The sequence below is a fragment of the Labrus bergylta genome, chromosome 11, assembly GCF_963930695.1.
Source record: "Labrus bergylta chromosome 11, fLabBer1.1, whole genome shotgun sequence".
In the NCBI taxonomy this organism is placed as follows: domain Eukaryota; kingdom Metazoa; phylum Chordata; class Actinopteri; order Labriformes; family Labridae; genus Labrus; species Labrus bergylta.
In genome coordinates, this window is record NC_089205.1 from 11,519,273 (window position 1) to 11,591,361 (window position 72,089).

Sequence of the window (72,089 nt, forward strand, 5' to 3'; positions counted from 1 at the left end):
TGCATAAAAAGCACTCTGTTGCATGAATACATATTAGATGTGTATGCAGTGTAGAAATGATAAATACTTTATTTTAAGACATTTAACCTATTCACTCCACTTATTAAAGAAAAAAAAACATTTTTGTGTACAATATTTAACACTAGTTCCACCCGTGAACTCTAAAGGTAGCTTGTTTCCTTGAAAACTTGAATGAATAAGGTGTGGAATTACTTAAAATTATTTTTTAATTCTAAGTTCAGAGTAAATTCATATTGAAAAAATAAATAAAAGACAATATAAAGAGACAAACCCAAAGATCTGTTTTTTTTTATTCTGATCTTTTTATTACTAAAATACAGAGGCATAAAGCCTGGAAGATATGTTATCAAACTGTTTTAAATCCAGATCAATGAAGCTAAATTACTTCCTACTATTGAATAATGTAATGGAAATTCAAACAAGGCTATGTTTTCAGATTAGATTTTTATGGGCTGGTCAGGAAAGTTTCCTTTGAGTATTTTATTTTTTGATAAAGGCAATTGGTACATCTGAGAGGAAACTTTTTCTGTGTTTTGTTTTATTTATATTATAAGCAACATGGACTCTGGCGGTATAAATAGTTAACTATCTTCCAGAGTCTTTATTTCTTCTTTATGCCCTTTTGACTGCTGGAGAATTGAGATTTGTTTTTGTTTTTGTACACTGCAGACTTCTTATGTAACAAACCAATGGTTGTTCAGTTCTTCTCCAGTCGAACAATTATTATCACTCTTGTGGACACACATAGGCTACATGCACACACAAAGCCTACTGTATTCCTCACTTTGGTCTTAATTTGGTCAAATTTATGGTAGGCCTAGCACATTAAAATTGGCCTAGGTAAAATTATAAATTATTTTGCATTTAGTCTCTAATGAGTCAACATGAAATATTTAATAGCATCATCTTGGTTGACTAAAGACAACTCTAATGTCTGTAAAACAAACAAAAAAACGGGTTCAAAGCCTTTAACCAGACCCATAACATTTATCTTGATGCAGTGAGGATTTTAATTAGATGGGAATTCCCGCTGCCCATAATTACTGAGGCAATGGCGGACTTGACAGTCTTTGAATCTGATGTTTAATCCCATGCTGTTATATATATGTATTAAGTTCAACACTAGTTAACAAACCAAGGAAGGAAAGAGTCGACAGAACATTAACATAGTAAATGACCTCCTTCGCTTTTACACTCCCCAGCTGCTGCACAGCTATCGCGAGAGTGGCAGTGGTTGCCATAACGACGACGGTTCAACACAAGCGCCCCTGGCAGGACGGAGTCGAAAACCAGAATTGAAAAATTTACTGTGATTGCTTTGTTTAATGTTGAACACTTAAAAGCGTGTTGACTCGTTAAGTGAAACATCGACCGTGCAGTGAGAAGCTTTTTATCCAGGGAGTGTCAAGGGAAGCCTTAGGTAAGTCAACATTTTCAGCAGTGTTTATGAGCTGAAACGTAAAGTGAGACTTGAATAACGCACGCCGTTTACTCACCTTTTTTGTCTGTCACTTTAACTAAATCAAATTAAATAGGTTACTCTTTACATTATTATTTTTAATAAATGCGGTAGAAACACGGAAGTTTGCATTAATGTAAGTGTTGGCTAACGTTAGCTTTGCAGTTCTTCTGTCATGAAGGAGTAGCTTAATGTAACTAAGTAGTAAACAAACAAGTCAACATTATTTATTATACAAAGGTTCAACTTCAGTTATTCTTGGTTTGGACCACAACAACTGAACAGGGGAGCGAATTACATACATAGTAATGTAGGCCAAGTGTCAGCCAATGTTGTTATATAAAAAAACAAAAACAAAAAACAAAAAAAACAACAACTATGAAACAAAGATGCTCACTTAAGGTTGGGGTGGTTTGTCCCCTATCTTGTTGTCACCCCATTAAAGCTCTGCCTGCTAATTTCACTTCATGTTGCAAAATTTCACGACATGACAGAAAAGGGAGTTTTGAATGCATCAAGGTTGCATCTTTTAGTTTGGCACTAATTTTGTGTAAAGTTGCTCACATTTATAGCCTCAATGGGTATTGAATGATAACTGAACCATCATGTTATAACTTACTGTACACCTGACCTTTTTTTTTGTTGCTATTATACTATTATAGGTAATATCAGCCTTCTCTGATGCCATGCTATCATGAACAATAATTTGTCATCAAGGTTTATTAAGTTGGAGGTCACCTTCACCGAATGTCATTTCACTATCAGCTCATTTGCTGGCGGATATGGCAGCCTACACTCCTATTTTAAACAACTGATTATTCATTTCTACCAGACCAACTAATTTCAGTAATTGGCATTAACTGCCTAAAAAAATGTACCAGCCTTTTGTCAAGTGGCTGCCAGATACAACACACAGGGTTACATGTGCCACATTTGAGCAAGTATGTTTTCACTTTGCACTGTCTTCATTTTAGTGCAGCAATATTATGACAGTGGGAGATTTATCCTTGTTCCAGCCAGTTTTATACAATAACTGTTGTTGTTTTTTTATTGCAGGAGGGTCTCCACTCCAATCCTAACAAAAAAAAAAAAAAGAACATGAATTTAAATGACTTTGTGGTGCTTCCAAACAAAAATGCCGTATCTGTCAAGCTCAATTCCAGGTAAGTCAAGATAAGATTGCAGCATTTAGGGCCAATTGGCTGACATACTATCGTATTTGTTCCCATTCAAATTCAGCCCAGGGAATGAGTACTTCTCAAGACTGAGTTTCAGCCAAGATAGATCATGTGATTTGGATCCAGTGTATTTGTTTCGTATTGCCAGTGCAAAATCGAGTCAAGTCTCCTATGTAGTTTCTCATTTGCCAACAGGTAATTGACTTAATTGATGTCTGCCATGGTGGTACCCTGATCCAGTAACTGATTGATTAAAGTATTGATCAGTTGCAGCAACAGGGATCTGCTGGTGCAGCAGATGAATTGAACTTATTGATGAAGGTTTTGCTGTCCAATCTGACAGAGTAGGTCATTTGTATGATTGATTGTTGCTGATTGATTGCATATATGCAAGTGTGTGTGTGTGTGTGTGTGTGTGTGTGTGTGTGTGTTGCCATAGGAACCTACAAGACCTGCAGATGGAGACGGAGACTCTTACTCAGGAGAGCAAAGAGATGGAGGAGAAATTGCAACAACTGAAAGAGAGGATGAGTAAAGAGAAGGAAGAGAGAGGGTGAGTATCAGTGGTACATGAACAGGGGAAAGGAAAGGGGAGAGGGACTGAGTTTGACAATAAAAGTTAGACAGTAGAGATTAGTGACAAAACAGTGTAAACAGTGTTTAAATATAGCTAGAATGGGCTGCAGTTCCTGTAAATGGAAACAACAAGGACATACTAACTCTTTACCCACTAACAGAATATTTCTATAAAGAAATGATTGCCTTATCCTCAAAAATTTGGTTTTGGAATGAACACAGTATTTTATCTGGCATATATGCCATATATGCTGATATAAAAAAAAATCAGCATCCTATGGAAGTTGAAGACCTTTTCCAACTTAAAATCATCATAAAGTAAATTCTATAGGCAGTGTTTGTTATGGTGGCCACATTAACCTGTCTGAAGAGTTATGACCAATTTCAGCCACCCGACTTACAGCCACCTAAAACTAAAAGTTTTGAAAAAGAGGCTCCACGACAGCAGGAGGGTTATATTGAAACACAACAAGTTGGAGATGTAGTAGTTTTAGATGAGACTATTAATGAAACATGATCTAAAATGAAGTGACATGGAGATAAACAGACAGATGGGGAGGAATTAAAGAGACAGAAGGAGGCTTGGACTAACAGCAGGTAAGGAGAGGGGTCAGGGAAGACACTGTAGATAGACGGTGGAGTGAAAAGTAGAACTACTAAAAGAAAGTGTCTTTAAGCATAAGAGACGGTGAGATGAATTCAGCAATTTGGGAGATAAAATACTTCATGTATAGATGTTTATAAACTTTAAGTCCAGACTGTCACATCTTAATACTCAGGAAACAGATCTGTTGAGTAATAAAGAGACAGGAGTCATTGAGGAGCAGTGAATGTGGGACAAACCCGCAACAGCTGTAACAGACCAAGCAACAGAGAAAGCAAGCAGAGCAGAAACAACGAGTAATATAAAAGATGGCAGGTCTTTTACCTTCTCTTTTGTAAAGTGTCTTGAGATAACATTTGCTATGAATTGGCGCTATACAAATAATGATTGATTGATTGATTGATTGATGAGGAGACTACTTGAGAGGACACTAATTGAGTGAGAGGGGGAGGTTGATGACATCTATGCTCATAAAGGTCAAGGTAAAGGTTGCCATGTAGAGAAGAGGGGAGTAGTCAGAGAAATGAAAAAGCCAATCATAGATGCAGTAAGTTCATATCTATATAGTGGAGTATTCTAAAGGTCAGTGGAGCCCTACAGACAATAAGTCCCAACAACGTGTGTGTAACAATCGCATTTTGCCTACACAAGAGTCAACCTCAATGTTCCTCACATGAAGAAAAGAAAAAACAATATTTAAATTAAAGGGGAGAAGGACAATTCAAAGAGGACACTATGTTATGTCAAACAATGCGTCAACATGAAACTTGTACAATTACCATCTTTTGACAAGAACTGACTCAAGTGCTCCATTTATTTTAGTTTTCTTTCATTTCATTTCCATCCATATGTATTACTGTAAGTCATGATTGTACATGTCTGTCTATTCTGCAAGAGAAGCTTTTATAGAAGCGCCTCTATACTTTCAATCAGACTTGAATCTTTTTGCAGCATGTCATATATTAACTGTCACAATTCTTTTGACTATTTTGGGCGATTAACAAGGGCTAAAAGACTTTTTTGCAACATGAGCAGTGTTGTCAGGCAAATGCTTGTATGTATTTCTAAACATTTTTTTAGTTTATTTATTACCCAAGTACATTTGTGAGGCTTAGGCTATGCCAATGGGTAGAATTACACAAATGGCGATAAAGGAACTTTCAGTACCTCTGAAAGTTCTAAGTCAGCACAGTTTGTTGAACAACTTTCAAACAGATTAATTAAATGTTTGTCCCAGGAGACTTAAAAATTAGACAAACCAGAAAATTGTTGAAGGCATTGGCTGTGGTCCCTGGGATGTCGGACATTGACCCAATGTTCACCCCAGGTGTTGGGCAGCTTGCTAGGATGACAAGCCTGATGACCTGTGCTTAACTCGTTATGGAGTTTTGTATGGATGTGATTTTTAGTAACTGAATTTGGGATGAACGAATTGAGGGTTGCTGAAAAAGACCTTGAGAACATATTATTTAAAGGTCACATGTTATGCAAAATACAATATGTTTTTGAACAATAAAAGTGTCTCTAGCCTGTCTTCAAACCCCCATTTATGAGAAAAGTCCATCCTCCTACCGTATTTTGCCTGCTCCACCTTTTAGGTAATGCGTGCTCAAACAGGCCGTTTGGATAATTTCCCTTTGTGACATCACACAGGGAAGTAACCCCTCCCCCAGATGGGTGACTCTCCCACAGCTGGGTGTTCACTATTCCCTCCGAGTCAACCTTTTCATTGTTAACAATAGGGCATGATGCAAGAAAACCCAAAGCACATCCCCTTCCAGAGAGGCATGTGGTCGAACACAGCTAACTTGCATTTGAAGCTATAGACGTAGAAACAGTCTATTCTGAGTAAGGGCTAAAATTGAGGGGTGTATAGGCATCCTCAAATTCAGGAGCAGAGTGGATTTTTAACAAGAAACTTGTTTTTGCTGAAACACAAATGTTTTGGGGAGCTCTGAGACTTATTGAAACGTGTTAAAACGGAGAATAATATGTGACCTTTAACATTTTTCTTTAAACATTTCATAGGTCATCTCTCATTTAAAAAAACACATTTGAAACATTATTTTAGGGACATTTGTTCTAGATGCCAGGCCTTCATTTCATAATATTGCCTGAGTCACTGTTCAGACCAATCATAAGAAATGGGTACACTTTTTGGCTAGTCTCCAACATTTTGATACATTTTAAAGTTTCACTTGTCAGATTGGAAAGAATAGTTGTGAAAAGAGAGGTTGTGATTTTGTGCTATTTTGCTTTGATGATTGACAGAGGGCGGGTTGTAAAAGCAGCCATGTTATTGATGGTAAACACCAGTTTTCAAGGCATTGAAGAAACACATTAGTGTATTGGCTGTCATAGGGACTCATCTCTTTGAACTGATTTATGGTCATTAAGCATTAATGAATGGTTTAGGAAGGCTGTGTGGCTGAAAACTTTTTGAACTAATATAAATGTAGTTTTATGACAAAAAAAAGATGGAGAAAAACTTAAAACCAAAAAATCATTGGTATAAATGATCCAGGTCCAGGCACTTTGAGCTAGTAACATTTAAAACGCAAGCAAATACCTGTTGGTGTATTTTAAATGTTTCTAGCCCTATCAACTAAAATCTTTTTATACTTTTCAAACCATCCTGAGTGCCTGGACCTGGATCATTTATACCAATGTTTTTTTTGTTTTCCTCCACCTTTGTTTTTGAAGGATTCCCTTCCATTAGCACTGGTGATTTGAGGGCTACCAGAAGAACTCCTGTTGTCTCTCTTTTTCACATGTAGTTTTACAACTATTTTGATTTTATTTCTTTTGCAATAAGAGGATGGTTTGGATTGACACATTGAGGACAGGGACATGCACTCTGACACTTAATGTTAGGCCTTGAAATAAAAAAATATACATGATCACATCATTGCAATATTTATCTACCAGGCCCTCTAGTTTGAATATTATCCAACACGTTTAGATTGGGCATGCCATCCTGTAAAAAACAAACTTGCAGAATTAAACCAAAACTGATTACAGATTTATTTTCGGTATTCTCTGTTTCAAATAAACCTAATTTAATGTAGTTCCATAGACAACTATGAGATTTGTCAACGGATGAGAAGTTATGGAGAACAGCCTAATAAAGATATCACAATGTATAAGTACATAACCCAAGGACAGGTTCAGGGAGAAGAAGAGTATGACTCCTTCACATAGTAACAGCGAGGAAGAGGTTTTACGCATACACACTAGCAGGCAAACACAGTCACGGGTAGGATATGATGAGAGGTATTTGTTTCACATTATGTATCTACATTGGTTAAAATACACACGTTACAAACAAACATGGAAATGCATACTGTAAGTTTTAATCATAGGTTCATTAGTTTATGGTTTAAGGTGTTTAGTTGTGTGCATGTGTCTTTTTAAATGAATACTGCTGTGTCTCAGGGAAAGCATAGCTCTAATTAAGAAGTCATACATCAGTATGGGGAGCAGGCCATCTCATTCAGGCTGCACAAACGATAAGAACATAAACACTGTGTTTCCTGTCACACTGAAATACTGCAACATTTACTGCTACACCAGCCCCAAGATACCACAAGGAGTGTGCATGGCTGCCTGTGTGTATCATTTGATGCTTGTCCTCCATAAATAATGGCACTTGTGTTTGTGTGTTTGTTGGATTACAGAAAGTTTCACTTTTTTTTTGGCTCAGGATGTCTTGTGCTTGCTAATCAGTAACAACACACTCCATAATGCCACAGGACAGGAATCCTGCTTTAGCCTAATGTCTTTGAAATGCTTGAGAAAGATTTAACATTTGTGAGTGAGTGAGCGAGGTAAAAAGCTATAATCAGTTTGTGTGTGAAGTAGTGTGTGAAGGCCGGGGAAAGATTTAGCTGGCTCAGATTTACAAAATGTATTTAAAAAAATGTAAACGGATGAAAGAATGCAGCTCAAACATAAAACATGACAACACCATATCAAAAAATATTCTCTTTGTCAACCTTTTATTTATAGACAGGCCATTATTGATAATAACACTTTGTGAATTTGTCTTCATGCCCAAAGGTGCCCCAATGATGTAAGGAGAGTTGAACATATTCACTCCAACATTTCATGTGTTATTCCTGCGTGCAGATAAAGGATGGACACAGTAACATACAAAGCAAAGTGTGTGTTGTATTTACTCGCTGTGGGTCAGCATCTCGATTATAAATGTGTCACTGAGTAGAAAAGAATGGAAGGTAGAGGGAAAGTTGGTGAGGGATCAACCTATGTATTGAGCATCCCCTACCAAAAACCAAAGTCTGCATTACTGTGGCTGGAGCTTCCTCTGTGTGCAGTGATGCAGCAGTCTGTTTGATGTGAAACTGAGCTTAACAGTTTGAATCAATTAATTGGTACACCTCTAATGAAAGAAAGGAAACAATTTCTCATTAGTTCCTCTCTCTGGGTGACACGGGGGGGGGGGGACTTAGATGGGAGTTCAGTAGTTAATCAGGTGTTTTGAAGAGTGATGAGAAGGTTACTGAGATTGTTCTCACTGCTCCTTCCCTTACCAGTCTTTCTCTCTCAGAGCATGCAAGTGTAATCTTGACAAGTCTGTAGTAGGGATGCTCTGATCCGATCCTGGTATCAGATGTCAGTCTGAAACTGAAACAGATGGATCCCTAGTTGGTTACAATAAGCCGATTCAAGGAACCAATCCACGAGGACTTTTTCCGGCGAGCACACTGTCATCAGTGCACTGGTAGGCCTCTGCATTTGTCTAGGCGGAGCCAACATTGCATGAATGTTGCTGACAACAAAGGCTCAGCTTTAAGACCCACAGACTCTGTGGGTCCTCAAGCTGTTTTTTGCTCAGGCTCTGCAGTGTAATGCACTGTGTTATGCACCATGTGTGTCTGTATTATGCACTCCTCGCTCAGCTTTTCTGAGAATTGAGAAATTCAGCTCCTAGAGTAGATCAATTGTAAATCTTTGTCTTATATAGTCTTTTAGTTTGGCAACACACACACACACACACACACACACACACACACACACACACACACACACACACACACATGCATACACACGAAAGAAGAGGCAAACAAATTCAGTTGCTGAGCGGAGGTGCTGGATAATCAGTTTGGGAGTAGTACACAAGCGATAATAAGACCAGACCGGAGGCTCAGGGCGAATGTAGTACATCATTCTCTGTTTGACCTGCCCAAAGTGCAGATTTAATGTAGCTTTGTCTCCAGGCCGACAAGCCTTCCTGACACTTGCTCTCATCTTATCAGAACGCACAGTTGAGATTCCCCCTTTTTCCAGCTTTTGCTCCCTTTATGGCCTTCCTTTATTCTTTTTTTTTTTTTCAATATTTGTAGCTCCTCAATTTTTGTTATCTGACTCCTCCTCCTACCCCTTTCAGTCAATTTACCATCCATTTAACTGTTGTTATTATAGAAACCTATGGCAGAATATTTTTTCGCTCAGTTTTTCTTCCATCTTAACCCTCTCTGTTTTTGCCCTCTCCTCCTGCTCACACTGGGAAAAAGGGATTTGAGAGGAGGCAGGATTATTTTGGCATTAGACTCCACAGTGTATGCATTTGCATGAATATGCAGGACACAGATGTTTTCACTTTTCCCTTTGGGTGAGATGGGTCAGTTAGAGGTGATAGCAGTGTGTTGGACATGGTTGTGTCAGTGTACGACAGATTGTGAATGCCTCAGGTTTTATACTGAATAATTTGGCATTCCTTCTCTTTTCATTTCAGTAAAGCTGTTTATGTTGGAAATACAGGCTATGTGTAAGCCGATTCTTAACATTTCCTCTTGACTGTGTTTCTTTGGTCTTGGTGTTGACTTTGGTAAAGAAACTTTTTGACAAGGGGGCATTTGGTGTTTTGATTTGTGGTTAATTTTCATTTTCAAGTTGTTGCTCAGAGGTTTTCCTTCCACTCGACAGGGAAATGTGTGAAAAGAGGGGGATGCTTCCGTGTACAGTTGTTTGTCTTCATGTCTTTATTTCTTTGTGCAACAGGTTGTCAAGTTACTGCATGTCATTACAACTGCAATGCTGTATGTATACTAGCTAGACTTAGGTAAACATATTCACTGCACTTCAAAGAAGTCTGCTAACTGCTCTCACATGCGCATGCAGAAGGTGCAGATGTGAGAGACGGTGTTTGTATTCTTGTGTTTGAAAGACTGAGAAACATTGAAGGTGTGAGTGTGCATCTTTCAATATTTTCCTCACAACAACTTTTAAGTCAGTATTATTTTGAAGTTCATCTTTGCACTGTGTGAGTGGGTGTAATTGAGTATGATCTGTGTTGATTAGATAATGAGATCCATGCAAAAGCAAAGTGCACAGAGATACACAAACAGATACACACACTTTTTACCTCCAGCTTGACTGTCCTGAGGGGACACCCTGTCATCCTACACTGACAGTGGTGTGCCTCAACTGTCTCCCATAGCGACAGTCCAGTTGCCAAGGTGATGTCGCCAGGGTGATTACCTGACGCCCACCCTCAGTGTCAGCACAGACACAGTCACAGTATCAATGGTGTTGGCAACTCTTGCCACACATACACACACACACACACACACACAGACACACAGACACACATTCAGACCCAGAAAGGCAAACTCTCACACACACAAATAGAGTCTGACTTCCTGTGTGTTGACAGGCTGCCAGCTCAATCCAAAATAAACTTCTTTCAAAGACAGCCAGACATCACAATAGCATAAATAGCATAAATAATTCAGCAACAGGAGCATGAATAACTTGCGTCTAAATGAGGATACCTCTCAATTTCTTTACTTTCTGTAACTGACAAGAGCTTTCTGCATGAATGTGTGTGTGCATGTGCAATAATGCATGTGCACATTTGAAATAGTATATTGCATATGCATCTCTGCATGTGTGTATTTATGTTTGAGTAGGTTTGATTCCAACGCCTTTATGCATTTATAACATTCATTGATTGTTGTTGTCTACATTGAGATAAAAACATTCTTTGGTTCTAAATCATTCAATGAGAAATTGAAGACCCATGTGGTATTGAACATGTGCTCAGTTAATGTTGGAAAACCCAAATTCTTGTGTTATTTTAAAGACAAGTGTTTTTTTCTTGCCGTTCTGAGCCCTTCTGAAAACACAAGACTGATGTTGTGATAAATTAAACACTCTTTCCTGTCTGAAGGGACAAAGTTATTTTATACAGATTACTTCTTCACTTTTTCTATTAACTTGGTTTAGGGATTTGGGATACTACTTCTACTTAGTGGCTAAACCTATTTCCATGCTGTTATTGATATTTTTTTCTTGACATCCGTTATTTTTTCTCTTTTTAAAGCCCTTCACTATTATTTAAACTGCTTCAGTCTCATTGGGTCTTTCAGTGGATTAAAAAGCATTAACTCTAAATTTTGTTACACACACCCTGCCTGTCAGGGGTAACTGCAAGGTGTTTAAACTGCAGTTTTTCGCTTAATCCTTGAAGTCTTATACCAATTAGAAATGATTTTGTTAAGGTTTCAAAACCTTTTATGTGGATTCATAAATAATCCCTGTCTTCTACTTTGTTGATATATATGAAGGCTGTGTGAGAATGTATACCAAATCCTACAAATGTGTGTATTGTCCTTTAAACAAACAAAACAAAACATAGCTTTTTAATGTGTGTTGAGCCCTGTGTTGAATTTGGTTTTGAAGGAAGCATGGAACTTGATTATTACATTTAGCTCCCAGTCCCTACCTAGATCCTCTAATGTAGAATATCAGGTATACAGCATAAACAGAGCAATTAACAATACATGTAAAAGACCAGCAGATGTAAGAACCGTTTCTCTTCATTTTCAGAAATGTTATCCATTTATATTGCAGATTGGCTATGCATGTCAAATTCATAGTGTGTTGTTAGTTGAACATTTTTTATTACAAATACCAAAGAAACAATCTCTCCCTTTGTTTTCCATCTGAACAGGAATTCTGGAGGGTTTAGATGGAAGTCTGGAAAGTGTGGTCCTTTAATGAACAATGCTCAAACCGACAGAGCCACTAAGAACAAGGAAAACAAACTCCAAAAGGTACAAATCTCCCTATTCGTTTTGTTGTTTGTGTCAGCCTGTGGAACTTAATGTCATCATTTGCATATATGTATTTATATATTCCATCGGTTTAATTGCTTTTCATTGTTTACTTACTCAATTAAAAGTTAGGTTTTCTCAAACCTTATTCCTTTAACTCTGAGAAGCTTTTCTTTCTGTGACCTTATGAGTTCAATGCAGTGCAATAGAAGTCCTGTTTCCATGTGTACTGTGGGTGCACCATGAATTGATATGTTATTGAAGAAAGGTTTTTTTTTTTTACCTATGTTTTTATTTATTTATTTGTTTGCACATTGAAAACCCCCTGGTTTGTACAAAGTCAGAAGACAATATGAACAAAGAGAAGTTCATAAACAAACATCGGCACCAGTACACTTCATCCTAAAAGAGCCTTTGCCAGAGTGTTAGGACGCTGAGAGCTTCTACAAACTGTCACTACTTATCTGTCACGGCCTGTCTCCTCAACAGCTGTCAGAAGGCAAGTTGAAGATCCGAGTGCTGAAGGATGAACCGCTGACAGGTGAGGAGTTTACAGCAACTTTTGGTTACCTGCACCAGGTAGACTTGACAGAGATTTGTACTGAGATACAGTTAGTCCTCTGACACACTCCCCTGTTCTGAAATTCTTTCTACCCTCTACTCTGAGGTTAGTATTCAAGAGCAGCTTCAGGGAAACATCATGGGGCCTGGTTCAGGTTCAGTGTCTTGTTCATATGTACTTCAGTAAGATTGATACTTGCCATCATAGGGGCCTGGCAGTGGAGGCCTCTTGTTGTAGATTGATTGTTGGAACCTGTAGCCAACCAGAATTATTCATGTATGCCTGAGGCACAAAAGTACACCTTGAGTTTGAATGTTTCAAAAATATGCTGATGAGGGGTAAATGACAAAAGTAAATCTACTCTGTAAACTTGACTGTATTAGGGAATATATGCTTTGTGTTTTGTTGTGTTCACTTTTTAATACAGTTCAGATCAGATGATTTTAAGGGGTTGTTGACAAGTTTCGAGGGGTTGTAAACAAGTGAAATGTTTATATTGGTTTCTAGAAAACCACACTAACTTTTTGTTAAGTGTTGCATAGCTTACCTTTGTTTAACATCATTCATCCCTAGGTTTTTGCTGTACTATACAAGACGACAGCTACATATATTAAATGTCAATAATGTTTTCCAAGTGTTAACAACAGTGCACTTTTTCTCTCTAGTGCGCCCTAAGCCACCGCCTCAACCCCCCGCCCCTTCCATAGGCCTGAAAACAAAAAACAGGCTGAGGGGAAAGTGCTGTGGACAATGTGAAGTCAAGACTGCTGGGCTAGTATGTACACAAACTAACTAACAAAAACACATACAGGATACACAATACACATTACTGCTTTCTGACCCCTAATCTGAAGTCGTTCTGTTTTGCCCTTCTGACTCCGCCAGCCGAAATTGTTATAATCTCATCCCACTGTTGGCATGCATGAAATCCTTTGCAAAAACATTTACTCTGTGGTGAGAGGCTATTCCAGCTGTGAGCTTCAGCTAAATGGAAGCCATTTCTAACTTTGCAAAACACTGAAACAGCTATTTATCCCACTCTCTCTTGCCTGGGCTCCTACAGTATAACTACCTGTACATGTGCCAAACCTTTCTCTTTGCCCTTAAATAAGTTAAAGTATTTTTAATGTGTTTTATTATTTTTTTTATTCTACAATTTTCATCTTTTAAAAAAAAATTCTGATAGCTAATTGCACTTATTTGTGTCATTCTTCTCATTGACGGGACTGGCACAAGAAACAATAAGAGAACTGATGTCATACGGCATTTGTTCAGCCAACTGTGGAAGTGTAAATGAGGGTTGGTAGCGTGCACCATATCCTACTTTAAATAAAAGTTTAAGAATCATTCCGCTCGATAAATCTGATGAAAAGGATCTTTATATTTCTGTGCTGAATTGTTGACAAAATTTAGATTTCATTTTCTCAGAGTTTTATGTATCAGCCCATGAGTGAGTTGAAATTAGCTCTTTTTCCACCTTCTCACTTTTTCTACATGTCAATCTTTGTCTGTTTATGTGTAAACATCTATTCTTTCATCTTCCTCCTCGACCTTTTTCACAACATGCATATCTGCACCATTTTCTGTTGGTCTTCCTCCACCCTGTCCACTCTGTCCATCATATTCTTTGTCTCTCTGGCTGTCCCTCTCTTCTTGCTGTTTTATCTTTCGGTCTGTCTTTGTGTTTGTGTTTGCACTGATAACAGTTTAGCTGGATCCTTCCATCGATACTCTAGACCTCTAAGGCCACCATTGTTTATTCTGTCTCGCTCTTTATCCACTACTTCCCAGGAGGACCAGCCATGGCATCGCCTACAACTGTATGTGTGCGCACTGTATGTACTGTGTGTGTGCGTGCGTGCGTGCGTGCGTGCGTGCGTGCGTGTGCATGATTGTGTTTGTATAAATAATGGACTAAGCAAACTGAGCTGAGTAATGCATGCTTGATGAACGGTCGATCCCACATTTCCGCCCTTTTGATCCTCAACTATTCATGTGTGATACCTATCATGTGTCTGACGAGAAGCCCACAGAGTTTGGTATTAAGTAACTGAGAGAGAGCAGGAGCTATGAGGGACAGAGAAAGATTGATAGAGGGGATAAAGGAGAGGGAGGGCTTGAACTGATTGAGCTGACAGTCACCATTTTTCTGCACCTTTCATTATGGAATAAGTTATTTTAAATGTAGCACACACATTGTGTTACAATGCTATGTGGTCATTTGTTTGATAGGGCATTTGATGATGATGTGTTGAACTGTCCAATTTAGCGCCCAGTTCCCCCAGTGCCTCATAGTGATGAGCTTTATGACAATGGGTATAGTGGGTCTGGGCAAGCACATAAGCCAACATACACACAAAATCCAGTCTCACACACACACTTTGGATAGCCCTTGTGCCCGATAATGACAGCAATAATGGAAAGCGCTATGACTGTCTGTGCTATTCAGTCTGGAATTGCACTTAAGCAATTGTTGCACACACACACACACACACACACGCACAGAAATATATACACATCTGGGCTTATTTTAAACTATGACTCACATATACTGGCACAGACTACCAAACTACCATGTGCACATACGTACACACTGCATGCCAAGCCTTGTGCTGTATTCCAGAGTCATCCAGGCAGAAAAAAAGGGCCATTTCCTCCTGCATAGCACAGGAGAGTGCAGTGATATGCCACTTGCAGTCTGATAGGGATGCCTAGTCCCTGGGGAGTGACTGTAATTTATCCTCAGGTCTGAGAGGGGAAATGAGGCCTTGCTTTATGGGAACATTAAAGGGCAATGTCACAGCTGTAGACTTGCATGTGTACGCACAAAAAACCACACGCGCACACATACACACACACACACACACACACACACACACACACACACACACACACACACGCAAACCAATGTTTTTGAGAAAACAGAATATACCAGAAAGAATGTAAAACATAATAAAAGCAATAAAATTTTGACAAACATTTGATGAGTTATAAGAAAGGAGTTGGATTACATAATTTGCATTGAAAGATTTATCTATTTAAATATGCAAACAATTAAATAGGCACATATTTAATTAACTTTAAGTCATTAGAACATAATACTTCAGTCCAAATGCTGATAAGGAGAATTTGTATTTTTCTTTAAGGAAGTGCACTAACTATACTTTCTGAATTTTGCATGACACTGAGGATGGAGCAGCCAAAATGCAAGATTTATTTGTATGTCAAATTAAGGGAACCATTCAAATGGTGGCTATTTGTTCACATTTTGTTGCTTCATGAATTTTAAGATGCCTTGCTCCTTTCCTCCCTCCAACCCTCCCTGAACATCGTCCTTTTTCATTGGCTCTCCTTACTTGTTTTGTCCTCGACCGAGTGCTCCATCCACCCGGCCTATAGGCCTATTTCCCCAACCTGCTGATGCAAGGACTTTTCCTCACTAATAAGACCGGATTCTCACAGATAGATATGATAATGACCTCCCTTAAGATGCATTCGCTCACACAACACACACACACACACACACACACACACACACACACATACACACAAACATGCACGTTTGCACACACACACACACACACACACACACACAAACATGCACGTTTGCACACACATACACAGTGCAATGCATATAGGCTTTCCTCACCTCTCTCTCTCTCTCTCTCTCTCTCTCTCTCTCTCTAGTCTCAACTTCTCTCACTAACTGAAAAACACACAGACATGCACCCTCACGCACACACACCCGTCTTGCAGCATCCTGCCATAGACTCCATTTCAATAGTTATCCCTCCAGTCAAAGTTTGTTTGGCATGGTTGAGGTTAGAGAAAAAAGATGGATATCTGACCTTCGGTTTAAATCTTTAATAAATATTACTAAAGCATTGGCTTTTCAATTCTTATAGTTACACACATTTCCACAGACTGTTGTGCACAATCTGTATGTGCACTTACAAAATAACCCTCTGGTAATTTCCTCCCTTAAGATACATAAACACTCATTTTCACATCCATCCCTTTCATATATTCACATAAAGCACACACACTCAATGTCTTCACTGTGTATCTATTTTAGATGTGCGCTGAATGCACAGAGGACTACTGCATCGGCTGCTTTACCAAATTCCACCAGAAGGGTGCACTGAAGCTCCACAGGATTATCCCCATTCAGGTGAGCATTGTCCCACATGTATCAAGTGTGCTTCCTCTCCTCTCTGTTTCTTTGCTTCTGTTTCCCTCTGTCTCTCTTTCTCTTTTACAGATACTTTCAATAATAGCAGCCTTGATCGTCATTCTACCTTTGCTACACTCATTCTTTCATTTATAGTTCTTGCATGACCAGAAAATCTACCAATCTGCAACTCCCCTTACATCTAGCTTTGCACCCTGTCTCAGTTTGATATGTCCATGTGCTTACACACACACACACGCACACGCACACGCACACGCACACGCACACGCACACGCACACGCACACGCACACACAAACACAAACATTGTACTGTCTATAAAGGTGTGTGAGTGTGTGTCTTTGGTTGATAATGCAGATTTGCCATGTCCTGCGACCCAAAAAATAGATGTTCCTCATTGGCAAATGCCTTTCTTTAAAAAAGTTTACTTGCTAAGACCAAATCCCACACTTAAAGTGATACAGAGAGCAGAGAACAGGCCTCAGGCAGCAGCTAACCCAACAGCAGCCTTCAGTCCAAGATTAAACAGAGATAAGGCAACAGGTCAATAGCAGAGAGTTTAATTAAGCCAACATTCTTGTGTTGGATCTAATGAAAAAGATTCTGTTATAATTCTGCACGGATCATGGCAATAAATGCCAAATGTAAAGGTGCTTGTTATTTACTCATCAGTCAGCCAAAGATAAAGTAATACATCAAAGCAGGGTTATTAATTATTTACTTAAACAATATATTGTTTTTTAATATAACAAAGAGTTGTCCATAATTGAAGGTGTTTTAGTAATTATGGTGTGGATTCTCTAAGAAAAAAGTCTAACAAGTCAAAGTCAAGAAATGTTTTATTTGTTGGGTGCATTTTTTTCCATCTTGAAGTACTGACCATTGGATTTTAAGGCAAAGGTGTGGACTCGAGATACATGGCTTAGACTTAAGTCACAGATTTGAGGACTTGACTTGACTTTACAATATCATAAAGGCCTTACAATTTGACTTGGACTTAAACACCAATCAACCTCAAGATTTAAAAAAAACCTGTGATTTAAAAGTCCCTTTTTAGGGTCTTATGATTTCTGCAAAGCGGAAAACACGTACCAAATCACTGAGTCTGACTGTTGAAATTAAATCAACTATAAAACGCAAAATATTGTGGGATTGTCCTTAACATGGGTGCGTTTTATTAAAAAAAAAGTGTTTCAAGGGTGTTTGGTGTAGGCTACCTGTCGCTTCTTGTTGCTGGGCTAGGGTTAGGGGTCTGCTGTCTGTACGTTGCAAGGATGAGCACACACACACGCGCAAACACACACACACACTCTCACATACATACAGTCCGTGATAGGAACGGACCAAGTTTATGGTCGGCACTCTCGACAATCAATAACTTAACCATAGTAACGCTTTCCCACAGCCTGCTGAAGCCTGAGCATTACTACCTTTTAAAAAAATAAAGGCGAGGGAATTTATTTTAAAATAATTCTCAATTTCTTGACCTAATCTAATAAGTGATCCTACACTTAAATTCATGATCTGATCCAATGGAACACATTGCTAAACACAGAATTAAAATAAATAAATAAATAGATAAAATGGAATTTGGGAAAAAAATACAACAGAGTTTGTCACACAGGTCTTGTTATTTTATTTAAAGAAGTAGGCTGTAAGATAGAACAGAGGCAAACACACAGACAGAAACAAAAGCACACGCACTGAAAACTGCTCTGTAAAACCACAACTCTCTCACCCTTTCTGTTTCTCTTCATTACTCTTTCTCTGCATCTTTTCATCTCTGTTTCTCTCCTTGCTTCAGTCACTCAGTGATGCATGGAGCTCCCTCACAGTTTCAAACACATACTCTTACGCTTATGCAATCACACATGGAAAACAATGTAATTTGGCAATACAAAAAGACTGGAGACTGTACTCATGTCGCTGACGCAGACATCTCTCGCTTTCTCCTTGGCTAGTCCTGTTTAATTTGACTTGGAAAAAATGAGAAAAATTGGGACACACACACACAGTTCCGGCAGATAGCTGCTCTCCATGAGTCTAATGCTCGAGGTTTCTACACCTTAAAGGACATTTTTCCTTGCCACTGTAGCTTTGCTAAATGTTGCTTAGTGCTCACGATGGATTAATGTTAGGTCTTTGTAGATAATATAATGAAGAGTAAGGTCTTTTACCTGCTCTTTTGTAAAGTATCTTTAGATCACAATTGTAATTTATTCGCACTATATAAAGAAAGATTGATTGAGATTGATTCATTGACATATCAAATGTAATGCTTTGATTATGGCACCTGGTAGTTCTTTCAATATTTTTAAGCCTTGTTAAAGATTGTGCTCCTATGAGGCAGTCAGGTTTCTTAGCTGATTGTGATGACTAGTGACAGCATGTCTAAAGGTCCTTAGACACCAAGCAGACGACAAAAAACTAGTGGCGACGAAGGCTGCCTGCGGCGGTAGTCACTTGTTATGATACAAAAGGCCATTTTCACACCGCTGGCGCACACCACTCGTATTATAGGTAGCCTTCTAATGTCTGATAAAGCCATTGTTCTTTAAGTGGAAAAAGAAAACAAGAGGTGGAGGCAACACATAAGGAGAAACCGCACAAATGGATACTACAGCGGCATGCTCAAGGGGGATTTCCAGAACCTGTGTCAAGAGCTGGAGCTAAATGAAACCCCTGAACAGCCAATCTGAGAGATTCCTCTCACCGACCGCTGTCCCCGATTCAACATCACGAATCGGTCAAAAACAGGCAGACAGGGGCCAATGGGTAGCGATTGAGCCGGACACACTGCAAAAACTAAGGCTGACGGGCGACGATCTCCTGGGTGTGTCAGGGCCTTAAGGGGACAATAACACAAGTCTGTACCTTACCAACTGATCACAGCACGGTTTCATAGAATATCTTGTTTAAAATACAAGATGAACGAATAAACAAGCTGGTTACTTAAAATAATGGGTTTGTTCAGGATGACCCATGTCACACTGAAACTAAAGCAGTGATTCTAATACCAGGAGACAACTGGCCAATGCATGAAATTTGCATAAATGTGGGACTATATGTTGGAGAGTGGTTACAAACAATTGTCAAACTTCCAAACTTCAAACTGCCAGTAATGGGGGTTCGAACGCTGATCTGTCAGGCCCTTTAGTTTGAAGCCTAATAAGGCAATAAGCATTCATTGATGTGCATCTGCAAGAGCACAGTTGGCTGGTGACCAAAATGAGAAAAAGTAAAAGATGAGCCATCTGAGGGTGTTAAGATCAGGAAGGAGTGTCCCGAGGCTTGTGAGAGCTATTTACAGACAAATATTGAATTCTTAAAAATTACATGGCCATGGGCAAGTTTACTCCCATGAGATTCTGAATGGACTAATTTAGAACTTGGATAGACTGCCACTGAGTGAGCTCCACTCAGTCTTTATCACTGATACTACCAGAGATATTTCTGACCAAGAACAAGTCTCTTTCATTTGGGCCCAGATTCATCTATCCATCATGGCTCCATTAGCTTTTGCAAATCCGTCACATGCGTAAACAAGAGCTTCTTTCCAAGAGACATCTAACACATATCACAACCACATATTATAAAAAAGAGTCATAGGTAAAAGTACCAAGGTTGTAACTACTGTCCCCTGTCTAAAGGTGATAGTAAAAATACATTATTGTGTTTCTAAGACGTAAAAAAAACATTCCTTAAAGATTCCTCAGTGCTAAGTAAGTTGCTCAAGTCATGGAGAATTAGCCTACATCTTATCAGATAAAATGAAACCTCTTGAAGGAGCAACAGGGCAAATTTACAGTAAAAACAACTATCAAGTGCATCATCACTTTGTAGCCTAGCATGCATTCTATAACTGTCTTTCTTGGTGTTTCAGGTACTCCTGGTTTAGTGTATGTGTTTCTGTTGGACTTGTTTGTTTCTTCAATGACAGCATAACAGTCCATAGCAGAACCTCAGCAGCACTACTGGTCAGTTGTGATTAATGGTACAAAATAATGAATTCAGCCACTGGTTGAGTGAAAAGCAATTGGCAGTCATGCTGTGTGCTTCCCATTTTCTCTTGTCTTCTCCATCAGTATGGATAGCCTACATTTCTGATTATACTCTGTTAATCACAGGTGTCAAACTAAAGGCCCGTGTGCCAGTTGTGGCAATTATGTCAGGCCTGAGAGATAATATCATATTTCTGTAAAAACTGGCCTGCCAGTATAGCACACACAGTGATTCTACAAATCCCAGAATTTACTGTAACAACCGGCACACATACCAAGACACATATGTAAGCACCAGCTCCCCCTCCCCACTGCTGTGTCTGTGTGATACATTAAAGCACCTCATTCCGTTAAACCAGTTTCAGGGACTGTGTGATCATGAACATGTGCAACGTATACAAAGCTCAAGCCAAGCTGTGCCTGTGAGAGGTTCAGATGCAACAAGCAAATTTAGATAACTTTTTGTGTTGCCAAACAATAACTAAGCAGGTCTCCACCACGATGCACATTTTGCTTAAATTCTAAGCACACTTGATGCTGAGATTGCAAGACAATTTGCTGACTTAAGAACCCATGAAATTTTATTTTACACTGCTTTATAATCCATTGCTAGTCGACGTGGAAAAGCACCTTGTAAATACTGGACCTTTAAACATCAAAATAGGGTTGAACTCCATAGAAATGACAAACTAAAGGAAAAGTATGGTTTTCAGCACTGCATCATTTCCACACTTCATCACCTTAATGATGTCCAACCCTGCCTACAAGCTGCTCAATGCCCTACATGTCTGGAAGCACATCTTTAAAGCATGGTTCACACTATCAGGTAATCGAGCTGATTTTGGGCCTGGTCCCCCCCTTCAGACAATCCTAAGTCACAATTATTTGATAGTTACTAAATTGTAAATGGTTTTGAGTTTGTAAAGTGCTTTTTTAGTCTTCTGACTAGTCAAAGCACTTTTTACACAGCAGGTCACAACTACCCATTCATACCCACTCACACACTGATGGGAGAGGCTGCTTTGTAAAGTGTCCATCACTTATCCATTGTAATCCATTCAAACACATTCACATGCCGTTGATGCAGCAGCAACTTGAGGTTAAGTGTCTTGCCCATTGACACAACAACATATGGCTGCAGGAGCTTGGGATCAAACCCCGGACTTTCTTGTGAGGGATGAACGATAACCAAATTATATTGCCAATTTCCCGTGGTGTAAGGTGTGTTGAGAGCAATCCAATCTGCTTTGAAAATAATGGGGCTGCTTCGGTGGCGGTGTATGAATGGGATTAGTTACTTCTGATGGATGATACTACATAGCGACCACTACCATCAGTGTGTGAATGGGTAGGTGTGACAGTGTAAAAGCAGAGTAGTCGGAAGACTAGAAAAGCGCAAAATAAGTATAGTGCAAGTCCGACATGCACTATCAAACCTCTGCAGATGATACAAAATGCAGCAGCACGACTGGTCTTCAACCTTCCTAAAAGAGCACACTGGCTTCCAGTTACTGCTCGCATCAAATTTAAAACTCTGCTGCTCGCTTACAAAACAGCGACAAAAACGACTCCTCCTTACTTTAACTCTTTCATCCAGGTCTACACTCCCTCCCGCCCACTACGCTCTGCCAATGAAAGGCGTCTGATCCAACCTTCACAACAGGGTCCTAAGTCTCTGACTAGACTCTTCTCCTCTGTTGCCCCCCGGTGGTGGAATGAACTTCCAAACTCCATTCGATCTGCAGAGTCCCTCTGCACCTTTAAGAAAAAGCTAAAGACCCTGCTCCTTCATGAATACCTACTAACTTAATGATGATGGTCTCCATATTATTGACGATGATGATGGTTATGACGATTGTTTTGGTTTCTATACTGATTAGAGCTCTCAAGAACTGCCGTCAATGTTATGCTTTGCCTCTGTGCAATGCCTGTCAGCACCTGTGTGTCCAATCGGACATACTGACATTGTTTCCTTTTTTCTAGACCCTTGCTTGTGTTGTACTTACTCTCTGATGTACGTCGCTTTGGATAAAAGCGTCTGCTAAGTGAATTGTAGATGTCCATTTACCATTTACCATTTACCTAGCAAGCACTCTGTGGATTGCCACATGAACGAAACAATAGCCAGTTGGGAAGCACCAACTAACGCTGTAACATGTTCAAGCCATCTCAAGATCTTCATAGTTTTACTTTTTTCTTTTCAGTTGAAAGTAGTCACAAATCCTGTTTACTCCAATGTCGCGTTTGACCTCAAGGGATTTTCACAATATTTCCAGTTTTGAACGACAGGACCCCGGTTACTGGTGGATGGAATCTCTTAGTGTGTGGTGTGCTGTTTTGGTCTTTTCAATGCTCTCCACAAGTGAGAAACCCCATGGTAACTCATCTGACCCACCCAGCGCTAGGCTTACATGAGTTTGACAACCCTGGTTTCAAACCTTTTGAAGTAAATGAAGGTCTGGGTTTCATTTACATCAAATACATGTGAAGACATATACTCTTGTCATCATTATGGCTTTCAAGATTTTGCTGGTGAGCACTCAAACTGATTGGATGGCACCTTTTAAGTGAGGTTCATGGCATTTGTCTTTTTAGTCTCACCTCATTCCCTTCATGTTGTTAGCATACAGATCAACCTGCATGATAAACTTAATTCTAGGGAAATATAAGGAAAAGTTGTGACTGATTTATTTAAATAACAGATTTGTATTTATCATTCTTCATTATCTTTGAATACAGTTGTAGGCAGTGGGTACACGATAACACTGCTGATTAATCGTTTTATTGTTTCGCCGTTAATATTGCAAAACAGAAACTCGAAACCCTAAGCAATTTTGTAAGAAACTGCCTGGTATCATGAATCCACATAGGCTAAGTCTGTCCTTCATTTATCTTGGATGCCTTAGAGTCAAATAAATTGTACATGATAACCTTATGGATTTCCTGAGGATATTTTAATGGGAAACTATTGGATCGCAAAGGGTTTTTTTCCTCAGCTCCTCCAATGCAAAGTGGTTAAGAGTATTCCTTTATGCATTGCTTGGGGGGTCCTTATGGGTTGCTAGAGGGTCCCCAGTAATCATTTTCATCAAAATTTTTAAAAGGATCCATTCCATTCTCTTAAAAGTGCATAACAAATAGTTGAATTCATGATGATTGAAAAGGAGTTGGACACTTTTTTGGACATCAATCATTCAGTCACTCAGTAAGTAAGCAAGTAAGTAAGTAAAGTTTATTTATATAGCACCTTTCAAGAGCAGAACATCACAAAGTGCTTCACAATAAAACAAAAGAGATACAAACAGTCACATAAAATCAAATACAGACAGATCAAACAAAGGCAAGTCTGAACAGATGGGTCTTTAGCTGCTTTTTAAAAGTGTCCACAGAGGTCAAGGCTCTCCGTTCTGGGGGACGAAAGTTCCAAAATTTGGGAGCCACAACCTCAACGGCACAGTCTCCTTTGGTCTTTAGCCTCGTGCGAGGAACCACCAGCACACCCTGGTCAGAGGACCTCAGGGACTTGCTGATGCTATAAGGCCTCAGCAGCTCAGTCATTAGTATGCGCCCACTAATACTGGGCTAATACTGTGTGTCATTTTTGTTTTTTATCATTTTGTCTTAATTTCAGTTAATACCCTCACCATTGTTTAATGTAATGTTATGGCTTTAATTTACAGACAGACCTACAGACTCATGTGAGCACTCGGGATGTGGTCAGCTGCATCCAGAAACAGTATAACCCCAACTCCTATCCTGCTCCTACAAGCCCTAAACCCAGTCCCAAATCCAAACCTAGACCAGATCTCACCTCTATGTCCAATGCATTAACCATACATGGAGATAAGCAACCAGGGGAAGAAACAGAGGTGGAGGCAAAACCTATGCAATTGCACCATGATAACAGTCAGGTAAGTCTACATTTTTACCATCATTTACTTATCCACACAAATTAATACATGCCTGTAATACATGATCAAGGGCCGGGTTTAGGACTGAAGTGAGAAGCGTGAGTCATTCCAGCTGTATTGTTGTCGGAGCTGTGTTTACATCATGTTTACATGGACGGGACGGCCTTACGTATATGTTGTTCTCAATTGGTTATTGACCTTTTAATGAATTTCCGTCAATTTATTTTCACTTGCTGTGACAATACAGCAGAAACATGTCAAACAAGACTGTGCACCCTGTGTGTCATAACTCTGCACCAAGTGAATCCATTTGAAAGACTTCAAACAAAGCCTAATTGATGCCAAATCCACAGGCTGCATCTACTGACAGGCTTGTGAGCTGCATGTTCTCCTGACTAAAAATGCACTCCGACAGTCTGAGTTTTGCATAACCAGTGAGATTGACATTTTAGACTCTTAACCACACAGAGCTCAGTTGACCTTAATGGAAAATATAGTCATTTCAAACAGTTGGGGTCAGAAAGTACTTTAAAGATTGGTATACTGTTTATATCAAACTGGCGTTCGGAGTACCTGTTTAAACAAAACAAAGAGCAAGAACACAAGCATCAGCTAAAGCAAAACTAGTGGTATACCTGCCTAAGGATTTACATAGTCCAATCTGATTGGTCAGTTTTTGCCCATAGTCGACTGATAGTTGAATGTTTTTTTTGTGCTCATTGAGCCATATTCTCATTAGCAACATACAAGATAAATCATGTAATTAAAATATTTGTCTTCTAAAACAACAATTTATTCTATGATAGGACTTAATACATTATTTTACTCATTACTGTAAGTCATCATTTTGGGGACCTTATAACAGTATTACACATTTACAATACAGAAGATTAATGGCTTAAGCTAAAAATGAAAACAGAGTAGCCAGGTACAAAACTTCTATTTATCTTAATTGCACACAGAAACAACTAGATGATCAAATGACACGAACTGTCAGTCAAACATCGAACAAAGAGGTACATGGGACGGCTGTGGCCGGAATGTCGGGGGTCAGAGGTTTGATCCCCAGCTCCTGCAGACACATGTCCAATGTGTCCTTGGGCACACTTTATCACAAGTTGCTCCTGCTGCTTTGTTGGCAGCATGTAAATTAGCATGAATGGATTAGTTAATACTGATGGTCACTTCACATAGCAGCCTCTGCCATCAGTGTGACTGGATGTGAATAGGTAGGTGTGACCTGCGATCTAAAAGAGCTTTGAGTAGTCCGAAGACTAGAAAAACGCTATTCAAGCTTAAAGCGAGTTTACCTTACACAACAATCGCAAAATAAACGTTTATAACAATATAGGGTTACACAACCCATGGATTTGAATCTCTTTAAGTTATTGTAAGTACATCAGTTATTTTCAAAATTCAGAAAAGTTTAAATTTAAACCAAGATAGGCTAGGGTTCGTTATTTATTTGGAGAGAACAGGCAAATCTATGTAAAATCAGATGCTAAGCACCCCATATACCGTAGCTGGAATGGAATGATCTTTGTTTCATAAACAGGTGTTCATCTGTGAGACTGGCAGTCAAATTATGTTCTTTCGATTAAATCCTTGAATATTTGGGGTCACCCTTAGCAGCAACTACAGCAACTGATTAACTAAACATTGAAGTTCATTTCTTGTTAATTGTTCTATTTAGCATAAACAGATTGAATATATTAAATAACAACCCCCTGTGTACAATATGCAGATTGTTTTGTTCGTATATATTGTTGCACTTACCTTTAGTCATAATATACATACACAGCAGGGAAGCTTTTAACCATACACCACAGCTTGGGCAGCCTTTAATATTACTTGTTTTATAGCAGGTGTTCCATGTGAGCCATGAAGAGAAAAAGGAGGGAATGATGGAAGAGAGGCCAAAAAGTGATCGTGAGAGGGGATTTTCCACGTTTCTGCTGAGAGGGGAGTTCAATGAGGAGGAGTCTGCGAGATCTTTCCAGGAGGCTCTCAGACAGTGGAGAGGAGAGAAGAGAGATGTTGCAGGAGAAACCATGAGTGAGGAAGCGATGTGGACACCTGTCCGACCAGGTAAACTTCATAGAGGTGCTTGTGGACCGGACACTAACACTAACATAAAGCTGACCATCAACAGAAAGACTGTCCTTCAGTTAGAGCAGCCAGGTTTATTCATCCAGCATCCAGAGTCTCACTTAGTATAGGTTTGCCCAGTGTTTTGAAATATATATTGATGAGGTTATAAGTACCATTTTCATCATATTTTTTGTTATCATCTTCTCTTTCAACCATACTCACGCCATTCCTTTATTTTTCAATTCATGGATAGATGTTTTATGCACATCATGAACACCTGTGCAATCTAGTGAAATGCAACACAGTATTCCCCTGTTAATGTTATAGAATTGAATCAGTGCTTGGACTTGGGTTGACTTTGGACGAGTATTTTAAGCTCTAGTTTATTGTGTTAACTGTGGTTGATCTGTTGTGGGGCTTTGATCTTCAATTGCAGCCTTTCCCAAACTTAAGACTGCCGAGGCCTGCTTTGAAATACAAAATTACCCCGGGGCCCATTATAAAAAAATTATTTATGACTACATCTATAACTTTCAGTAAGGGTTAAATTATTGGACATTACAACATGATATTATGGCAAGATAGACACAAAAGGTTACTAAACATTATGTCCATGAATAGTCATGACACGCCTTACTAATCACTTAAAGGGTTGACTCATGGTAAATCATCATTATTTTAATATTTATTTTATTTTTTAAATTGGTGGAGGGCTTTTTGCGGCCCACCTGCAGTACCCACACGGCTCACCAGGGGGCCCACACTTGGGGAAGCAATGATCTATTGCATTTGATTGCACAAGTTTTCATGGTATGTCTAATCTACACCTGTTATATTGTCCTGTATTCCCTGTACTGGAAAAGCACTTGACTATTGGTTAGTTAAAAACAATATTTTTTTATTTTATTCTGAAGACCTGTTCCATTAACATGGGATGTGTAAGATGGAGATGATGCTTAGTAAAACAGTGAAGTTGATAAATAGTATCATATTGAACAAGTTTTGACTGTGTATTGGATGTAAAAGCTATTTCAACCATGTGATTATGGCTATTAAATGAAATAGTGCAGCGAAAATGAGACAACAATGTCTCCCTAGAAATCTTCTGCCATCAACTTAACAGCAGGTGCCTCAAAACGGTTTGAATGCTATCAAATTGAGTAAATATTTTCCACCTTTGCCTACCATACATTTCCGTCGATGCTTTACTCCTTCACTTCCATTTTTTTCTTCTCCCCCTCTCTCTGATCTGTTAGGGCGTCATAGAAACTGCTTACCACTGCAGGAGCAGGGTAATCCATGGCTGTTGCATATTGAGATAATTAGAGGAGTGTTAGGGGTGGCCCTACTCCACACCACAGCACTAAATGCCTCGGCAGTTTGAATGCTTATGTGTGCAAGCTCCGTTGCGTCAGGCAATTTCTCTGCCCTTTCACACATACTGTGTTTCTACATGTGCACATGTGCAACGGTGTGTGCGTCTGCATGTGTGTGTGCGTTATGGTTTCCGTGGTTGTATATTATAAGCACTATTATTCCAGATTTTGTGTGTGTGTATCTAGGTGTTTGTGCTTTTTATTAGGCCTCCCTCTCTGCTTTACTGCTTGGACAGACTCTGCTCCTCTCTCACTTCACTCTGCTCTTCAAATTGCTGCCAGCCCCTCCAGCCCTAATTATTTCTGTCAGGCCAATGGCACCCAGGCCCAATTTAAAGCTGCCACTGTGGACTGCCAAAGTGTCTGGAGTACAATCATAACATTTCTCTTTCTTACCTCTGTCTTTCCTTTTCTCGCATGCGCTTACAATGTTCCTTTTATTTTGTTTACATCTTGTTCTTATTCCCAGGGGGGCTCTTGTCTGTCTATTTTTGTTTTGGCACCCTTGGCATTGTGACAAGGGGTTTTTCTCACATCTTGAGGGGAGGTGGTTTGGTAAATGATGAACTGGTAAATGATGTTTTCCTGCTTCTCTTCTACATTTGTGTGACTCTCTTTCCTTTTGAATAAGTTTTCCTCCTCTTCTCTTCTTTACCATAACTTTTGTGTGTAGGTCATTTGTGTGTGTGCGTGTGTGTTTATGATTTCTCCCCTCTCCCACATTTCTCTAGTGTCAGTGTCAGCCATGGGGACACAGACTGGCCTGGCTTCAGACAGAGGAACCAAAGGACGAGGAAAAGGAGAAGGAGAAGACAGGGTACCTTTCAGGGTGGAGTTCACAGAAAACAGCCTTACCTACATGGACAGATTGCTTCTCAAAAAGCATCGCAGGTACTGTACAAAGGCAGACAATAATAGGCTACACCACACATACATACTCTAAAGCATGTAGGCTTCTGTCGTATGTTTCACATCAAAGGTCAAATGTGAAGCTTTTGCTTTTGCCCTCTCATCATGCCTGAAAAAGATCTTCATAATTCAAAATCACTTCCTCTTCTCTTCTTCAAGAGAAGAAACTCAAAGTTGTTCAGTTGCATTTCTTTTTTATTTTAGAAGAATCAGAGTTTTGACTGAGCCTTTCATATGAGGCACTGTTGGGATTACAAACAGTCGCTGTGTTACTGTAATATGAAAAACTACCACACCACACACTAGTTGCTTTGGAGCGTGTGGGAAGATAGTTTGAAAAAATGTGTCTGGATAACAACTCAGTTTCTCCTAATCATTGTGGCATTACACAAAATAGAATTTTAATGCTACCCATTGATTGTTATGTTTATTGTATTTACTTCATGAAGAATCGTGACGGACAATATTTTAATCCGTGACAGTTTATTCATCTTTTTGGAAGAAAAAAAAATCCCACCAATGTGATTTCATTTGAACAGCACTATCTGACATTTCAAGTTTTAAAGGCTGCAGTAGGGCAACAGTTAAGATTAGTTGGTAAAACAGACGCCCCAATCCTCAACGCAGAAGTACTGAGCTCCACCATACCCTCTGCCCTCTGCTGCATGTCAGCGTTGCTCTCTATTCTATTTCTTTTATCTTTTCACTCTCCTGTAAATAAAGGCAAAAGGCCAAAAAGACTCAAGTGTTACTCATTTGCATTAGTTCTACAATGTCTCATGTGGCCATGGAAATCACATAAAAGCAGAAGAAAGACATGCCAACAATTTAACCAACCAATACAGATTTCACAAAGGGAAACTGGGAACACCTCTCCTTTATTGCCTCTTAATTCATGGGAACATGTAGAAATCCACGTGCACTCAGTTTTCATGCATGTCGTACACACCTTCCTATTCTGCGTCTGCCTCTCTGAAGCTTACATTGCCAACAGTGTACAAAGCAGTTTCTCGCACTTATTGTGCAGTAGACTGCCTGAGGGCCTGGCTTCGGCAGGTCCCATTATTACAGCCCTTTATTTAAGCGGCTACTTTTGGGCTGAGGAGTCCACAGGAGAGCAGGCCAGAGGAGAGCAGTGCAGAGTGCAGTTTTAGGCCCGCTGACTGCCTGAGCTAGAAGTCCCAAGCTGTAGCAGCCTTTAACTGTGGAATAGACTAGAGAGCCAATCTAGAGTGCAATAAGCCTGCAGCGCTGATGGTGGCAGAGCTTAATGGAGAGACAGAGAGACTGGCTGGCTGGCAGAAAGAAAGAGTGGGAGGCTGAATTTTAACAAGCTTCTTTAATAATGGGAAATGGAGAGAAGGAAGAAGGGAGTGAGGGAGTATGGAGGAGGAAAGAGTTTTAAAGAATTTGCTAAAAGTGCTCAGCTATATTAGAGTCATAAACTCTATCACCTTGTTATATTTGTGGGGGGCCTGCAGGTTACAGAGCAAGCTTGGGACCAGGGGGGCATCAATCTGATTTCCTGTGCTGGCTCGGCAGTGTTGATGGGGTAAGTGAATGCACGCCCTTCCATCAACTGCCTTAGTGAAAGTGTCTGTGATCAAAGCACTGAACCCTGAAATACAAATCTGCACAGGCACACAGCCGAGCTGTGAACTGGCTCCTCCCTGCATCTATAAGACTTGACCTGCCTGAGCCTAACTCGTTCTGCCAAATGTAAAACCCCAAATTGGCCTAATTTCAGGTTATGTTTTAGTTAACATGAAGAAGACCCAGGGTTAATTTTTTTAATAATAGAAGTTTATTCCAACTACAAGGCATATATGCTGTTTTCAGGCACATAGAAAGGCTGTCTCTAAATAAGCAAAACAAACTATCATAATAGTCCGTATCACTGGGTTCCAATCACCTCACTAAGCACAAGTGACAAGTGACAATGTTGCTTCATTATGGTTATGTGAAAAGAGTGAGGGCAGAGCCGTAAGGTTATTGGTTTAAAAAGTAGTAGAGTAGCAGAGAGAACTCCCATGATTCCCCGCTAGCCTCGACATCATCTTGTGTTATTGTTTTGATTGAGAGCCCCCCTGGTGGCGGATTTTAAATTAAACACTTATTATGGGTCAGTTTGTGCACCATGCTTAAACCATTTTAACTTGGTAAAAGTCTCTGAATACTGTGCTCCATCTTCTTTCTTCTTCATAAATATAAATAATTCAGTTTTGAGTAGTCTATATATTCTGCATTCGATGAAGTAGACATGTAGCACCGGGGTGGTGGAGGGGGATGGGCTCTGGCTTAAGCTTAAATGCAAACAGCCTATGACTAGTGAGGTATCTGCATGTAAAGTACTGTATGGAAGTAGTAGAAAAAAGACGGATGTAGGGAGCAAAAGGATAAGAAAAGGGACGTGAGGGACAGGATTAAATACAACTGTATGAATACATTAAATAGACAGAGAAAAGATAAACACCACCAGGTTTGAGGGTTAGAACTAAGTCAGAGGAAAAGATAAAAACTGTAAAACTTCCCAAGTCACTCCTCATGGGCAGCCTGGAGCTCTTCACAAAGGCTCTCTCACTGGTCCTGCACTTTGGCCAGATCATACTAGGAAGGGAATAGAGGTTAGGTGGAATGGTATGACTTTTTTAGGTTATCTGCTTTAAAATAACTAAATATGTATGCATGTATCTGACTAAATCTCTATCTTTTTGTTCAGCAGCCCATGTATCAGGATAAATGAATAACAGAAAGGGAACATACAACTTCAAAAACGTGTGTTAACATTTTGTTGTTAATTTATTAATGATTTAATGATTTATAATTGTATTTTTAATTCCAGAACACCGATTGAAGCCCATAGTCCATCGTTGGCCTTTGAATCAGATTTAAAATCACAACCTAACCCAGACACCGAGGACGAGACTGCAAGCAGCCTTACAGGTGATACACACATATGTGCACGCAGGCACAAATACACTCAGTTGCAGTGTTTGGGGTAATCTGTTACAAAGTAATTGTAACGCGTTAGTTCCACAAATCATGTTATCCGTTACTGGAAAGATGCTGCATTTCCCTCTTCCTTTTGTCGCCTGAAAATTAAAATAAAATAAATCCCAGAAGAACGTGCAGTTTCTCTTTCTCGCCCTCTGAGCAGATAGCTGCGCACGAGCAGAAGGTCGGCCTTCAGATGTGTCAGAGCGCATGTCTAGCTAGCTAATTCAGCCAGTAAAAATGGCAAAGAGGTCAGCCTTTACTTCGTGGAAATATAACCATTATTTTGACTTTTGTAAGCTGTTACATTGCCTCTGTCATTCCCGTTATTAGGCTGCAGAGTTACAGGTCAGGGGCTGTCAGAGAGGCCGTGCAATGACACTAGAGGCAGTACATTGAAAGGCAGACGCACAGTCGGCTACGTGCCCTCTGGACCATTTAACGGGCATGGGCTGAAAGCTGCAAAGGGGCTTTCATTTTTTTAACATCACTCTAGTCACAAGTTACTTTTTACTTTTAATCTTTTAATGTAATGAGTTACATTACCCAACACAGCTCAGTTGTATGTCCATGAGCATCTTTACTTGCAATGCACAACTTATTTCTTATGTTTATAGCCCCACATACTGGTACAAAATGACATGCAAAGGTAAAAAAAAAAACACTTTCTCTCTCAGTAGATCGGGGTGTCAGGGGATGTCAGTGCCTGCCCATTCATCCCTGGCAGTGTGACGGGTAATCACTGCCTGTGATTGTGTGAGCGGAGGTACGTTAGAGGCGGTTCATGCCTGACAGGTTGCACTCAGCCTGTAAGGAATGGGGTAGGGAGATGAGGCTTGGGGTAGCCCTGTAGTCTGGATCTCAGGGCCTGGAGCTCATCAGTCAGAGTATAGAGTCCTGCCTGTCTGGCCTGCAGCAGAGGCTGTCAGAAAGTGGGGTAGACCACGGTTATCTCTCCCCTGCCAAACCTCTGGACCCTGGGGCTGCCAACTGCCTCTCATAACGTCGATCAAGATTCGCTCCAAACGTGACCTTGTTAGGATCTACTAGCCCTTGCTTGCCCCCTTCCTCATAGCTGTCTATCACAAATAGTAGCGTCGCTTTAAAACATTTTCCAGGTCCAAATGGTTCCCTGTGTTCCCCAACAATAAAAACTAAATAACCTACTCAGTAGATGGGAACTTGATAACGCTTTCTTGGTACCTGGAGTGTCCAAAAGGAATAAGGTGCATTTAAAAACTTCCCAATAACTATTGCAGCCCTCCACTGGGCCCAGCCTGATAAATGAGAGATTTCTTAACAACAGACTAAAACGTAACAGCATATTTCTTGAAACTGTTCTGAATCAAACATAATATAACTTTTTTTTATTTTTTAAATAAAAGCTGCTTTGAACTTTTGTCACTTCTTTCTCTCCCTGCCCCAGCATCTTTCATAATGCCTGCCATTCAACCATTGCTTGCACTTTGAAAAAACCCATTCTAAACATACAAATCATTCCCTCTCTTCTTGCATTCACACTTCAAAAACTAGCTTTTAGCCATCAGTACTGTATGACCTCAAACCAAACATTTATTTTCCAGAAGGACTTGATTGCACAACACTGAACGCTGGGTGAAATTCTTGTTTGTTGCTAGACACTCATAAAGCAGACACGATATTCAACAGTAACCTCTAGTTAGTTAATAACGGTATGAATGCTATTACAGACCCTCTGTCTCATTCAGAGCTTGGCCTTTGTGAAGATAAAGGGTGAGAGTTCAGTCAGAGTCATTCACTTCAGAGATGTGTTGCAAGTCTTCATACAGTCATATTGAGTGGTCTTAAGGAGGCTGTAAACCTTTTCTTTCTGATGTAGTTTTTCTCATGCAAAGTTTTTCTTATCCCAAGAAAGTTGTCATTTTGTTTTCTTGGCATATTTTTTTGACAGGGTGTCGAGAGAAAATACAATATAAGCAAATCAAAGTATACTGGTCTTGGAATAGTTTGAAGTTAAAGTGGTTATCTAACTGCAGCACTTGAAGAAAACTGTTTAATAATTGATAATCCATTGCTCAGTGATATGCAGATGGGAGGAAGACTGCAGTGTCTTTGGGAAATGTAAAGCTGTTCAGCAACTGATAAACTATTCCTTCCACCTGCCTCAAACTTTTCTGACATCTGACAATGACAACAGGTTGCTGAGTTTCTCCTCCTCTCTTGTCTTTGAACCTGAATGGGTGGGCCATGTGTGTGGCCATGAATAATAAAAAACTGTTTCCATGCATCATGCCAGGAGCATTCATTTTCCCGATTGACTTAAATGACAATGAGGAAATTACCAGTCAGGAAAAAGTTGAAGAGTTTCAACATACATAGGTTTTTTTTTTATATTGAGGGTGTAAATTACCATCAGTTTTTTAACCTACTGTTAATCCTGTTTTGATTATTGGTACGTGTTGCTGGATTTTTAAAGTTAAAGCCTGTAGACTCCCATACTGTATGTATGAGTGCATGAATTACTAGATGAGATGAAATTATAAAGAACGATTATGATAATAATAATAATAATAATAATGATCTTTGGATATTCCCAAGTTCAAACAGATAATCACAGAGACAAACAGGAACTGAAAACATGTCTGCTGTCTTTTTGAGCAGCAGTGTAGTGTTAAAACAAGAGAGATCTCTGTTCATCCCCTGCTGCATCAGCAACTTCTTACAGCTTTGATAACTGAACAAAACAGAGACCCAAGTCTTTGACCCTGACCTCTGATCCCTTGAGGAGGAAGGTGTAAGAGAAGGCTATTTCCTGATTGTTGTCAGGTATCCTCACATGTCCAATGGCCTCTTTCAAAATAAAGATCAGATTGGAGGTTCTGGAAACACAGCTGAAAAGTTACTCAGAAGCAAATGTATTTTATTCTGATTCCATTTAACTCATTGTAAACATCACTTTAGCAAACTAAGATTATGTCACCATTTCAAAATGAAGATTTTTCATAAAGCAACACTGCAATATTTGTTCAACTGTTATGATGATTTATGGCTAGGGCTTGGAGCTGGATGTTTGAGGTTAGGAACATACAAAAAGAAAGAACAATAAGCTAATTACAATTCTATTATTGTGTCTATTTGAATTGAAAATCTATTGAAAACACACTTTTTAGTCATGATCTTGAGTTAGTCTTTCAACAAAGCTCTGTCCACATTTAATCATTCAAGTTTGTACTTGCTCCCCCTCCGTACTGTAACACAAACATTGAATGCTTTTAAAAATGATTTTGTCATGAAAGAACAAGGGAATCTATACTGTACTTTATTATTATTATTTTTTTTTACCTTAAATTAACAAAACAACCCAACAAAGATGACTGGTTAAAGAAATGTTTTGCAGAAACTACAAAAAAACACAATCAAAAACACACATACTTTCCCTCCTGTGTGTGTGTGTGTGTGTGTGTGTGTGTGTGTGTGTGTGTGTGTGTGTGTGTGTGTGTGTGTGTGTGTGTGTGTGTGTGTGTGTGTGTGTGTGTGTGTGTGTGTGTGTGTGTGTGTGTGTGTGTGTGTGTGCGTGCGTGTGTGTCTATTTTCAGCTGAGGAGGAGGATTTTCGGCGCTACTTTGCATCCTTGTTTGCTGTCCCTCACAGCAGGGGTAGGACTGATCCTCAGACGACCACACCTGAATCGTGTCTCATCATAGAAGTCCTGGATGAAGTGAGAATGAGTGAAACTTTTCAATTCAACAAATCCATCAACAGATGTGAATCTAGACAGTGCAAATTGAAAAAAAAGACACAAACACACATACTTATTACTGCTGGCAAGGCTTCAGAGTAACCAGCTAATTCTTTGTTTCTGTTCCTCTCTGTATTGCTCAGGTGTTCACTGTTTTTTGATTTTTTTTGCAGAGAGACAGAGACATAGGTGGAGTTTTCATTCGTCAACAGAGGAAAGACAACAATGGAAAGTGAGTTTAAATTAAAAATGTATCTGCTGTGACCTCACCTGTGCCTACCATGTTCAAAGTGGGCTGTGTGCACAAGTTTAACTGACCAGTGCACAAGTTTAACTTACACAAGTATAAAGTGTTTCACACACAAAATATTTAAAAATATTGATCTACTCAGTGATTTTTTTTTTTGGGCTTTTTAATTCAACATGTGATCAAGGTTATGAACCACATAAAAATATCTACCTTTGATATCTATTAAACATGGGCATTTGGGTCTAAGAATGATGTGTGGTGGGGCGCTGGTGGCACATTGGTTAGTAATTTAGAGAGCAATTTATGCAATGTTTTAAGTAGCCTGTGAAAAATAATCTGAAAAAACGTATGTCTTCCTCATTGAAATTGCTTTGAAGTCATTTTGAGAAATAAGAAGGTAAGACACTCATCCAATCCATTCACCAGATAAAACAGGAAACAGTAGGACCTACGTTTTAATATAAACGTCTTGACATGATAGAAAGGGCAGTTTTTTGGAGGTTGGAGTCAATTGTCAGTAAAACATGTTAAAGCTATCACAAGGTTGCTAACTATACGTAACAATGTCAGTGCCAGAAAGTTGTGTTTATTAAATACAGATGGATTTGGCCTCTCTTAAATGCTCTTTTTTGTCATGCAGGTTTTCCCCTGGTCAGCAAGTCCTCAGTAATGGAAGAGCAACAGTTCCCCAAACACCCTTAACCAATGGTGAGTCCTCAAAAGTAAACCCTCTTCCCCCAGCATTAACCAAATAAACTAAGAAGCTCCATATTTCCAAATTCAGACTTCACTAATATGACATACAATACAAAGTTAGATGTTTGTGTTATGTTTTTGTATTTTACACGAGTTAAGGGAAAATCCTCGCTGTTTTTTTTTCTATAGCCAGCAGCTGTTTATCTTTTGAGAAGGGTTTCAAGGAACACATTTAAATACACGTTACCCAAATAAGCATTTCCTTTTTTTTTATAATGAAAGAAAAAACAAATCTAAACACAATAAATTCTACTCTTTATGTATTCTTATGAGGGAACGTTTGGTTAAGTTTCATGTCTAAGTCATGTCTCTTTTTGCCACACTTGTCATGACGGAAAAATACAGAAAGATAGATTACAGTATTGTAATGTGTTGTAGTTTCTGTGTGGTCAAAAATCTGAATGCTTTAAGTGGTGCCTGTTTTTAAAACCTTTGAGATAAGAGGCCAACGAGTTGTGTGGCTCCAATGCACAGCGGACATTCAGAGCATAAAAATGAAGTGTAGAGAGACTGAGGAATAAGACATGAATGATTGCTGCTGTTTAACTTGTTCTAACTCCAGTAAAAACTTCTACATTGTCTGGAATAAGTGCTAAGAACCAGTTGTAGTTTGTGGTTACACCATCCCTCCAGAGTATTTATAGTCACACTTTTGAGAAAGGTGTTTCATGAGGTGAAGTGAATATTGACCATACTGTAACATATTACAAATCAATTGGTTGTTGGTGATCATTCAGTATTGAGCTCTTATGCCTGCAGCATTGCCTTAATCAAGGACAAAGCTAATTTTCCTTATACCAGTGTACTTTTGAATAAAAAAAAAACATATATGTGACTGCATGCCCACAAAGGCAGCTAATATCCACATTGTTGTTTGTGTTATATTTTATGCAGCGTCATCCTCTGAAAGTAAGTCATCTGCATGCTCCACTGCTGAGACTCCAAGGGCTTTAAAGAAATCAATCAAGACACCGACCATAATGTCACACAAGCCTTATTGCTCCCCCACAGTCTATAAATCAAAACCTGACTGTGGATCACCCCAACTTGTGTCCTCTCTCTCATTACAAGATCAAACCAGGATCCCTATGTCCTCCCACTCTCCTACCTCTTTTCAGCCCGATGTCTCTCCTTTGGCTAGTGCCACACCAACACTCCCAGAGGAGCCTCGCTCCCCTTCTCCTTCCATATCTTTTTCTCTTCGGTCTACATTTACAGTATCACCATCAAGCTCCACTGAGTCACCATTGCTGCCCACAGTTAACCAATTGACCCCACCACAAATAGGCTCAGACTCATCTCTGTTACCAGTACAACCCCAATCTTCCCAGTTATTCTCACAGTCAGTCTCATCAGTGAGGCTTTCCCAATCATCCCCAAGCAATCTACTGTCCCAAAGGCAATCCCAGCAGTCCCTTTGTGACCCTGAGTTTCTCCTATCACACCATCAACTCCAGCTGCCTCAGTCACCTGTGTCTCCCAGCCCAAACCCGCCACCAAGAACACTGGAACCATGTCAAGCTGTAAGACCCCCTCCAGGTGCTTATTCAAGACATGCGTCTACTCCAACAAATCAGGATACTCCAATTGTTATGTCCTTTACTTCTATCTCTGGTGACCATGAATCTACTGCATCACAACAGGATACTCAGTGTATCCCATCACTTCTATCACACAACTTCGTTGTCTCCCAGGATTCTCCTTTGGCTTTGAAAGTGGAGGAGGAAGAGGAGGAGGAGTTATCAATAGGTAAGTGATTAATGAGTTTGCTTTGTCTTCATGTATGTCTGTGTGCAAACTGACAAGTATTAATCGTGACAAAACATTAATTAAGCCATTTCACACATGCACTCCTTAAAAATGATAGAACATTTCAGGAGAACATGCCCCTAAAATTGTCCAGGGTTGCTCTATTACATTTTTCCTCAGCAGGAGATTTTCCCTGTCAGACGAGACGAGAGAGGAGGGTCTCAGGATGACATGTCTTAGCATCTTGTCTAAATTCTGCACTTTATTCTTTTCTGGAGTAAATTCGACATAAGATAGTCTAAATAAAAATAGTACAAACTACTTGTTGCCTTCCAAAGTTGTTTTAAGAACATGCACAGTGGGACTTCTAGAGTCTCTTGGGGCCCTAAGCAAGAATCAGTATCGGGGGCCCCCTCCAACCAGCGTTCATCACCATCATATCTACCAGTGTCCCGATGCTTGCTACTCTTCCTTTTTTTCCTGTTTCTTTTTTCTGTCGTATAGATGGATAATTAATCTTCATTTTTCCTTGTTGACTTTCATTGAAAAACTTTGGTTTTCACATGCAATACGCATGCAGCGCTTAGCAGGGCAACAAGAATGAATGCTCTCGGATGGGGCTCCCTTAGGGAGGTTACTGTCATCGCAAAATTTGCACATTTTGGGCGACAGCTTTGGTTTAAGTTTGTGAGCCCTCAGGGACCCCCCTACTGGTCTGGGGCCCCAATCAGTTGCCTGCCTTGCCTGTTGACAAGAAGCACCTCTGAACTATTGCAGACTGATTTCAGAACATTTGGGTTCCGTCGTTGAACTTGGTGTCTGAACTTTCTTTACTGAATGATGCATCAATACTCAGTGTTGGTGCTGCAGTTTGAGCTTCAAAAACAAAACTCAAAGTGTGTTTCTAAAAGAGGGGCGGTGACTATAACTGGAACATCAGGTAGTACACCCACAATCTGTCAGTAAAAGTGCTGTGTCAGTTCAACAACACATGCAATCAGAAATAAGCCCTCCTACATTCATATGTTTGCCAATGATACAGTTCTTTGCTTGTGGTCCCGATTGGGACTCAGTTATTGAGCAAAACGTCCTCATTATTCAAAAAGCATCTGCCAATTTTAACCTCATTCAATTTCCAGGTCTATCTAGAATCATGTGATTTGCAAAGGTTATTTTTTATGGCATATTAGCAGTTAATACACATTTCTCTTGGCATGGATCCTTCAGTTTCAGGCTACATTTTCACCAACTTGCAAGAAAAAGGAGGCAGTGTTGAATATGTAAACGGGTTCTTAACTTTGTTTTTTTAAGAACAACTTGATAATGGATGCTTCCTGTTTGGCTTATTTAAAGTCTGAGTGAAGCAATACAAAATATTATTTTGTATTTTTATGCAACAAAAGACTGTTTTTAACAACCAGGTGAAGTTGCAGTAATGAAAAAAATGCTAAGTTTATAGATTAGGTTTCAAAATCATGAAACATTAAGAAGTAATCTCTGCTCTGGGACACTGTGGGGTGTCTGTTGAATGGCACTTCTGAAACAGTAAAGCACATTTCCTTGTAACTAACTTAAATCCAGTCATTAATGGCAATGGCTGTAGACATGTCGAGAATTATTTGTTGTGCTAAATTGGATTGAAGATGAAGGGGTGAATTATAACAAGAGAGAGAACTACCCCTTAATAAACTTACTTAAAACAACAAAACAAAGGGATGGAAAACTGAACTGTGCTTTCAAACGTGCTGGTAGCAGAGAAAAGTGTGGCTGAAAGTCTGCGACTGCACTGCTGTTCCTGCTGGTTTTATTTTTAACGACAAAAGTGGCTACTGTGATCTGAACAACCATTACACAGCCTTAGCTATGTTTGAAGATGAATAGTCATCACAATACAGGCGAAGTCAGAAAACACTGGAAACTGAAGGTCTGTAAGCACAAGCTTTGCGCTGTAAATGGTGTTTACAAGGGGATACCGATGGATTGATTTTTATTTACTAGTAGTCTCAGTCTACAGACTGGTGAACAGTTAACATTTTCTAAATGTTAAGGCTGAAGTGTGTGCTTTAGTTTTTGCAACATATGACTGTAAAATAATTGTTGCTGTACCAGAATAAAACATAAAGATGGTTGCTGTCTGTTGCTGAAAATGGGCTAATTGTATGAAAGTGCAGGTATTTAATGAGTTTCCTGAATCATCACTGATTTGAGTAACGGATTGATTATTGAGTGACAGACTGCTTGAAGGAACACCTGGGTCAATGAGCCCCACCTTTGGCTTTCCCCCCAAACAAACAGTCTTATCCATAATTCAGTCAGCCTCAGTCTTTCACAGTCTTTTACATTTACTTCTTTAACCTGACATAATATGTTTAGAGACAAATTCATGATTTTGCTTTTTAGGGACTTAGTGTCATGATATACAACCTGCCCTTAATCTAAATCCAATAGGAACTTTTTATTTATCTTTTTTCAAATATATTTCTTTATTATCAGTTACTCTCTCTCCAGTGTAATCCATAAAGAGGTGTGCATTGATTCATAAACTGCAAGATTAAATAGAATAATAAAGAATATAATAGAATTCAATAGAAAAGACTTTGTCTATATTTTGCATACAAAGGCAAACCCAAAGATGTGTCTTTGAATTAGGTGTACAAATAATATCGATCTATTACACAAGATTTAATTTTGCAAATATAAAAAAAACACTTGATGCATTGTACACAACATATAAATAATAAAACAACACAATAGAGCTACATTAAAGGAGGGCACCATGGTGAATATCAAAGTATACATAAGGAAGGTATCTAGACAGTAAATAGTGGTCTAAAGCAGCTTCAAGCCAGTAATGATATGAATTGTCACTCATATATGTAATGGTTATGGTTGTTGTCGCTGGAATCTTGGGGCTGTATCTTGGGCTGTATGTGTCTAAAGTGTCCACCTGTATTTGTACAACTAGTCAGCCTCCTTCATACTGTCTCCTTGAGGCCAAGCAATCTTTCTGGAAACCATGATTTGGGTTTCAAAGAATAAAGAAGAATTCATATTTATGGTCAGGGAACCACAGGGGTCTTTGCAGTTGAATCTTTCTTGATGGAACATTTCTCCAGGCTACATCTGAACACAACTCTCAGTGGGCAGGCAGTTCATATGAATACAATGTTTGGGGATCCCCACAGGAATGGCTTACTTTTATTTACCTGTGGAGACAAAGCCAATTTAGACCCAACTACAAAAAATTGTTATTTATTTTTCAAAATATTGATTTGAGTTGTAATAAATACTTGCCATGTTACAACAAACAGGGAGGCAGTGAACTGTGAACTCAGATAAAAATAGCATCCTCCAAACTCATATGTCCTTGTGTATTCACTCAGTCCCAGTTCCTGGTATCAGACTTTAAGAATTTAACCTCACCTTATTCCATTTATTCCTTTCAGCTCTTTGGAAATGCCAAGGACAATCCTATCAGAAAGAAAAAATCATTGTATGTTAGCGTTTAAACGGTAGCTTCAGTAATTAAAGATGATAAATAAAGGGATGACTATGTGTTCACATTTTGGATCTAGCTAAATCTTTGTACACCTCAAATCATAATTCAAAGTAAAACTTGAATCTCTCTTTTTTTTCATGAAGATAGTGGAGATGACATGTCCAGCGATAGCCTTGGTCTGGCTCCACATGAGGACGACTCTTCAGACGAAGACACACAAATGCATGGACGTTTAATGAGAGAGGAAACCAGAGAAGAAGAGCGAGCATATCTTGCCATATCTCATCCAGATGATTCCCTTGTTGCTGCAGAAAGAGAAAAAGAATTGCAGACCGATGAGCAAGAACAGCTGTCAGAACCAGCCATGGTAACATGTTTCATTATTCCCAATTCTTTTTTACTGCTTCTTGGAGGAAGAACCTTGGGCTTAGAGAGCTGTAATAGCACTTTCTTGTCGGGGGCTCTTGTCTGTAAATGAATATTATACATCCGCAGGGCCAAACTCTTTAGTATGGTTAATGAGTAGTTGCCAAGCTAACAACTAGGGACTAACACAGAGGAGATTTCAAATTAAATCAATGTTACTATCATGAATCTACTTAAATTTAAGCCATCATTTTTCATTAGGAACCATCGGTACTTACCATGAAATCAAAAAAGCTCTCAAGTGAAGTGTTTGAGCGCTTTATATCAATTTCCTTGAGTAACTTTCAGAAACAGAACAAGATTTCACCATTCATCACTCACAGTTATTCCTTTGAAGCTTGCATGCCTCTTGTTGTTCGATGCAAAGGTTCTCTCATCTAACAGAAAAACACAGAATCCCATTGTTCACATTAAGAATTGAATAACCTGTATAAAACACGAGTACTGGAGCAAAGGGATTCACTCGATAAAAGTCACAATGAATTTACTACATCAGTTTATATCAATCATTAATAATTAATTAAAATAGTTGCAAAAAAAATAGGCAGATATAGTTACATGGCAGTACGCTAACCCTTCTCTTTGATGTATCTTCAGCCAGGGGATAAAACAACTAATTGGGCAATTTTAAAAGTTGTACAGAAAGAAAGACGCTGAACACATTCACTGCATAGAATTTGAATACTTTGGAAACGTATACTTAAGAGTTTCTCATTGTAGCTGCCCTGATCCATTAGATAACATTTGTACCACACTAATTACTCTACATTATTCATCTACAGCTCAGAGACACCTAGGGCAGCAGTGTTAAAGGTGTTCACCATTGAGGGAAGAAAAGAGTAACAGAGTGGATTAAAAAGACGCAGCTTGAATGGTCCTAAACGACCTATCAGCCATTTAATGGTATGAATCCTTTTTACTGGTGCAGAGTAATGAAAAAAGAAAAAAAAAAGGGGGGGGGGGGGGTGCTTTATTAAAAAGCTGGAGCAAAATGAGGTTCATGATTGTGCGGATGGTGGTTATCTGTGGACTTTGGTCCTGAATCAAACTGCTCCTTAAATGATTAGATAGTAATTTCTTTCTCTTTAGACCCAATCTCTTTCCGTCTCTTGTCCACCATTTATTTCTTCTACTTACTGTTCTTCTTTTTGCCTCTGCCTGTTCTCACTTTTAACCACTTTGTTCCTTTAAGTTTACCATAATTCTGTAGTTCAGGTATCTCTTCAACTGTGGAATCTTTAATTTTTTTATATGAGGAGACATTTGTCTGCACAAAGTTAGATCCAATTTTTCCCGCCAAATAGAATCTCTGAGTTTGGTCTCTTGCCATTTCATTCTCATGCCCGCCTTGTGTCTTTGTCTTCCTCTTGTCATTCTCCATCCCTGCTTCTTCTTCTTCTCTCTTAGCAGAACTATTCCCAGTTGCCTTCATTCCTATTTTCTTCAATCCTTTTTTTTTTGCAGTGTCCTGCACCGCTATGGTTAGCATGCTAATGTGTCAGATCTAATCTTAACCAAACAGAGCTTCCTCATTTTACCCCCCGTCTCACAGGAGGACACTCGTGCGGGGAGAACAGCTAACTGACCACGCTGTAGCTCTGAGCAGCTCCAGGGGTTAATTAAAAATCAATTCATCAAGTGGAAACAAAGGAAACAAGGGGGGGGGGAGTGGAATAATCTCCAGTGAAAGACACCAGCATATTAATATGCATTTGCACATCAGAAAATGGAAAGCTTCAAATTTAACACACTTACCTGTCTTAATAAAAGCTCAATTGATATTGAATTTCAGATTCTCCTTTGAACTGATTCTGTTAGACCAGAAATGAAACTCAAGCAGTGTAACAAAACTATTAATTTCTTATTTCTCTGTACTTTCTTACTCCTCCTCGCTGTTTCCATTTCTCTCTCTATGACCTTAATCCACCCTTCCTTGTTATCTCCTCCTCAACTCCCGCCATAATCTATTTCTTCTGTGCATTTCTCCCCACTGATCTCCCATTGTGTATCTTCTCTCCATCTCCTCCTGAAACGATCTGTCTTTTTACATCCACTCCTTTGTTTTTAATGCCACCGACCCCCTTCTCCCTTCCCTCCCTCTGTCTCCTGCATCCCTCCGTCTGTTTCCTTATCCCCTCAGGTGATGCAAAGGCGGAGTGTTGGGTCTGGATCAGAGCAGTTCTGTGATCTGGATGGCTTTCTGCCTCTGGGTTTGGACATAAATTCTGGTCACTCCGACACAGCAGATCACACACACCGTGACTCACTGCACACAAGCCGAACTTCCCTAAATGAGTCAGAGCTTGCAGGTGGGTTAGGAAGGTCTCTTGAGCGTTCCATGTGTGTGTTCCCAAATATTTTGCTGCTGTTTTATTGAGATTTTCTTTTTTTTCTTTTTTTAACTGGCATCATGTGTTTCCATAAACTACATCAGAAAAAATGCCGTTGCTGTTTCGGTGCTTCAAGAGATTAGATTGTGAAGATTACCTCTGTGTCCAACTTTTGCCTGGAGATACTTTCCAATTTGCAAGCGTTATTCATATCACAAAGGCCTCATAATAGGATTTAGAACAAATATGTAAAAACGTAGAGCTTACAAGAGAGATGAAAATGAGTTTTAAACCCAGAGGAGCCCTGGCTGCTTGGTAGAAAAAGGAGTGATGGGGGACAACACCGATAGTTTACTACTCGTGGGTCCAGGGGGAGCTTTCCTGAGCTGCCTTTTTTATTTTGCCTGCGTTTGTGCGTCTGTCTATGGGTGCACGTATGTCTAAGTTTTGTGTGCTTCTTAAACTTATATTTAGTCTCTTCATTTCCTTAATCTGTAGGTAAACACAGGCACGTATTTCATCACAAAGGCACAGTCTCAGACGACAGAACCTTTTCTTTTTAAAAAAAATCTTTTTTCAGATAAAAAGTGTAGATAATAACACAAAGTTTACTTGAGTCCTTTCAGAAGAATGTTGAAAGGCATGTGTTGTCAGTACAATACTGTCCCTCTTATACAATACCCCTGAAAATGTGCCTTCATTACTGCCAAGAAAATGTAGGGAAAAAAAATCACAAAGCCAGTGCAGTAAAACTTTGTTGGAAATTTTGTATTGTACTTCTTTTTCTATTGCGTTTGTTTTATTTTTACTTTCTACTTTCGTTATTACTGATCACGACCACATGCCCACAAGAGAAATCAGAGGCATGGTTTGATTTTTTTTTCCCCCCGTCTTTCTTTATTTCTTTCATCACTTATTTCTCTTTGAACTACACCAGACAAATAGTGCTGTAACAAGATATTTTTCAAAAGTTTTGACATTAACTGTGTCTGGGTGTTTTAAGGCTAATGATTTGTAAACAGGCTATGTCTGTGCGAGGTGCTCAGAATGTTCCACAAGACTGCTAGAAGTCCTGCTTCGTCCTTCAGAGACTGAAGTTTAGTCACAGTATGATATGAGGTCAAGTCTGAAGCAAACGTTTATTGTGTGCTCATTACACCTTGCAGCCTTGTTCAAGGCAGTTGAATTAAGTTTAATTCTAAAACAGTTTCATTATCAATAACTTGTTGCTTAAATTAACCGTGTCTCACATTAATCCCACCATTCTTTATCAAGTCACAAAGCCCAGCGTTTCTTGCCTTTATTCTCAAACCTGCATCAAGTGAAAGAGGTTGACAGTGAGAGACTACCACAAGGGCGCCACTATCCTCCTCACACTATGAAGCCAGCCGCCCAGCTCCGTCTCCGCCACTGTCGTTAAAGCTCCAAAGTTAATGAGAGGGAAAGGTTAGAGAGGAGGAAAATCACCTTGACAACACTCCGCACTCATTTATGTCCCTCCATCCCTCCATCTGTCTCCTCCTTTTTTTCTCTCTTTTTTTTCTCAGCAGGGCTGAGATCCAACAGGTTTTATATGTCTCCTGCTCCACCTTTGCACCTCTCTTTCCCTTCTGCTCTTACTCCCCGTCACCTGGTCATTCTGAAAATGAGGTTGTTAGTGTGCAGATTCTGTCTCGTGTGCATCCATTTGAACAGAGAGAGAGTGAGAGACAGAGAGAGAGAGAGACAGATGGATTGACAGGCAGGCAGCACAATCACAAAATCTCCATAGACAGAGAGAGAGAACAGTACAGCTAGGCAGTAAGATGGGCTGAAAAGAATCAAAACTGATAACATAGACATGCAGCAAGAAATCAAAGACCAGCAGCTTAGGATGAAGAAACAGAAAGAAAGACTGAAAGAATATCTGGGGTATCTTTGTGAGCAATTTTAAGTCTTTTTTAACTCAAATAAAATATAGATCTCCATTTTCTGTTTGTGCATTTAGAGGCTTGCTGTCTGAGCCCTCTCCCCTTTTCCTCTTTTCATTTGCAGCTGATTTAGACTACTTAGTAGATTTTCCATCCAGTCAATAGTATTAATTGATTGGCTAACCACTGGAGAGAATGAAGAAAACAGCAGTAATTGCATTGCAGCTGTCAGGATTGGCTGAACAGGCTTGTAAGCAATATTGGTTTGGTGCAGATGCTACGGCTGAATAGAAAAATGGATTACTGTATCAAATCTAATTTACTATATTCTTTTATTTAGTACAGAGAGGTAGTAATGGTTTCTTTATATTGCTTTTACATCTAAAGGTTTGTTGTCAATTTTCCAAAATGTCTGTGAAGTTAACTATGCCAAGTGAAAGACAGACTGACACTTCATACTTTAAAACTAAATAAGGTCATTCACCTGTAAACACCAACTAGTTTAACTTTGTGAATTGATAAACAGCCATGAAATTAAACATTTTCATTTGGAACCGCAACTTTGTATTCTCTGTGGTGTTGATAGACTGACACAACTCCAAAGTTATTTCATGCATTTATTCCATACAAAAGGAAACACTGATATAGAAAGATAGCAAAGCAAATGCATTGCCATTGCCATCCTGTAGCTATACATCCAACTGATAGTTGCATGACATTGCATTATCTGTGTCTTCAGATTTCATTTCTCTTGTATCCAGATATTCAGAATATCTTTAGGCATGTAAAGGGAAATAAAGGGACATTGAAGTGGAGCTAAAGGATGCCTTTAACAGTCTGTAGAACCTATCCATCATTGTACAAATGTTTTTCCTATAGTCTTTTTTTTTTTTGGTTGATCCTCCATTCTTACTTTTTGTCTTTGCTCTTTTAGAGTCAGAAGATTTTGGGCCAAGCAGCAGCCTCACTTCCCGCACTGAGGAACACCTGGCTATCAGGTTGATGAAGGGCAGCCACACGCAGCCAACTGAAATTAAAATTCGCTCTACCACACCCACCAGGAGAGGAGAAATATCAGCAACTGAACTAAGAACATCTGGTAACTGTGTGTGTGTGTGTGTGTGTGTGTGTGTGTGTGTGTGTGTGTGTGTGTGTGTGTGTATGTGTGTGTGTGTGTGCTGCATGGATGCACCCTTGTGTATTTTGTCTGTGTGAATCCTATCAGGCTCTCTAAGCTCTACTTGTCACTGATTTACTCTCATATGCGCAGAACCCCATTTCTTACACAATTAATGCACCTAATTTCTGCACATAGCCACTCTGCTTTGGCACTGAGTTTGCAGGTTTCTTAAAGAGATTATACTGTATCACACTCGTACATAAAACAAGCACACAGACATAAACACACATACGCATGAAGGGTTTGGAATTGTTCCAGGAATATGTCCTGTCATCACATCCCTCGCTTAGATCCCCGAAAACACTGCAGTAATCTGTTTATGGTGATACACACGTGCACATGCTTGCATTCACATATGCACACACACACACACACACACACACACACACACACACACACACACACACACACATAGACACCTAAAGGACGGGAAGGTAATCCGTTTCATATGTATCCTATACCCTCTCTGCTTATAAATCATTTTTCCGTGCTGTAAATACCTTTGTATAACTTTAAATGCATCCATCCTTCCACTCTTTTTTCTCTCTCAAATCATTCAGTCATCAAATTTGATTGCCTTTATCTGTTTTTTTTTTCCAAGATGAGTTTTAGTCTTTATGCATAATTTAGCCTCTGAAGCTAAAGTTTGATGCTTGTCTGATGCTTCAAGGTGCAATTAAGTTGAATACTCCGACTTAAGATGAACACTTTGAAAAGAGGTGCACACTTGGAACACCACTCTTGAGCTCAAACCTTCTCCACATATTTAATTATAGAATCATAAGGACTCTTGAGTGCTCTACTTTTTTCTTTTTTTTTTTTTCTTCACTGTTTCACAAGGGGACCTAAGCACAGACGTTTCGGCAAGTTGGCTCACTCAGTGTGCCTCTTCGTGGTGTCTTGTCAGTGTGTCGCTCCAGTGTGCTGTCTGACAACACTCTGAGGAGGACTCCCATCGAAACATCTGTGTTTTGGCTCCCTCGTGAAAAGTATGAATATCTCGAAAGAGCTCCCTGCGCCTGTATATCTTTCTGAGTAGGGACGCTCCTTTCTTGTTTATTTGGTTTACTGTTTTATTTAAAGCTATATGAATGTTGTTTTATACATTTCAATATGCCATGTGGTCGAGAAAGATACAGTATGTTTATAAATGTATATTTTATACATACTGTACATATTTCATGAAAAACATGGCAGGAAACTCTTCAAGGAGGTCAGGAAGATAAGATTTCAATCTCACTTACATTTTATACTAAATGCATTTTAAATGCACAAGTGCACGGTGCAAGATATCAGCTTTTATCAGCAACTTAAATCTAAATACATCACATACGCCTCTGAAATTGAGGTAGAATCACGCTATGTGGATGTGTGAACACACACCTGTTAGCAGCACTGTATTGCTGGCATCATTTCTCAAATGCTGTTTAGTTTGACAGTGCAGGTGTTTGTGAAGCACTAAGTGGAGGTTTTGTGCAGGTTGAAAGACAGAGCCCGGGTGTTGAAAGCAGAAGGAGGGACGGAGGGGTAGGGAGACAATGGCAGTTTGAAAGAATGAGAGACTTAACACTTGAGCTGGTTAGACAGCAACCAGCATGAGGAATCAGTGTCATACACACACACACACACACACACACACACACACACCCACACACCATCATAGCTTCTCAATGGGGGCCTCAGTGTAATTTACAGTGAGCAGGTGGGGATGGATGTTCAATCTGATTCAATTTGATGTGGCTCGCAGTGGAGTGGGATGAGACACCACTCATTCCACTGACTGTTGTGCTCGCTTCACTCCTGTCTCTCACCCTCTTTCCCTGAGTCCTGTGCTACATACCCCTCCCCTCCTACTTTTACTTTCCCTGCCTTCCTACACATCTCCTCTTATCTCTGTCTTGCACTCACACTTTCTGTTCTTCTTTCTTTCACATTCAGGGTCAAGGTCTAACTTTTTCAAACAACTCCACACCAAGCGACCCAGTGCCTTTCTCCTCATCCCATCTATTCGTTCCTCTCTGATCCCTCAGTTTTAGGTCCAGTGTTGTCCCAGGCAGCAAAGGAGATCCTGGAGATCTGTTGTGTGGACAAGGCTGGCTGTGAGGACCCTGACCTGGATAATGACACAACTGAGAATACTCTACATGATCTAGAGCAGGAACTTAGACTCATGACCAAAGGTATGAACACACACATAAATTACATTTAAGTTGATTTTTATCATGACATTACTAGTGATAAGCATTAAACATGCTCTGTATATCTACCTTTAAAACAGGGAAGCAGAACTCCATATTGGGTTCAGAAAAACATGGAAGTCAAGGACAGCATGGAGAGCATCGTCTCACACCGTGGGTAACATGAACACAACAGTTTAAACACACTCCTGCATGATAACTGTGGTTGCTCAAGGCACACACAGGCCCTCACTTATCAAACGCAGTTCGTGTACGCCCGTTTTCAACTCAGTGTGGACTTGCAGTGCAACGAATCTGTCTGTGTCGGAGAATAATTATATCTACCATAACAGTGCTTGTTAAGGTAGATAGAGGTTCCCAGATTTACTGTTAGATAAGATATGGCATCTAAAATGTATTTTATTTTTCGCTCCACCTCAAACGATCTCTGTAGGCTACATTTCTTTTTAAATAATGTTGAGCTGTCAGGTGATTTCTTTAGTTGTGTGTTATATTTGATGAATTTATGTGTGTTTAATTGATTTACTTTAAAGATTAAAGATTAGAAAGGCTGCTTTCTCAAAACGTTCATGCGCACAGGAATATCGCTGCAAAGACCAATTAAACAGAAACGGCGGCTGACTCCTCCCCTCGCAAATAAAAGTTGTTTAATTGAGGGACTAGAGAAAAGAAGAATAACATACTGTACTCACTGCTTAACTGCGTTTCTAAATTACGCTCATTTTTTAAAATTTACATGCAGTGTGAAGATACGAGCATAATAAAGATCGCTAGCATTAGCATGCTAACATAACAATGCACCGCAAGTTGTTTTGGTTTCATGCTGGTGCTCAAGGGCGACATCTGCTGGATCAAAAAATTGCATATAAATCCTTTAAGAATACAGAACATGAACATTAGATCATAACTAATCGGTATGTCTGGAGATTTAATAATAAATACACTGATGTGCCACATGTGTAATTGCGCACAGCAGACACACTTAGGCCAGACTACATGTGACATAATAACGAAATCCGGGGGCTTTCAGACGGAGTCAGGACCTTCTTTTATGTAAGCGTTAAATTCTTATGTTTGGAATGTAGGCTAATCGGGTGAGAAGTGCACATTAGACAGCGTTTGATCAAACACTTTATTCATGTGATGCAGGACGTTTCAGGTTTCTCTTCTCTTTTAAAGTCTCATTAATGGCGAGCACGGAGCCTGATTTGTGCAGCCGACGCTATCCGACACAGATGCAGGTTTGCCTGCACCACTTGGGCCTGATATTGAGGCTGAACCGATGAAGGAAGCCACTCGATCTGGGATTATTTCAGGTGGGGTCCAGCTGGCGTCCTCCGGTCCGCTCCGGGAGCTGCTTCTTTAAAGACCCGCAACACTAGACTACATTGTAGCGATTCTATGGTCTGACCAGGTTTTTTAAGCTAAAAGTATAAAAACAATTTTATATTATTGCCTATGTTATGTACGTTACATATTACGGATGTTAAATTAAATATTAAAAACTCTGCTGGAGTTCGTTTATCCACACCAATGCTGTTGACATTTCCTTGCAGACGTACTTCTTCTGACACCCTTTAATCCTACATTTCAGGCTGCCAGACAACACAATGTTATTCCTCTTTACTTCTCTCTGTTATGGTGTCACTCATGTCATATCTCGTTTCTCTTCTTTGCCGTATTACGTATCTCCATGCTGTAAACTCTGGGGGCGATGACAGTTGAGCCGTGAATAAATAGGAGCGTGATATTTAAATGACGATCGTTTCCAGCCGCCACACTTATCAACACCCGGTCATGCGTACGCTGTGATCAGCCAGATACGCACGTTTCATAGGTCCCACGTGGACCCTGTTGTACGATGATTTCTACACCCAAATCTGAGCTGGTTTCTACACCAGATTGATAAGTGAGGGCCACAGTGTACATCCTCAAGGGTAGACTGAAGTCCATGCAGGGTTCAAAACCCAATATCACACTGTTTAATTGGTATTTCTGTCAGGCACATTGTGTAAGTGCCAATCCAGAGGCAACAGCAACCTTGGTGCCTAGAACAACCTGCATCAAACTTCAGAGTTAGTTGTTTTTATTTTGTTCTTTATATTTTTTTTAGCAGTTGACATGTAATCACAAAAACCAAACAATGAAAATGTTCTGCTGCAGCATTAATTTCGCTGAGGCCAAATAAAGATTAATGAGTGCTTCCTCCAGCTCAGGAATCAATGACAGTTAGTTGCCTGTGGTGACGACCTTTCTTTACTCAGGTGGCTCTTTACAGTCATCTGAAAGCAGCAGGTATCAGTTCCATCTGTTCCAATCGGAGACATGCAGCACACTGTCAAGCCACGATGATGCTTGGCATATCTCCTTGTTAAATTTCTTGGAATAAAATGTAGTCTGTTTATTGCAAATTACTCAAACTAAAACCTCAAACTTGTTTTACATGATTTAATTACAGTTTTTACTGCAGAGTGAATCAACAAGTGTCTAGAAGAAATACATTTAAAGGTCACATATTTTGCAAAAATACACTTTACCACGGTTTTTAAACACTAATATGTGACCCTAGTCTGTCTACAAACCCCCAAATTATTAGAAAACGTCCATTCTCTCTCTCTTTTTGCCTGCTCCACTTTTTAGAAAAATGTGTGCTCAAACTGGCAGTTTGGAAATGCTCCCTTTGTGACATCACAAAGGACAGTATTCCCTCCCCCAGGTGGATGACACTCCCACAGCTCGGTTTTTGTTCTGCCCCGAGTCTGCCTTTCCACCGTAAACAACAGGGCATGGAGCAAGAAAGCCAAAGCCACCCAAGCCCTTTCAGGGGGGCTTAGACAGCTCACTCACATTTAAAGCTATAGATGCAGAAACAGCTGTTCTGAGCAGGGCTGGTGTAGAGGGGTTTATAGGCATGATCAAATACAGGATAAGAGTGCATTTTGAGCAATAAGCTTCCCAGACATGTTTGGAGAGCTCTGAGACTTATTTGTCCCTTGTAGATAAGGAGTACAATATGTGACCTTTAAATCAGTTCCATGAGAAATTACAGATAAACTGAAACTCTGCCGATAGTCAGAAGGTATTGTCAGGACTCCCCCAATGAGCTCATCCTGAGACGGGATGCTGCCTGCATCACTGTATAAACAAATGTTGCCCAAGTGCTAGTTGAATTCCACAGGTAGATGTGTGGTGGTGATGACAAACATGTTAAGAAACAGATTATTTATGTCTCTTTTATAAGAGGGGCTACAACATAAGAGTTATGTTTTTAAAATCATTTTTTTTAAGGATCATTGCCATGATAACATTTATGTCATAATATGAAGATAATGAGAGTATTTTGTTCTTCAATAATCAGAAGTTCATTTTGCACATAAAACAAAGAAGGCCTTTGTTTTTCTGTTCATGTGGTTTTAACTGGTTAAAGGTGATTGTGTGGGAGGTTATAATGGGAAAACTAAGCACACATGTAAACAGAATAATCATGATAAATGCTTCTTCACAAGGAGATTGGCCATGGTTGTTTCAACCTCTATAACACTTGTCTATTATAGCACAAGGTTTTCTTTCTGATCCTACCGCATATCCAATGGCGGTGTTCTCCTAAACGAGCCTCTCACTGGATTTACAATCCTACAACCCCATTTGTTCATGTTTACGTCCATGGTAATGTATCTTTGTCTGCCCATTTAGAACAATTGGATACCCTCAAGAATCCAAAAGGCGTATAGCGGGAACTGATAATATTTCCGATACTATATAATAATATGAAACACAATTGTATGTTTCCCCTGTGTAGACTTGTAACTTCTTGTTTTTCTACTCTTATCAGTGTCCTTTCATCATTATCTGCTTGTAATCCATTGCTTTCTCATCCCCTTCGCTTCCACCATTCCAGTGGTCACGATGGGGGGTAATCCCTCTTTTTTTTGTGCTCTGTTGCAAACATGGAGTGTGTAATGGATCGTTAGCCAGCGAACGACTTTAGCTCTGACAGCATGTTACATAACATGCCTTAATGGGCCATGGTTAGAGACAAAGAGCAAGTGTGACAATGTATTTCTTGTTTTTACCTATTTTGAGTGTATGGGTGTTTTTTTTTTGAGCTGTTGATGTATTGTGTGTGTGTGTGCGTGCGTGTGTGTGTGCGTGTGCGTGTGCGTGTGCGTGTACTGGGCATAATCTGCGCTAGAGGCCTTGTGCTGAGCTGAGCACTGTGAATATCACACTGAAATGTGTAATAACTGGATTAACAGATACTACACAGAGGGCTCCCAAAACAGCTCCTTACATCCCTCAACATGCAAAGAGACACACACACACACACACACACACACACACACACACACACACACACACACACACATTTGCATCGATCCAGTCTCACTGGTTTGACATAGATGTACAGGTATCATTTTTTGTTAACTGATTTATTGCAGGATTATTGCCTTGAAGTCTACTCTAACTTAGTGTGTGTGTAACTGCTTCCTGCTGCTAGTCTTTGCTTTAGTGTTGACTCCATCTGCAGTCTAACTTCATTGACTGTATGGTGTATGGCAGGACTAAATGAATATTTGGAAAAATTACTGTACTTTTTCATTATTTTTGGTTAAAGCTTATACAGTACAGAATATACAGGAAAAAAACTTACAATTAGTTATAAAGATGCAATTAACTAGCTTTCTTCTTGTTTGTTGTAAGAGATACATTTCGGTCAATGAATCAGAAGTTGACAGGCAATTTTAAGAAGTCGATAATATTTAGAAATTCAAAATTCCTGCAACCAAGAAAGGTTCAGCTCATTGGTCCCTTTAAGAGCATACATTCAGATACACTTACCAGGACCAGAACAAACTCCACCCCTCCCAGACATAGGCCTGGCCATGATAAATATCATAAACATTCTTTGTAATTGTTGAATATCAGCCTCTGCTGTCTTGTTAGCGGTTATACTCAGGGCTAAACATTAATCCATGAAAATTGCTACACAATTTGTTAAACTTTGTAAAATCCTGGGTTGGCAGTAATTGGATTATTTACAATAGCTGAAGGCTATGATACAAACAACAACTGCATGCAAAGTAGACCTCAAATGTCTGATCAGCTATTGACTAAGATTCAGCCCCTCTAAACTCAGAAAAGAAAAGAGACAAACTTAATGATTATTGACTGACTGATATACAATAACTTATAACTCAGCATCACTTCAGATCTAACTGACAGAACCTGTTTGGACCTCTTACACTCTCACTGTAACTTGTATCGGAAACGTCAACTTCCTGTTTCCCTGAATCCAAATTTCAAACTTCCTGTCCGTTATGGTCATAAAACAAATGTTTCTCTAGCTAAAATGCACAATGTCTGCATCTGAGAGTAGTTTTTTTTAGCTATGTTGTACACCTGTGCTGTATTTACAGGCTGCTGTTTGAGTGCTGCGCTTGTATTAAGTTCTGCCTTTGATTGATGGATTTTGTCTTGCAGGGGCAGAGTCAGAGAGGAACAAAAGGATGAGGAGGCGGCAGCACAGAGAGACCAACAGAGTGTCCTCTTACTACCCTGAGATATTCACACAAACATGCACATAAACACACTTGATTGTACAAACACAGCATAAAAACAAGATGTGAATAATTGAATTTGAACAAAATAAAAGTGCTTTTGAAAGCGGGGCTAAATATTGATCGAAGGTTGTTTTGTTTTGAGTAATGATTGGTGTATTTTTGTGTGTCTACACTTCTGTGCTCTGTGTTTCTGTAGGTTTTTAAGAAACATGCTAGTTGATAAATGGATGAGACGGTTTGATTTAGCTCAAAAACTCACCAGAGGTCTATTTAAATACTATTTGTTTGTCAGTGTGTGTATGTGTTTTTCCTGACAGGTGAGGGGACAGTTGGCTGCATTCCAGATTTTACCTCTACAGGAGTTGAACGCACAACATTTTCTCTATGTTGTGATCCCTTCATTTCTTAATGAGGATAGGGTGGCACTGGATCAGATTGGGATTAAAACACACGCACAAACACACCCACACGCAGAGACGCACACAGGAGTCTGCTGCAGGTGATAAATTATGTTAGTAAGGGAGGGAATACGCAACTGTGCCAATGGTCGCTGCTGCCATCTGTCTGTGTGTGCAGGAGTGAAGGAAGATAAACACCAAGCACTGGAACTGGTTTGTCGTCTCTGTGGTGAATGTGTACGTGTTGATGTGTGACTGTTTTTTTTTTTCTCTCTCTCTCTCTGTCCTGCTGTTTTGCATTACTCACTGCAGGTAGTCCAAATCCATCATGGCCACTACTCTTTTCAGCTAAGTTCACAGCAGCATCCATTACTTAAGATGACGTGCATGTGAGTATCCAACAAGGACACACAAGAGAAAATCACACTTCAATTACACAAGCAAACACACACACAGAGAAAGTCAGGGATGGAATGGATGTGAAAGACGCCGACTTTGTGATTGAATTTAACATTAAGGTTTATTTGCGCTCAGCATGTGATTATGTGTGAATATAAGTGTAGGTGCACGTGGCCATGCACTTTACTCCAGCCACTGTGGAGGGATATACGGCTATTTTATTTGGTCTGACGTTAATCGCTAGAAGCGGACAGCAAAAGCCCCGTAATCCAGCCGCAATCACCACAAGACTGATTGATAGCACAGGCACAGGGAGAGAAAGATAGAGAGGGGGGGGGGGAGGTAGATCTTTGTTATTGTGTCCTTCACTGAGTTTATCACTTACTGTTTAAGGAGAGGAAAATAACCGAGACATAAATCGGATAGATATTGAGCCGCTAGGCTGGACTTAAACAACTCTGAGATCTGCACTCTCTCTCTCTCTCCAGCTCTCATTCGTTCTAACACTCTGTTGCACACACATGCATACACAAAGGGAAGGAGAACGGAAAAAGAAAGCTGACCTTTGTTGGATTTCGAGTCGTCTGTGATGTTGATGCTGTCAGAAAGACAGTGAAACTGGAGGAGCTGACATTTAACTCCACTATATTAACTGACCCTTCTAAGGAACTGGAGTTCACATTGGGTGTGTAAAAAAAAAAAAAAAAAGCAGACAAACAAATATGCTGTGTTTTGATCAGATTTTCTTATGGTGAATTTGATAGAATATTGTTTTTTTTTTTGTGTTGTCTGCCCTAGCATTGCTTTGATTTTTGCTTTATTACTTAGTTGGGGTTTTGTGAGTTTTTGGCATTTTCTTCAAAACAAGTTACAGGAGAAGACATTGTGCCCTGCCTCTGGCTGCATGTCGCATTGTTCACTGAGGAAAACTCATTCACTTTTCCTCCCACAGAAAGCCTTGAAAGGGCTCCATGTTCACAGTGTCTCGCAGGTCACTTACAGTGAGCCGCAAGCTTCCGTCTGAGACAGCTTCAGTCCATAAAAAAAACATTTGGCATTTATAAAATGAAAATAAAGACATAGCCTTTTCACTGTAGAACGTTTTTATGTGTTTCTTCTTTGTTTATTTCTTTTTGCCTTTTATGAAATTTTAAGGGAATCCTCAGTTATTTTACTGTTCTCTCCTGTGTTTTCTCAGCTAGCATATTATGCCGCTTGTAACCCCTTCTATAAAAAATGTATACCTCTTTCTGAATGGTATATCAAAGTTTGCTTTGGAGCAGGCTTTATTGCTGCCTGGATTGTGCTCATTAATTACATGTTTGATATCAAGGAAGTTTAAAGTTCTGATTTATTTTTAGTTTCTTTAGAAAAGTAACTTTTAGTGATTTATTTTCAACCAAACATTAAATGTATTAATATATAACGATGTGTACTTAAATTCAACCAATCAATCTTTATTTGTACTGAGCCATTTCATAACAAATGTTATCCAAACACACACTCAAAGAGCATGTCTAAACATGCTCTGTTCTATCACTCACAAAGTCCCAACAATCCTTCATGAGCAAATCACTTTGCAACAGTGGCAAGGAGAAACGTATGAACCCTCTGAGGTCTAAAGCATTTCCCCCTCATTTTTTAACGCCTGGTAACACCCTTCAGTAAAAATCTCCCCAGAGTAAAGCACAATCTTGTAATATAAAAAAAGTCCAAAATAGTTATTACACCATAAAAAAAGAAATACAAATTATTAAGGTCAGATAGTGTCGTTTAACGGAATCATATTATTACATTAAAAAATAATAACAACTCGCTTTATAATTGTTTATACAGTATATCATTATCAAAAATGATACCCATGCATTGTCAACTACTTTCATCATGTTTTTTTTTATGGACACTTTTTGTTCGTTATTAAAATGTTACAAGTTCTTTGAACGTTGAAATGTTGAATGCATTGCTGCTTGTCTGCTCAGCCAGCTGATTGTTTGTTGGTGTCTGTTTCTGATTGACAGCTTCTGGAGGGCTGAGCTCCATCAGGGGAACCTGAGAAGACTCGCTCTGTGGTAGAAATATTTCCAAACAGCATTTCCAGTGCTATAGAGTAGTATGGACACCTGCAAGATTCAACCAGACCAAAGTGACAATTGCGGGTATGTTTACATGTGTTAAAGTCGAGCAGCTTATTAGCTAATTTATGTAGCTTGTCAGGCAAAACAAATTCATAAAATGAAAGTTTCTCCTCCTCAAATTTTCTCAAATGAAAATGCAGGAGCTAAGTAACAGAGCTATTGTTTTGCAGAAAAAGGATTGTTAATTCAGCTAGACTACATAAGAGCAAATCACATATTTAAACGACTAAGAAACATCCTGATCGGTACAGCATTTACGATAAGTAAGAGTTGGCAGATAAAGAAAGAGACAATATCATTTCTCACATCAGTGCCACTGTATTAAAGTATCTTCATCTCCTAGCTGTATTCTGTTCAGTGTTCCGGTCTATGTCCTGGGACGTACTTGGCATGTTTGTCTACGCTGCTCCACCGTAACATGATTACCTTTGAACCTGACAAGAACACCCTGAGTGAATCTATACACCATTACCTGTGGATTTTGCCCATGAAATGATCCCTTAAGTACACTATCAACAGCATTCTTTTATTCTGTGATTGCCATGTTTGACGCATATTTAATCACCTCGTATGTTTTCTATTGGAGACCTGCTGCCTCATGACAGGAGCAGGAGAATAAGTGTTGTCCATCATCTTTGAACATCTTTAAAAGCCTGCTGCTGTTTGCATACACTCTTTTGTACCCAAGCTCTGAATAGACAAAGACGCGTGGGGTAAAACAGCTGAGGGAGGAGTTTGGTAAATAGCCAAAGAAAATAATGGCAGATTTTCTTCTGGTCTGTATAAACAATCAGCTCAGTTATCTCAAAGTTTAGACGGACAGATACATGGATAGAATCATCTCAAGCCAGCTACACCTCTGTATTATACTAGAACCCAAAGGATTTCATATTTCTTTAGCTTTATTAAGCACAAATCCTTCTTTCACTGGCACACAGTATTATGTCTGTGAGTCGGCCTCGCTACTTGTAGCCCACCAAGCTTTAACTTACTTGTGGTTGAGTGTAACTTTCAAGGTTATAGCCCCGCCTCAACTAAAATAACCCCCAAACGCTGGAGATGGAAGTACAGTAAGCCCTGGACAGAGAACGTTGTAATGGAGAGGAGGAGAGAGGGAGATGAAGTGAGAAAGTACAAAGAACAGAGAGGTTGAGGAGGTGGAGGATGGGAATTAAAGAAAGGGGAGCAGAGGACATGAAAAGAAATGGGGCGGCACTTGGAGGGAAAATGCCATCGAGGTTGATAAGGAAATGTATTTCCCCTTTTTTCCCCCCTTCCTCCCTTTGTGCGTCCACATTTCTGTCCTCCTTCTTGCTGTCAGTTTCTTTTCACAATCTTGCGCTTTTCCCTCCAACACTTACTCCATCATTCCTCCCTCAGCCATTTCTCTTCCTCACTCCACCCTTTAAGTCCTCCCTGCTTTCTCCTTCACGCCCTTCTTCGCCTTCTCTTCTCCCGACATCGCTGCACTTTCATCTTCCCTCCCCTTTCGTTCCCTTTCTCCTTTAATCCTTTCATTTGTCCCCTACTCCCTCCTGTTCGGCGGCAGGTCCCGGTACTCTGGTGAAGCCACCGGGACCTGCTGACAAATCGATACATCACTGTAATTGATTCTGTCGGGTCTCAAAGTGTTTAATGAGAGCCCCCCGCCTCCTCCTCCTCCTCCTCCTCCTCCTCCTCCTCCTCCTCCTCCTCCTCCTCCTCCTCCTCACACGTGGGCTTTGGCGCAGGCCAGTTAACGGTTAATGGAGCGGAGGCATCCATGTGCACTGAAGGGCTGCCGATGAGGGGTGAGGGGAATGGGCTGGTTGGGATGAAGCAGGTGATACAGGTGAAGCAGGTGAAAGGGGTGGAGGAAACGAAGCCAAGATTGTAATGTTGAGGGTTAATCAGAGCAGTTCCCGAGGTGATGGACCAGCCTAGCTGGTTAATCGAGGCAAGTAATGGCTCGATGGAAAATGTCTTGGGAGAAAAGAACTATGTACCAAGAAGGATTTGAGAAAATGTGCATAGATGTGCGTCTGCATGTGCTTGCAGTTGCTCACAGCTTTCAAGACATTTAAACGTTAACCCTTTGTTTGCAGTTAAATCAATTCCAGTCTGTGTTATTTTTAACCCACACCTGCAGTGGATAACTAGATGGCAAGAAAAAAAAACATTAATAGTGAACCGTGAGAGAAATAAAAAAACTAAAGGAGGAAAATTACACACAAAAAACATCACCATAAAGCAAAGGCAGTCAAGATCAAGAGACAAATCTGTTTTTCAGCTGAAAGAGCACAGAAGGCCAGCGAGTGGAAGAGAGGGGAGGGAGATATAAAGGATGATATAGTGTTTCAGCTAGCATGAGCTTGTTTTTTTTTTTTTTTTGCACATGTGTATGTGTAACGGGAATGGGGAGTCTTATGGACAGTGAATCATTAATATCAGCAGCCTGTAAGACACTAATGAATAACACGGGAATATATCAGCTCATCGTTTGCATCTTTCCTCTCCCCTTCACTCTTCACTTTCTGCTCTCCCTCCTCCTCTCTCTCTCTCTCTCTCTCTCTCTCTCTGCACTAGATTCGGCTCTAATGAGAAACACCTGTTAGAGCTCCTCGTTAGGCATCTCTTGTTCTGGTCCCATTAGGCTTCTAGTCCCTCTCCTCTGTGCTCTGTGGTATCTTTGGTTCAGTTATGAGAATATACACTTTTCAGGAGGGCTTTGCAGTCTTCAAACCACAAAAGGTTTGGGTTAGACACATGGTTGGAGTTAAATGTGAATGTGAATTACCCTTGGTTTTTGCCATAGGAAATCACATGTCAATACTTTGTTTTTTTTACACTTCATATCCAATTTGTATTTTGTATACCCTGCTAACTTACAGCTGCAGTTACCTGCAAACATAAGACGATGTTAGCAAACATAAGACGATGCAACCAGCTGCGTTAGACCGTTTATAATAAACATGAGACATCTCTCTTTCTCTGTTTACCTGCATTGCCTGAATCAGACAATACTCACATGACACACAGCTGGGCTGAAACTGTCAAACAGGTGTCAATAGGGATTTCAAAATAAAGGCGTATTTTAAAGATGACAACGTGACTTTCCATTGATTTGATTGGATCCTTGTTTAACCAGTCAATGTACTCAGTCACTTAGTACTGTAGGTCTAATGGTGATTGTGGGATCTTCTTATTTACCTGCCATCGTTAGTTGCTGGTAATTCTACTTTAAATCACCTGGTTTCACTCAGGGTGGGGAGGAATGTGAACCCTGCAGCTCTTTCTTATAAAGGAACACTGTGTCACTGAGGCTAACATTTAGACTACATTGTTAACTTCACAATGTAGTCTGGTTTCTTTTTAAAACAACAAGATCTTTTATTTGTTGCATATAATACGGAAGAAGGAAGAGTTTGATTCAGCTTTTTTTGGTCTAGCTGTTTTCCATGAGCGAGCAAACAAAACTGCACTTCAAAAAAGAAAGTCTTCAACAACGTCCTCCTCTGTAACCAAGACTAGACTGCCTGAAAGCAGCAAGCACTAAATTTCACTAAATTAAACATTTTAATCCATATTTTATTAACACCACAGCTATGTATCTGTGGCGATACATTGTAAACAAACAGTTAATTAAACAATCAATCACGTGATTACTATTGCGCGCTGCATCCGCGTATTTAGTATGTGGAAATGGGCCGCATGAAACATGAAACGCAACGGTAATGCTACTCTGCATCTATATATATATATATATATATATATGTATGAAAAACAAAAATATAGCTCTCAAGTGTGCACCCTTGGTCGCGCTATGAAACGGAGAGGGAAAGGAGGATGATGGTGTGATTTACTGAGTGATTATAGGCGCACTGGCAGATGGAAAAGTTTGGCGTATGTGTGTGTGTCGGTGTGTGTCAGCGTGTTTGTTGGTGTGTGTGCTGACTGCAGTCAATGACGGAGCCACTCTGTCACATGTGCTAAACACTATAGATTGATTGCTATTGCGATAAAAGAATGTCTAAAGTTCAAGGTGAGTAATTGGCAGTCTAAACTGAAAAGCAGAGGCTCTGATGTGTGTTGATTAATTGTTTTAGTGTGAGACGGTCAGAAAAACATGTTTGAGTGATATACAAAATAAATATTCCATTAACACCGATACATACGGATTCTGCTCTTGCTCTACTCTAATATTTTCACTGACCTCCCTCTCACTGTGTCTTACCTTCACCATTCTAACACTTGGCTTCTTCCCGTCTGTCTCATTATCAATCTCTTGTTCCAACTCACTTCAATGTGTTCTCTTTCTAATCGTCTTTATCAATGATTCTAGCACAATCTGTCTTTTGGACTGTTGCTCTCACCCTCTGTCTTCATCCTCACACAGGCACACCTAGTCTGCCTCTTAGAAATGTGTGAGTATGAGACCAATGACTTGATTAATGGCTTGTTTGTTCATCTGTGTGACAACACCAAAACCTCTCATCCTAATTAAAGATATTTCTGCTGATTTGGCGAGCAGGCCCCGCCCGTTCAGCGCTGTTTATAGAGCTGATTCTTACAAGACATTTCTTGCTGGGGGCTGTTAATCCGATGTTCTACAGTAGTTTGATGAATGTCTCGAATCTTACTTTTTGATGGGGATGGGATGATTATGTTTGTGAGGTGTGGACATGCCCAGAGTATTAACAAAGCTCAGTGGGAATGTGTCTGAGGGAATGTTTTCTATTGAGAAAAAGGCAAGTGTTTGCTATACTTCGCAAAACTGTTTATGTATAAATTCTGTTATGATTATCATCCTCAGAACTTCTTGCAGTTTTTTTTTCTTTCAATTTCTGAAAGCAATTTAATGTTTCTCTTTTCTACTTTACCTTGCTTTTGGAACTTTAGAGAAACTCAACTGAAAGAATAAATTGTATCTCATCTGCATATGTACACTGGGAGATGTAAGATATAAATGAGAACTATCGGGGATATATGGTACATTTGCCTTATTTTAATTCTCATAAAAACAGCACAGCACAGATCAATATTTAAAGTTTCTTGCTGTGCAGCCTAAAAAGTTTGAAAAGCATGTATCTCATCTTCACAGAGACCTGACTTTTTTCCCCACACTTAACCCTTAAACCACTTGTTGTGCAGCTGGGGCCCATCCCAGTATGCAGGGTGACAGGAATGGTGCAAACTGGATATTTGTTTTTTTGTGTATGACTTTACAAGAATTCTTCAGTGACTAGCTGGTTATTTCAAGATAAACCTTATTTATCCCACAAGGTGAGAAACTAGTCTTGTGGGGTCTTCACCCATGCTTCAACCATAAAAAGACAACATTCAACATCATTGGCATTAGACATAAAACATAGAATATTTAAGGAGGAAATAGGAAGATAGATAACAGTAAGTTCTTAAAATACCAGAACACAAGAAATAAAAAGAGTGACAAAGCAAGAAGATGGATGGGAGTAAATATTGCACAGGATTTGACATGCTGGCGTGAGCTTTGTGAAACAGCAGTTAGATATGCATAAACAGAATGTTAAAACTTAGCATATTAGCTTATGCATTGTTGCAAACAGGTTACACTATACTGCCCAGCAGATTTATGATCTGTTTCACAGCTATTGGGAAAGCAACAATCCGCCTGCTGAGTGTACATCCCTGCAGATATGATTCATGACAGATTGCGATGTAACTTTAGGCTGTATCGTTAACAGTGTCATCATTCTCTCATTTTCAGCAGTTTCACCTGGTGCAGAAAGTCATCTAACATCAAATGATGTCCCAGGTAACGTCAAAAAGTTATTTCTTTCCTTGTTGATATTTTGTCTATGTCGTGTACGTTGGCATTATATGTTAGAAAATAAAAAGTCACTGAACATTGCATAATGAGGGAAAGTGAAATACCCATGTTTCTTCAGCTAGGTGTTTGTGAGCAGAACCGTCTCTCTCTGCTCACATATAAACAGACAAAAACATTCACAACTTGGAGAAATTTACATTTCAAACTAACTTTCATCTGTTTTTTTTTGAAGACTGCAGGAGGAAATCCATATGGAAACATTTAAACTCTGCATAGAAAAACCACTGTTTGTTTCAACTGTTAGGCAACCATAGTAACTAATGACACGCCATGCCAACGACTTCAAAACACCACGGTGAGAATGCACTTTAACAAGAACATTTCCAGCATCCTGAGTGAATTTCAATGAAAAGGTAAGAGAGGAAAACTTCATGTACATGATTTTTACATACAGAGTAAAACACAATCAGCTTTGTGCCTGCGTGGATCATCACCACGTGGAGTAACGTGTCTTGCAAAGCGTGCATACGACTGTATTTGGCGCAACGCTGTGTTAATGCTAAACACACTTAAGGCTAAGCAATCAGTGAGTAGAGTGTCCTCGCCGCTGTCATTAAAGCTCTACATAAAAGCTTAAGCTGCTTTTATCCTTCTAAGAAAGAATGGGAGAATGTCAGCACATAATTAAATTAGATGAAAGGAGGGGAATTAGAGGCTTCCTCCTCTTTAAACACAAACGACTTAATCAGAACCTTGGGCTAAATGAGAGACAGACGGCTTCATGATCATGGGGAAAATAAACATCCCTCTCGTCGCCTCCGTCCATTTTTTTGCTGTCTCACTTTACTTCATGTCTTTATTATTATCCCCTTTACCTGCTGTATATCTCTTAACGTCTGTCCGTCAGCCTCTCTGGAACTTGCTCTTTTTCCCCCCTTTTGCCTTCTCCCCATCCATATGTTGGTACAACCTGTGAACATTCAGTCGTGTTCATTGAAATAATTCACAAACATAATCTTAACATGCTTTTTTTCCTCTTGTGGCTCATCCTCAATAATATTCCTATAACTTCATGTTCATCTATCACTCACACAGTGTTCCCCTCACCTGACCTGCCCCCTTTAAAAAAAAAAAGTTGGAAAAATAAAGAGGACCTTCAGTGCATCACTCACAGAAAACAAAGTTTTAGGTGTTGGCCTTATTCCTTATTGATTTAGAGAATGACTCCTGCCATACCTAACCATGATCTGTTTCATCCCTTACACCCCTCAGAGTTTATATTTGTATGATCCTCAAAAACTCTGCTTTAAAGGCGGGTATGATGCAAAGGAGTGCGTCAGAGGAAAAAATAGCTCCTGAGACTGTTTGTTAGATTGAGCTCTGCCTTTAATGTTGGAGACGGGTTTACATTCTGCAGATATATAACTGAACTTATAAATGCTAATGAAGAAATGCCTTCCATATTTTAGTAAGTGATCTGCTCTAAATACTGAAATGTTTAGCTACTTTTAAACAACTCTATTTAATCAAATTTGATGTACTGTGAGTTTAAAAACCGTACACATATTAAAGTAAGAGTTTACGTTTGGAAATGGGCTTTTTGTCTCTCTTTAGCTTTCCTATCCAATGGAGGCAAAAATGGCCCCAAAAATATAAAAAAGATGAATATATAGGCCTACATTAACATTCTATACTAGCTGACATCTCCAATGTCAACACTGAGAAGAAAAAAAATAGTACTGACTTTTCAATATATATATATTTTTTTGCCATTTGAAAAAAAAAAGAAATATTTTTTTTACTCTGCAGAATACCAATGATCCACAACATAAGATCCATCCATCCATTATCTTTACCTCTTTTTCCGGGGTCGCTGGGGCTGGAGCCAGTCACAGCTGTCTTTGGAGTCGAGAGCAGGGGCACACCCTGGACTGCTCTCCAGTCAATCACAGGACTGCCATATAGAGACAGACAACCAGCCATGCTCACGTTCGCACCTACGGGCAATTTTTTAAAGTCACCAATTAACCTAACAAACATGTCTTTGGACTGTCGGAGTACCTGGAGAGAACCCAAGCATTCACTGTGAAGCACACATAAGATGAGATAAGATAATTCTTTATTGATCCCGGTGGTGAAATTCAAGTGTTGCAGCAGTAAAAAGACGAGAATAAAGAGCTTGCATGTAAGTGCAAATACAACTATTGATTAAGTGTTGTACATGTAGCATAAGCATATGACCCTGTGGTTTAATTCTTAAAACTAACCAAATGACTTTTTCTTTTAACAACATGGTTTTATACATTCACGCTTTCATGAAGTTTAAGATTCCGTCTGTCAAAGAGGAAAAGGGGGGGAAAGTGAGCTGGTGTTTAGAGCTAGTGATGCTTTTATTTTTGATTGATTTTTAATGACAAAATCCGTGATGTGTTTTATCCATTGCTATAGTCTTTTGGCTGTTGCAGTTTTCAAATGCCTGTCGAGTCGGCACTACGGGACTCGTCTTATACTAGGGCTAATGCTAGCAGCTACTGCTGCTTCGTATTACTTTAATAATTCTTAGTTGTAAGGACAACTCTTCAGGTGACGCAGCACAGGTTTCACATATTGAAATTGTGTTATTCTGCTCTGACACGGTGCAAAACATCCACACTGGTGACACCATGTTAACTTTCGCTGCTGCAACGCTCCTCTTCATTCTTCTTCTATTTGTTCAATGGCGGCTTGCTTACCGCCACCTACTGTGTTGGAATGTGAAGGCCTGTTAACGTGTAAATGAACGGCATTATTATCAGTTGATTATTGTTGGGTACAATGTTATTATCTGAATATATTATATATATACTGTATATTTATATATTCATAATATCGGCCAATAAATGATCTGAAACTACATAAGGACCAAAAAAAATGTCCAGGGATATCCTCATGTGGTCGGTGAAGAGAAGGATAGTATAGGAGAAAAATGGAAGTGTGATGGAAAGAGGAAGTTGAACAGAGTTGTAGAGAGAAGGTTTGTTGTGAGAAAAATGGAAGCAGACTGAAGCTACAGCAGCTAACTTAGAGTGAAACATCAGAGTAAAGCGATGCAGTGGAGAGGGACCTTTATTTTCCAATAATTTTTTATTTTGCACTATTGAGTTTCCCTTTATTTGCAGAGGGAATTGACTGGCTTTCTGCTTTTTTCCCCCTCTGTTTTTTTTGGTTCTCTGATTACATCCCCAAGCAAAGCAGAGGGAGGAGTAATGACACACAAAAGGAAGAAAATTTCACAAATAAATTAATAAAGGAAGAGGACAGTTATGATAAATTAAAATTGCATGATAAAAGCACACACAACACACAGGGAAATAAAGTGTGTTTCTGTGCGTGCATTTTTTCCCTTGTGTGTGCGTGCGTGTGTGTGTGTGTGTGTGTGTGTGTGTGTGTGTGTGTGTGTGTGTGTGTGTGCGTGTGTGCATGTGCGCGCGTGTGTGTGTGTGTATGTGTGTGTGTGTGTGTGCATTTCAGTGTGAAAGCCTGTTGTCCCACCAACTCCACTACAAACCTGAGGGAAGCTATGAGACTGCTAATTAGCGACACAGAGGGAAGCAGCCACAGTGACCAATCAAATCCGCTTTTGAAACAGCTCCCCATGAGACTCCATGGAAACGGGGCAACTGAGCAACCAAGGGGATAAAATATGATGTAATCTATTAAGGGGTTCAGCACAACTGTATTTTCTTATTTTGAAAATGAGATGAAAGACATTATTTGTGGGGTTAAAATGTGAACATGTTCTCTCTTGTGCCACTTTTTTTCCTGACAGTTCTCGGCTTACTCCGTCCCTGCAGTCATCTCATTTGCCCATTTAGTGTTTTCAAAGGAGGGATGTTGAGGAAAGGGCTCCGAGAGAGGTTCACTCAGAGTGCATGATGAAGACGAATTGTTTTTTCTTCTTCTTTTTTTTTTCAACAGACATGTTGTGAGTCACCCAGCATCAGCAGCAGATAAATTCATGCCATGGTGTGCAGTGAAGTCATGTGAGTTACTGAAGGTGATTACAGTACCTAACTTGCAGACTTGCTTAAACAGATGGAGATGTCACAAAGGGATTGGGTGTCTTTAGACGGTACTAAACTATCCCAAAAAACTCAACTGCTATTGACAAAGCACCCTCAAAGGCTAAAATGCACCCTTTAGCACGCTGCCAAGAAAATAGTGTCCCAGTACTCCTGTGTTATTTGCACTTATGGTTCAATATGCATACATTTGGTGCAAAGGGGACCCTTTCTAAACAAATGAGTCTGAGAAAAGGTCCGGCCGCTACACATGGGATGGAAATGAGAGTGATACTTTATCATCTCCTGTTGGCTCACTCCAGGACAAATGCAGTGTTTCAGCTTGGAAAGAAATTGGTTTCACATTGGATGTGTCCCCTCTTCCCAAAGTCAATTCCTGATTTACATTTTCAAGGACATGAATTGGACAATCCATTTGCTGATTAGAGAAGGAAAAGGTATATAGGCAAATGTTAATGATAGAATAATACTAGGCAAACATATTTGAGAGATGGATGTTGACATAATGGAAATAAGTGTGCACAAAGACCCAAGACAAAGAGAAGTAGAGATATATATGTTTGGAAAGAAGGGGATCACATCCTTTCTGTGAACATTGAATGAGTGATTAAATGTGAGAGGAGTTCAGGGATTAAAGTTCTCCAACGCTATGATGGGTTTCTGTCAATTTCACAATTGTAATGATATTTTGTTAGGGTCAATCAGACAGAAAAAAGTCCAGGAGAATCTGTGAAATAACTTCATTTGCAATCTATCAGGCATTTATCTGAATCCTGTAACACCAGTGTAGTAGTGCATTTATGTGGGATTTCAATGTACAGTCAGAACGTATAGCTTGTTCCAAACCTGATGTATAGCAGGCTTTTTAGGCTTTTGTGTGGTAGGGAACATCAGCATGCACTGCCCTTCATGTTAGGACTTGTCATGTTTCAGGCTTCCATGCGCAACTTCATTTACCCAGACCAAAGTGAAATACACTAGTATGATAAACCGTTACATGACGGAGTTTACCATGAGTTTATTACCTGTTCAGGTAATAAAAGAGAGTAAGCAATGCCTTACAAAGAAAAAGGAATCACCTTAAACTGGACCGTTTGACGTCACTTCTTACATGTTAGCTAAACAAGCTATTACTAGCTTACTATGTAGCATTTACTGTCTGCGTGAGTGAATGTTACTAAGTAGATAAGTTCTTGACACATTTAAAGATCTCTAGAGTTTGCTAAATACACTATGGCTGACATTGAATTTGTATAGGCATCATAGCAGAGTTTTTTTTATAAGGTGCTAATCATAGTGAGTGTCTTACAGAGAGACAAGTAAAGAGTCAAAAACTTGAATGTGGGAGAAAATCAAGAGTTATTGAAACGCAATAACAAAAAAGCTGCTTAGGGCAGCGAGGAAAGGTCAAAAGATTATCATTTTGAGTCAATGATGCTCAATTTAAACCGGACAACATAGGAGAGCTGTTGTAAAGACAAAAAGTGAAGAAAATTATTTGAGACATCAAAAGAATCAAAGTCAAAGTCAAAGTCAACTTTTTTGTCAATTTCAAAATATGCCAGACATACAGTGGAATCGAAATTTCGTTTGTCTCCGTCCCGTGGTGCAATACAACCAAAATAAGGTAAAATAAGATAAGGTGAAACTAGATAAATAAAATGAGGTAAAAATAAGATAAATAATATTTACAGTAATAAATTCTAAATTGTACAAAATTTACCTGAATCAATAAAAATAGCCGAAAAAAACAATCATTAAATAATTTTACAATTGCACTACGTTCCTAAAGGTATTTTAAAATTATAATAATACGGGATACTTTCTTCTTCACAGTCAGCACAGTAAGAGGTCAAATTTTAAGGTATAATTTGTAACCCGAAGTGAACAGTCCATAGTCCCATTAGTATGACTATAAAGAATTACAAGTTTGTTTGTCAGGTTAATTTACTTCCTTAGTGTTTGTACCCAGGGCTTAAACATTCATGTTGAGACAAGCCTGTGTCAAATCAAAACAGAGCTGTTTACACACAACACAACATTTATACATTATCTTTAAATGAAGTTGATATTTGCTTATCTAGACACCTGGCAAACACAAGGCCAAGCATGAATCCAGAGTCATATTTGTAGTGGCTTGATATATGTCAGTCAAATTCTACCTCACATTGTGGAAAGCCACTGAATACCGCAGGACATTTCCAACGTGTAAGCTGCTAAACATGCCAGTTTGTTCACAAGCATAGTCTTGGTGCTGTTTTTTGGCAGGTATAGCTGACAGGTAGCGAACAGTGGGGGCCTTTTCGGACTAGAAATGGGGCTGAACCAAAACATTGAACGTCAAAATTGCAAAACTATGAGCTATGTAGGTTAAATTCCATATAATTTGACACTATAACCATCCTCTTTTATATCTCCATCATCTGGTGTGACCACTATTCCTATAACACTGTATTTCAATGTTGGTTCTTTAAAGCAGAATAAATAAGTGAAATTTGTGGAATCACTTGCACCAGTTCAATCAGGAGAGACAAGTAAATGATTGAAAGATGAAAGATTTACTTTACATATGTAACTTAGAATGACTGTCAGAGAATCTTTGGCGCTTGAACTCTACAGGGAGACAGGGTGATTGAAGATGTCTGCCCTGAGCGGCAACAAGATCAATCCCCCCCCTAGAGTTCAGACACTGGTGGTGGAGGTGTTAGCGGATGATGTCGTCTGCGTTGATGCGATGAAGAAGTTGATTGAACTGTGAAGACTAGAGTTGATGAGGAGATGGTTAATGACGTCATCTGAGGCAAACTGCGAAGGCTGGGGTTGACCGGACGATGGCTGATGTTGTCATCTGAGGCTAATGGGATGAAGGAGGTGATGAAACTGCGAACGCTTGGTGGCGATGTGGAGGTGGAGGGTCGCTCGTAACGATGGCATGAATGAACTAGTGGAAGACAAAGCCATTTTTAAAAGAGACAGCAGCAATGTGATAGGCTAACAACGAGGGAGTGGAGCAGTGCTATTGGATAGATGTGACCAGGTGATGATTACGAGAAGTAACGAGTGAGCATGCGTGGAGGAGTGATTTGACATGGTATGAGAATAAACAATAAAACAAGTGTGCAAAATATAGTCTTCCTGTCTGAACTTTCGCTAGAGCTACATGTAACTAAGTTGATACGCTGTATATTAGTATACATTTCAGGGAAGAGGCCACAACAATGAGTAGGCTGCTTTCTATACGCAGAATAAATCTGGCCTGACCACTTATTAAGTTCAGTAATTGTTGTAGCTTTAATGCTGGCTAAATGCCCAGATGGGACCACTTAATCTTGATGTGCAAAATTTTCAAAAGCCTTTTCCTAATGACGACTTGTTCACAATCCATGTCTTTGTTGCCTTAATCCTTATTTATCCTGTCTCTTCTACTTTAGCCCACACCTCCCCTTGATTATCTAGGTGGATTTAAGGTTAAAAGGGAAAAGGGATCCAACTGGCTTCACCTGGTCAGTCTGCTCTGTACAAAGAGCTCTGCCACTGTCATGAGGTCATGGTCAAACCGACAGGGTCTTAATTAAGTAATTTGCTGTCTTAGGATCAGCTGTGGACAATAGTGTGTTCAATGTTTTTTTTTTTTTTTTTGTCCAGCCGAAAAAAGGAATATGCCTTGTTATAAAAGACGATAGCTGCTTTCATGTTCTCATTTCAGAGTTATGCTGCGCTTTGTGTGAACCTTTCATTTGGTAGTTTCAAGCTCAAGCCTTTATGTTCAAGGCTTTATTAC

General features: G+C 39.5%; 1 protein-coding gene across 1 annotated transcript; it reads left to right on the top strand.

Moving 5' to 3' along the window:
* The first annotated feature begins 1,284 nt into the window (after positions 1-1,284).
* Positions 1,285-55,647, top strand: zbbx (zinc finger, B-box domain containing). The gene is made up of 21 exons (XM_020655845.3): positions 1,285-1,441; positions 2,537-2,643; positions 3,098-3,211; positions 11,814-11,916; positions 12,406-12,457; positions 13,144-13,253; positions 16,554-16,649; positions 24,350-24,580; positions 26,446-26,668; positions 28,779-28,938; positions 31,799-31,899; positions 35,526-35,647; positions 35,842-35,900; positions 36,559-36,626; positions 37,569-38,423; positions 42,066-42,289; positions 44,489-44,657; positions 47,523-47,687; positions 49,799-49,948; positions 50,047-50,119; positions 55,448-55,647. Exons 2-21 carry the CDS (start codon positions 2,579-2,581, stop codon positions 55,524-55,526), a joined length of 3,219 nt encoding a protein of 1,072 aa, XP_020511501.3. The 5' UTR covers positions 1,285-1,441; positions 2,537-2,578; the 3' UTR covers positions 55,527-55,647.
* The last annotated feature ends 16,442 nt before the right edge of the window (positions 55,648-72,089 follow it).

What these genes read in the sequence shown, in the direction of transcription:
- zbbx (XM_020655845.3), top strand. Translation starts at nt 2,579, where the DNA reads ATGAATTTAAATGACTTTGTGGTGCTTCCAAACAAAAATGCCGTATCT. An exon ending in AGGAAAGACAACAATGGAAA is followed by an intron (nt 35,901 to 36,558) that starts GTGAGTTTAAAT and finishes TTTGTCATGCAG; the next exon opens with GTTTTCCCCTGGTCAGCAAG. An exon ending in CCAAACACCCTTAACCAATG is followed by an intron (nt 36,627 to 37,568) that starts GTGAGTCCTCAA and finishes TATTTTATGCAG; the next exon opens with CGTCATCCTCTGAAAGTAAG.